Source organism: Nannobrachium achirus (assembly GCF_963921795.1).
Source record: "Nannobrachium achirus genome assembly, chromosome: 14".
Classification (NCBI taxonomy): domain Eukaryota; kingdom Metazoa; phylum Chordata; class Actinopteri; order Myctophiformes; family Myctophidae; genus Nannobrachium; species Nannobrachium achirus.
The window spans coordinates 31,203,037-31,263,984 of record NC_137821.1 but is presented as its reverse complement, the minus strand read 5'-3'; the positions used below and the strand labels follow the sequence as shown (position 1 = coordinate 31,263,984).

General features: G+C 43.1%; 4 protein-coding genes across 4 annotated transcripts in view; 1 reads left to right on the top strand and 3 right to left on the bottom strand.

Moving 5' to 3' along the window:
* Positions 1 to 297: 297 nt before the first annotated feature.
* Positions 298 to 26,444, bottom strand: dvl2 (dishevelled segment polarity protein 2). The gene is made up of 15 exons (XM_080742090.1): positions 25,939 to 26,444; positions 22,054 to 22,123; positions 19,533 to 19,684; positions 15,310 to 15,419; positions 14,087 to 14,216; positions 12,030 to 12,120; positions 11,281 to 11,350; positions 10,098 to 10,237; positions 9,373 to 9,449; positions 8,709 to 8,776; positions 8,220 to 8,354; positions 7,000 to 7,131; positions 4,713 to 4,889; positions 2,810 to 3,034; positions 298 to 2,617 (listed from the first exon to the last, which is right to left on the bottom strand). The coding sequence occupies exons 1-15, from the start codon at positions 26,097 to 26,099 to the stop codon at positions 2,043 to 2,045; spliced, it is 2,313 nt and encodes a 770-aa protein (XP_080598216.1). The 5' UTR covers positions 26,100 to 26,444; the 3' UTR covers positions 298 to 2,042.
* Positions 26,445 to 31,162: 4,718 nt separating this feature from the next.
* LOC308298604 (uncharacterized protein) lies at positions 31,163 to 31,822 on the bottom strand (the record flags this gene model as incomplete). Its single annotated transcript, XM_080742247.1, has 1 exon — positions 31,163 to 31,822. One exon carries the CDS (start codon positions 31,820 to 31,822, stop codon positions 31,163 to 31,165), a length of 660 nt encoding a protein of 219 aa, XP_080598373.1.
* Positions 31,823 to 40,614: 8,792 nt separating this feature from the next.
* On the top strand, positions 40,615 to 43,394 carry LOC308298441 (uncharacterized protein). The gene is made up of 2 exons (XM_080742037.1): positions 40,615 to 41,095; positions 41,888 to 43,394. The coding sequence occupies exons 1-2, from the start codon at positions 40,618 to 40,620 to the stop codon at positions 41,944 to 41,946; spliced, it is 537 nt and encodes a 178-aa protein (XP_080598163.1). The 5' UTR covers positions 40,615 to 40,617; the 3' UTR covers positions 41,947 to 43,394.
* Positions 43,395 to 58,420: 15,026 nt separating this feature from the next.
* The window catches only part of LOC308297746 (insulin receptor substrate 1-B), a 60,609-nt gene continuing 58,081 nt past the window's right edge, over positions 58,421 to 60,948 (bottom strand). The window contains exon 4 of the mRNA XM_080741307.1: positions 58,421 to 60,948. This exon is cut by the window's right edge and continues 1,383 nt beyond it. The gene's annotated coding sequence lies outside the window, so the exon portion shown is untranslated.

Genomic DNA, 60,948 nt, shown 5'->3' with positions numbered 1-60,948 from the left:
ATTCATATAATTCCAGTTAACAAGAACAACTAATGTACCCGACAGTAAACAAATGTGAAACAGTTTAAAGAAAAGAAAAACTGATGAAACAGAGGTCTACTTCCTAGTTCTAAAAACCAGTTGGAAACTTGTCCCAGGCTAATATGTATGGTAAAGTACAAGGTTTTAAGGTTAAGGCAGTTCTTATTGAATACATTTTAAATGTAAAAAGTGAATTTAGTGAATCCCTAAAGACAAAAGAAGTCAGTATATATCAAATTTATTCTCAAATACACAAACAAAAAGGTGATATGAAAATCAAACAATGTGACATTGTCAATTTCATTACTTTGAAATGCTGACTCTTCATTTAGCACCTTTATGGGTCGGTTATACATGATCTATATATAGTCACTCATACGAAAATGAAATGGTTGAATAATGCAGGTCAGTAACATACAACATATGAATAGGGAGCTGGGGCATTTGGATCACAGTTATTTGAAGAAATACATTAACATGTAATCCCAAAGTACCGCTTTAGGCGTCCTCTCTCACCACAAAGTACCTTTACAACTCCTCAGTCCCATATAGAACGACATGGTACAGTACTCTTCACAATAACAGTCATTTGACAGCTAGGTCTAGAGACAGTGATTACTAAACACAAGATTGCCTGTCATTCTTGGACCTAAATTCTTTCACATTTGGAGTCACTATTCTGTAGTGTTGCATTTACATGAGAGTAGTACTGTAGTTATATACAAATAAGTTCATTGAAAATTGCTGGGACACAAAAAAAGAATACAAGTTCATTTGTGTACCATTGGAAGTGAAATAGTCTTATAAAACCGTGAAAAATAAGGCACTCAGAGACTCATGATTTACACTGGTAATGCCAACATGTCTGGCAAACTAATGCACAAACATGCTTTGATGATCGCCTCCATTTCAAATAACTAACTGTGCTTGGCACCCTCTAGTGTTGAAGTGTGGTCAGTGTGCTTCCGTGTTTGGCAGGTCTAAGGTGATGTTGGACAATGAACACTGACTTCAGATCAATCACCTTTCCTAAAATCATACACTTATATTTTTGTGTGGAGTGTAAAACAGAGCCCATGGACACTTGGTCCCATTTGGCCATAAACTGATTCATCGAGAAGAAGAAAAATACCACTACTGTTTGCTTTTCCTAGCCGACTGTTGGAAGGGAAAACACGTTGCTTACTGCTTGGACATCTTGAAAACTTGGTCCCTAACAGACACTCCCTGTCTGGTTGGAAGCCACAAGTGAATGGACACATACAGTGGACATCAATCACTTCACCGCTTTGTTGACTTGTTTAAAAGATTATATATTATAAAGTGGTTAGTGTGTGTTTCTGCGCTTAGGTTTGAAGGAGCAATCTTTACAATTAATGCTATTTGGAAACGGGGAAATGGCAAAAAAAAAGTTACATATTGCTGCTGTCGGGCAGAAACCTTGTATCTCCATGTGTTTTTTCATAAATTAATGCGATACTTCGGCTTACAACAGTGGCGCACAAAAGCAGCAAAAATAGCCGATCTACAAGTTCACACTACTTGGCGTCGCAGTGTTGAGAAAAATGAAATTATAGATCGATTGTTTTAAAACATTGGAAAGTAAAAGTGGTTAAGTCTGTCTGTGGCTTTTATAAATATTTAACGAATGAAAAGTATTAACAATGAAAAGTATTAACAAGAGCTTTGTGACAAAATAATTACTACATTGGATCCATTGGAACACGGGTCATTTTTTCATTTCCTGGAAAGTAAGGGTAATGGACATACAAGGTTTCCACCCAACAGCGTGGCAACATATATTGTCGCTGTAAATTAATTTTAGATTTCATAATTTTCTTAACCCTGTTCTCACCAAATTTGTAACACATGACCCCAATCCAATCAGTCTGTGTGAAATAAAAAGCTACCACCTGACACTGGTCATTAACACAAGTGGAAATCACACACCAGCATCCCATTAATGGCCACTCGCATGAGGATAGACTGACCCCGGGACAAAAACACCCAACCTCCTCCAACTACATGACATCCACAAAGAACTCGCTGGGGTTGCCCATGGCCAGGTGGAACGACTGGCGCGAAGCAGTCAGCTCCGGAGGTACATTGCCAAGGTCACGGGTCGGGGGGGCACCCGGAGGTCCTCCAGAATTGGAGGAGGGTGGAGGTGGCTGCAGGGCCGGGTGGAGGGCGCCTCCAGGCATCTGCTGGGCGAGAGGGTGAGGATGCGGGCCCCCCATGCCCGGGTGGGGGTGCTGGGGCACCATCATCACCATCATGGGGTTGTATTGCAGCGGGATTCCGGGCGGGTAGGGCGACATGTGGGGCGGCTGGGGCATGCGGTGGTGATGCGAGCGCTGCGAGGAAGCGTGGCTGTGCTCGCTGGGCGTGGCCGAGCCGTGGCCGCGCCTCAGGCTGCTGCGAGTCGAGTATTCCGATTCGCTGCCGCTGCCAGAGCGAGAGTCAGCTCGTCCCTCTTCTCCACCCCCATGAGACGGAGACTTCTCTCCTCCTCCTCCCCCCACGGTGCTGCCTGGACCTTTACTGCTGCGACGCCTCTCACCCTCGCTCCTCGTCGAGCCACTGCTCCGGCTCCCTGCAAACAGAAACACACAGAGCTGTGAATAAAGTGCTATGGAGTTCCTTGGATAGATTTCCAAAGCTTTTTCACAAATCGTCGCAACACACCAGGTTGCGAGCTTGTGGATTGGCTCATTTCGGACATCTGATGTAGAGGGGGGCAAAAGGAGGGGAACATGTATAGGGTATATGTGATTCTAAAGCTCACCTTCGCTGTGTTGACTGCCAGTGCTGCCGGGGGTGTAGCTGTAGCTGGTGAGCTCATGGTAAGGCGGTGGTTGACTGGAGTAAGGGTGTGTGGGGTAGGGCTGGTAGGGGAAGGTGGCCATCATGGGCCACGGAGAGGCCCCAGGGAGCGGCAAGGGGGCAAGGGTGTCCTGGTCCGAAGCCCCGCTGGAGCCATCGTTGTCATTCAGGGATAGATTGGCCATGTCTGGGAGGGATGGGAGATGGAGGAAGATCAATTAAAGAGGGACATAAAGTTGTTTGAGAAAGAAATTGGGAATCATGTGTGGGCTCTCTTCAACAAGCTCAGCAACCAAGAATACTTGTAGACATAAGCTTCAAAACTGCAAAGCTCTGCTTTGTGTTTAGACATTTAAACCACCAGACAGACAGATTATCCACAGTAACGATGAAGATGTTTTTTCTCCAAATCGTTGCTGTCTGGCTTTCAACTTGTATGTCCAAAAGTGTTACATTTCAGGAAATAAACTGTGTGGATGCAATGAAATTATTATTTAGGCACAAGCTCTTAAAACTTTCAAAATGTTGCAAAAACAGCCGATCTGGGGCACCCGCTGGACAAGCGGTCCGGGCGCATACCACAAATAGGCTCTAATGCAGACTGACAGCATGTCGCTGGTTCGAATCCCGGTGACCTTTGCTGCGTGTCACTCCCCGTCTCTCTCCCTGTTTTCTGTCTATTTTCACTGTGTAAAGGCAGAAAAGCCCCCAAAATATATATATATATATATTTTTTAAATAGCCGATGAGCTATTTCTTGTACATTGAAGGCAGGCATTAATATATTTTCTTTTTTCTTTTAAACTTGTGTGTCGGATGAATGGTGAAATAAGGTTTCTGCCAAACAAAATGATAAAGTCGTCTTGCACAAGCACAATCCTGTCACCAGAGGTCAGACCGCAGCTGCAGCCTGGAACTACTCCAGAAACAAACCGTGTCAAATGGCACTCGACTTGTGACCTCTTGGTCACAGGATTGTCTTTTCCAACAACAACCAACCCCAGGGTGCATCTTCTTGATCTAGGGCTACTTTGCTTGCATTTACAGTAACAACATCAATCCTTTAGTCTAAGTGAGAAAGACTTACCCTCTCCCTCATGTAACACTGGCCTATGGCAAAGGCAGTGGATAGTCATTCACACATCACATTGACCTCCTTTATGGAGAGGTTGTCTATGTATGGTGTCTGTTCCAACATTAGATGACAGTTATGGATACAGCACATAATGCTGAGAGTGAATGTGAGACACAAACATACAAGCCTATTCCAAATTATACTTTTGGGATCCTCCCTGGGATGCAGTCTAGGCAAAGCAGATTCTTTACTAGATTTTCTTCCACGTGGAAAAAGTCAACTCAACTGTGTCAACGCATATCACTAACAGTGTGCGTCTTCTGCGTCAGGAAATGCTGAATTTGAAAGTTGTGTTGTAGTAGATGATTTAAGCATGTAACAAATATAGAAACAAACTTTGTTCTAGACAAGTTGTTTTGTTGTTGTTGGTTAAGATGATAAAGATCAGTATGTCAGTTTAGAGACGAATCACTGTGTAAACTGGCCACTGCCTTGCCTTAATAGTTCACAAAAGTGAAAGTCATTAAGAGAATGTGAAACTTTAGGTTATTGTTGATGATGTTTTGTTCCCAGAACAAAATTACATTTTACATTTTCATTCCCACTTCAGCTGCAGGTGAAGAGTTACTTAATTGATAGAAGGTTGAGTGTGGGAAGAGTTACAGAAATAAAATAAAGCGGAAACCACTCCTGTTCCCAGAACTTCCCACATTATGCCAATATGGAACACTGCGAGTCGCTCAACAGCTTTCATTGAAAGTAGGAAATGGGCTTAAGTTGGGTCACTTACAGTTCTCACAGTCGCTGAAGTCTCCGAAGATGTAGTAGCACTGCTCAGAGAAGGTGATCTTGTTGACTGTGTGTCGGATGAATCCAGCCTTCAGCAGGTTGCTGGCGTACTTCCTAGCCTCGCGGCGATCCTGGAACCCCTCGATGTGGTGGTACAACCACTCAACCACATCTGAGCCTGGATGTGTAGACATGAGACAGTTGGAAATACAAACATGCATGGGCAATAGGTTGCATGCACACCTGTACCACATTTAACTGCAATGATAAACATATACATACAACAGCACATCTTAGCAAAACGGCTCCACCACTAGATTTTCTTAGTGGCAAGGGTGCATGAGAGTAATATTCATCCCCTTCAGAAGTACCATTTACGTCTATCTGCCTCCTAAGCCTATTTGACCAATAAATTAGACTTCAGATAAAACGTTATATGAAGTGTGAGACACACACACACACACACTATATATATATATCAGTGATTGCGCTAGGATTTTTAACTGCCGGTCACCGTGACCGGCATGATTAAAATTTACCGGACATCTGAAGAATATACCGGACATAATCATTTTAATGCATACATTACAAGCAGGTGCACAAACAGCCAATAGCAACAGTTAAAGTATTAGGCCTACTGCATAGTTGGGACTGAAAACGAATTGAATGAAAAAGTATAGGCTAAAAAGAAAAAAACGCTTCAATCTTGCATAAGGGAATTAATTATATTGGACTGTTCGCGCAGGCTGTCTGCATGTGGCACACGCACACTGCTTTCACAACATCGTCTTTCTGTTGCATCATGTTTCATGCCAACAATACAATACCATGTCTTGACTTCAGAATAATGAAAAGGTTGATATATTCATCTGGCCAGCAATTAATCCAATACTCACTGTCGAGTGCATGGTGACAGACTGCGTCCATGTTATGCAACTTTGGGAGAGTTGAAAAGGCTTTGTTCTTCCTACTGTCTCCACTCCATCTCCTCTCCTCATAACGTCAATCAAGTGTATAATGTTTGTTTATGGGTTGATTGCTGACCGTGCGTACATTCCTTAATTCCCATGGCTTTACATGCTGTGCGTGCATCGCAAACTGACACTGAAATGAGCGAGCGAGAGAGAGAAAGAGAGAGAGAGAACGGGGAAGCGCGCGGGCGAGCGAGCGAGCGAGCGAGAGAGAGAGAGAGAGAGAAAGAGCGAGAGAGAGAGAGAGAGAGAGAGAGAGGCAGGCAGCCTGCGCAGAGGAGCAGACAGCGATAATAATAAATGACCATTGGTTTTTCAATCGGTCAGGATGTCCGGGAGGAATTTTATTTTTCGGTCTTGGCCATAAAAAATCGGTCAAATCCGGCAATTCCCGGTCTAACGCAATCTCTGATATATATATATATATATATATATATATATATATATATATATATATATATATATATATATATACACACACACACATACACACATATATATTAGGGGTGTAACGTTTCAGCTACCTGACGATTCGATCCGATTACAATTCAGAGGGCTACGATTCGATTAAATTGCGATTATCGATTATCACGATTCATCACGATTCCAATACATGATTTATTTCACCCGTTCAACGACACACGCTCGTCAGAGCAGCACTACTACAGCTGAGTAGAGTGAGTGAGAGAGAGAGAGCAGGGAGAGGAGAGGAGAGGAGGCTTTATATGCCGATGGAGCCGGTCGAATTCGTCTTTCCGTCATCTTTTCTGTCGTCTCATGCGTTTGTTTTGATTCAGTGAGTGCATGTGCGTAGCTGTGTGCCAGACCAGTGTGTTATACCATTAACGGTCCGGTACGGCGCTGCAGGCAAAGATAAGTTCCACCCGAAGAAAAACATTGATTTTTGAAATTTGTGAATCGATTCGAATCGCGATTAATTGGTGAATCGATTATTTTTTCCACCCCTAATATATTATATATACACATATATATATATATATATATATATATATATATATATATATATATATATATATATATATATATATATATACACACACACACACACACACACACACACAGGCATGTAATGTCCCCCGACTATTGCATGTGATCCACAATCATGTGATTTTAATTTCAACCAATAACATCTGCTGTCAAACATCCCGTCGCATTTATACTCTGGGGATTTAACAGAGTCACATGCTCTTGATTCCTGGAGAATAATGCCAGCACTGTGAAACACTGGGCCACACACACACACGCACACACTTCCATGCACCTAATGTGCTCTGGCTGTTCTCTCTGGCGTCTTACCGAGGAAGGCATTGGGGATGGTGATTTTAAGCCACATTCGATCCCTGACCTCCAGTCCAGACTCCGGGGAAGCCATGGCCTTGGCAACCGAGGCCATGTCAGAGTGCAGCGACAGGTTGAAGTCATCAAAACCTAGAGAGGGGGAGGAGGGGAACGAGACAGATGGGAAGGTTGTGTTTATAAAGGCAGACAGAGGAATAGGAGCGAGAGGTGTAAAGATTAGGAGACGTGAAAGAATGCAAAGCCTGAAAACGATGAGGGGATGAGATTAAGTGGCTGAAAAAGGAAAGAATGGAAATCCAATGCATAGATCAAAGAAGGGCAGAGAGCGAGGCAGACGTCGTTTGTCACATGAAAGAGTCGATGGCGAAGGACAGAAGGAGAAAGACAGATGTGAAAGGCGATTCTCGTGCCAAGGTCGCCGACAGGGATACCTGGCAGCTCACCATGGGAAGGATATACGTTCAAACGTCTGATGGCAATGCCGACAGGCGGGCAGACAGACAATGATCCCCGACAGAGGTTCAGAAACAGAACATGGATATAGCCATGTACCAGCATGACATGGAAAGCGAGGGGTAAACAAAGACGGCTGTATCCACAAGTTTCCGCGGGAGTTTACTGGAGACTATCATGACCAAACTTCCGGGTTTAACAGCAGACATACAAGCTCACGTCGCGTCGCAGATGCAACCCGTTGTGAGCTTGTAAATCGGCGGCGGAACCTCGGTGCAGACGTTTGCGCAATGCACTATGGGGCGTAGGAAACTCGTGGATACAGGGGACTGAGGTATAGGGATGGGTATCGTTCACCTTTGAATCGATACGATACCTTTTTCGATACCTGGGAATCGATACGATATCCTTTTCGATACTTTTTATTTATTATTATTATAATTATTATTTGCCTTTTTCTATGGGCTATTACACATCAAAATAGTTATTAAGCCAGTTATTCAGCCATTTTCATGTCAAGAGCAGAGAGTATAGACGTTGGATAATCATCATAATAATAAACATTATAGGCTATTGTCGGCTATTTTCCACAGTAAGGAGTGTAGCCTACTAAAGCAGTCATTAAATTCTCAGTAGCCCGTTTTTACGTGAACCGATACTCGATAGTATCGACGTCATGCGATTGATAGTGATACCATTAAAAGTATCGCAGACGATACCCAGCCCTACTGAGGTAGGCGGTTGTAGGAGGGTACGGTGCTTACGCTCGGTCTCGGTGACTGAAGAGGAGGAAGTGATGGTGCTGAGAGAAGAGCTGCCTGGGTATGGAGGGTAGGCCCCCGTCAGAGCCACCGAGTGGCTGACCCACGCTGCCGGGTCTATGGGCCGGATCGGCTCGTCTAAACTCACACATACACACAAAAGAAATTGACGCTTGGTCTTTTATTCAGAAAAATTATCAAGAGTACAGTTAGTTAGTTCTGTCACAGTTATTACAAAATTGCAATTATTTGAAATTATCTTGCATAATCGTTTAATGTAGAACTTTTTCATCCATTTTTAAATAGTGGAATAGTCTAATGCACAGTGCAACTTTTGTTTATGCAGTCATGCAAGTCAAACAAATGTAATTTTAGTTTACTGTACATGTTCAATGCCAAAAACACAATTGTTCAAGTAAATCACGATCGCGACAGCCCCTAAGTACAGTCTGTCGTAGGCAGTAGTAGGCTGTGTTTAGGAGTAGTACTCACTGCGAGGCAAGGTGAAGTACCCCTGCGGGGAGGGGTCCCAGCACTTAGCCACTGTCAGGATAATAGGCCTGGAAAACACAGCGAGGATCAGAATCATCATGTACTGGCCACCATTAACCCATTTAGGCCTAGGATTATTGACTGCTTTAACTGTTGAAAAATAGCAGATATACAAGCTCACAGCACGGCCGCGCTGCGAGCTTGTAGATCTGCTATTTTGAGATGGGGGGGTCCGTCATTTTGGGGGTCCTTCACATGAAAAGGTTTGAGAACCACTGACATAGTAGTCTCTCAAGAACAGACTAACTGAGGTCCAGTTAAGTGAAAAGGACCTTTTCTTTGACGATGGCTAGCCAGATTGCTGACACAGAAACACAGGTTTTTCAAAAAACGGATTCAAAAGACACTTATAGAATCGGGTCAAAATTCTAATTTTCACGATTTTTCAAAAATAGCAGATCTACAAGCTCTCAAGCTCACAAGCCGCGCTGTGAGCTTGTATATCTGCTATTTTTCAATAGTTAAAGCATAAAATAATGAAACACAAAATGTGTACCCGTTCTAAATGGGTTAAGTAAGGTCCTGTCTGAAAGTGGAATCTACAGATTCTAGACCGCAAAAGGCCGTCCTTCATTAGTAATAAATGCAGAAACCAACCACTCACCCTGGTTTGTGTACAATCTCCCGCAGCACCCGTACCGCGTCGTCGTTACTCATGTTCTCAAAGTTGATGTCGTTGACCTGAGAGGGAGTAAGGAATAAAAAGCAAACTCTGAGCGGGCAGACCAAAGAGGAGTTTGTTTGCTTGGACACGCAGCAGAAGACCAATAGGTTGGAGTAAGGCCACTATGCTCTAACACAAGGGTCTTCAACAGGGGGTCCAGTCCTCAGAGTTACAACAGGGGGTCCTCCAAAAATAGCAGATCTACAAGCTCACAACGCCTCACGCTGCGAGGCGTTGTGAGCTTGTAGATCGGCTATTTTCGGCAAAGAGCTTTGATGTAGAGGGGGAAAAGAGCATACTAAGTACAGAGTGAAAGGTCAAGTTTCAAGTGGTTAAATATCTGAAAACACAAATTGACATGAATCCAAAATACACCGATGATTGTGCTGTCAAACAATGAAACTATATGGAGGTTGTGGTGGTCCCTTGATTTTGGGGTTTGTATTGTAAAGTACAACTTGATGACATCACACCATTGTACTTTACGATACAAACCCCAAAATCAATCCTCCAGTTCTAGGCAACACAGAAGGGTGGGGAACTTTTTTTCCATTTCCACACAACTCCTCTAAGTTATATTAATGACATATTTCAATATTGAAAATGGGCGGTCTTCCCCTTTAATGCTAGTACATACGTGTATATGTGTCCCTCTTTGTCCTCACCTGCAGCAGCATGTCCCCAGGCTCAATGCGTCCATCTGCAGCCACCGCCCCTCCCTTCATGATGGATCCGATGTAAATGCCCCCGTCACCCCGCTCGTTGCTCTGGCCCACGATGCTGATGCCCAGGAAGTTGTACTTCTCTGTGGAGATGGAACACAAGGGGGCCGTGTTGGTGGGAAAACTAAGACCTAATACCGTAATTGCTGGACTATAAGCCGCACCTGAATATAAGCCGCACCAGCTAAATTTAGAACAAAAAACAAATGTTTACATATATAAGCCGCACCTGACTATAAGCCGCAGGTGTCCTTCCTGTTCCCGCTAGAGCTCCCCTGGAGGCCATTAGCTGTACAAATCTATATATAAATCCTTGTTAAAGACCATTGTAAAACTAACTAACTGGCCGTGTTCTGTAAAAATCTCTATATAAGCCGCACCGTTGTATAAGCTGCAGGGTTCAAAACATGGGAAAAAAGCCGCAGCTTATAGTCCGGCAATTACGGTACTCAAGTGCCACGCTTTCAACAGCATAACAATGTACTACATGAGTGTCCCACTTACAACTGAATTACTACATGTTGTTGAATGATTGATGTTTATTTGTACAGAAAATACATACAATTATACACCACTGTCAAAAAGATAAATCCCAAGAAAGCTAAAAGCTTATTTCCATTGCGGCCCCTTGTAAAATGTGAGATGTATCGGAAAGTGAGTGTGTGCGCATGAGTGTCTAGGAATTAGTTAAATTATTATTATTTTCTTTTGTGTGTGTGTGTGTGTGTGTGTGTGTGTGTGTGTGTGTGTGTGTGTGTGTGTGTGTGTGTGTGTGTGTGTGTGTGTGTGCGCGCGCGTGCGTGCGTGTGTGTATGTGTGTGTGTGTGTTTGTGTGGTAAAAATTTGCAAGCAGAAAATATAGCTGGTACAGAGGAACGGGAGCAGAAGCACGATGAGAAAGTAAGTCCAAAAAATTACTTAAATTATATTATGGGCACCCTGCCCATAGAGCAGGAAAATGCTGTGGATAAACAACTTTTATTATCATGGCTAAATCGATTAAAAAGCCAACATGTTTCACCCCTCAACATGCAACTCTACTGGTCCCTTCAAGTTTTCGATTGCTACACGGCTGCGCTGCACTGACATTCAAACATGGAGAACAACACAATAGGAGCCTACTGACCCATATTGAGAGTGACAGTGATGATGTTGAGGGACATTGTGGAGTCTGTTACACTGCTGAAGGATGAAGCCTGGAATCAATGACATGAGCACAATTACCACACAACACAATGGTTTACAAACACAATAAAAACACACTGGACACTGACACTAATAACTCCTTGCCAGAACTACTATTCTTTCTCTTAACTCAGGGGTCTTTAACAGGGGGGCCTCAGAGGTACTACAGGGGATCCTCCAAATCTTTGTGTGATAGAAACCTCCCTTTTTTATATTAACCACTGGAACCCTAGCATCCATATTCTGAGCACTTTAGCCATCTACATCTACAAGCTCACAACGCCTCGCAGCGCGAGGCGTTGTGAGCTTGTAGATCGGCTATTTTCGTAAAGGTTTGGTGTAGAGGGGGGAAATGAGCAGACTAAGTACAGAGTCAAAGGTCAAGTTTAGTAAGTATTGTGGTTCAAGTGGTTAAATATCTGAAAACACAAATTGACATGAATCCAAAATACACAGATGATTGAGCTGTCAAAAGATGAAACTATATGGATGGAATCTATTAACAGGTTGTGGGGGTCCCTGCTTCATCTCTCTCTCAACTGTCAAAATGTTGAAGACCCCTGCACTAGCTCAAAGGATGAAATGTGAAAAGCAAGGTTGGTGAATTTAAAGTAATGGTTAAAATAAAAATAAGGGCCTCTTCTTTTCTGGCCTCTCCACCAGCTAGAAATACCAGGGGGCTGAACTCACCCTCTCCAAGCGAGGGGGGCGTTGTTTCCTGCGTCGGCGGTGGCGTTTGAGAAGCCTGGAGGCTGTGCTTTGTTCTGTCGAGCTGCTGAACCTACAAGTTCAACAACGGGTCAAAGGTCAAATGGAGACCTAAACCTTTAATGGAAAGCCACAGTTACTTTAAACCCCACCTTTTTTCCAAACTTTGTGTGTTTGGATGTTTGGATCCCAGAGACATTAACTGTCAAAGTCGGTTCCTAATAAATAAGACCCACTGGTTTATGAGAAATCTGAGCTATACAGATTCCATAATGATTCGAGGGCACATAAATGAAATAGAATAATATAAGTTTCAACAAACTGTAGACAAAAAAAAATATTATCTTTTTATCTCATAACTGATTGATTGATTATATAATAATTGATTATTGATTTAATGCTTTTACTGTGTTACCCAAGCTTTTAGCGCTTACATTTAAGGCTCCCCTAGGTCTACCTCCTCGCTGTATCGTAGATCCTTTAAGCTCTTCTGAGCCAGGTCAAAGTCTCCAGAGCCATTCAGGAATCTAGGCTAAAGACCAAAGGTGAGCTGAACTTTGCCATCCTTGCCCTTGCTTTGGGACACAATTAGCCGTGGGAATGTTTTTTTTTACCCCTATTATTATTTAATGTCCATTTATTTTTCACCTTTCTTGAAGCACCTTAAACAGCTTTTGAAGGCCTGGGCCACAGGGTAGTGGTCCAGACACCTAGGCTGGTAATCCGGCCTGACAGCGTGTCGTGGGTTAGAGTCCGACGACCTTTCCTGCGTGTCCCCCCTTCTTTATCCCCCTTCCTGTCAACCTACTGTATACCTATCAATAAAAAGGCAGAAAAAGCCCCAAAAACTGCTTTTGAAGACTATAAACAGTGTTATTTCGACTAGTTTTTTCCCTACGCTCTATTTTATTGAGCGGTGGTTACACCGTCTCCTATACGTGGCCGTGTGTGTATGCGTGCGTGCGTGTCTGTCTGTATGTAGCCTGCAGTACCTTTTCTGACCACACATGTTAAGGGAGGGGCACTGTTGTTCAGGCCAGCCGGCCAGGCGCACACACACTCACATTCACACATACACGCACGCACGCACACACACGCGCAGCCTCCACCGCTCAGTTCACACAAGTGTGATTTTTGGAGCTGTGTGAAGCACAGGCTCCCTATACGTGGCTGTGTGGGTCTGTGTGTCTGTGTGTGTGTGTGTGTGTGTGTGTCTGTCTGTATGTAGCCTGAACTTCGGCACGCCACTAGTCCCACAGTTTTGCCACCACACACTCGCGCCATATGTCAAATCGACCGGCTTACTCGGGAATCGTGGGCTATTACTTTTCTAAGAGAAAGGTTCGATAGTTTAATTGATATTAATTTTATTAGTGAATTAATTTTCCCCATTGACTTATAATGGGAATTGCAAAAACTCACATTCAATTATTTGTCTCTCGCAAACCATAGGGGCTAGAGTTTCAAGACTTGGAGAGGAGGTTCATAATGATTTCAAGGATTAAATAAAAAATAATTGTGTCATTTGGCCGCATGGTGGCGCCATAACACCCCACTTTACGTTTTGGCCTGTAACTCTTGAACCGTAGGTCGGAAAATTAAAAATATTTTTTCCCTGGATTCCTTGGGTCATGACGCATCTCCCCATATAGGCCACGCCCATTTGCGCCATGATAGATTTTCCGCCATCTTGAATTTTCTCCAAAACACACTTTTTGCTCCTTTTCCTACATATTTTCTTCAAATGTCACAAAAATCGGTACACATGATCCACACACACACACACACACACACACACACACACACACACACAGCTCCACTTCACACGGGTGTGATTTTTTGTATTAAGCTGGGCTGATGCCTACTTCCATTGTTCCCCAGCTCCACTATCAAACATCTGTTAAATACAAAGAAAGAATGAATAACTTGGAATACCAATAAGCATGACTCCTGAAGGGTGCATTCCTGTTGCGGCAAACAGACAATAGACAACCTTCCTTGCCTAAAACCTTTCCTCCTACGTTGCCCCCGCCCCTCACCTGCTCATGGTGTCGTCGTCTTCAGAGTCACAGAAGCTGGTCGTGTCCAGCTCGCTGCTCATCACGGTGGTGGAGCTCTCGTAGCCCGCTAGGTGGCGCTCCAAGCGGCTCTGGCCGTTCATCCGTGGCCCTGAGAAGACACCGAAAAGAGGATTAGAGATGCAACAGTTAATTGATCCAATTGATTAAAAAAAAAGAAAATATTTGATTTGAATATAATTATCGATTTTCTTTTTCATTCATTTTTTACAGTAGGAAGAATTGCGGAAATCTACAGGTTCACAAGACGTTGCATTATTGTTCGCACAACACCATTGTATGACAAAGTATAAAATAGGGCTTAAATGGTTAATCAGACAAATAGATTATAAACAAATAATTAAAAAAAAATCTGCATTGATTCATTGATGTATAAAAAACGATCGGACTAATCGGAAAAAGTAGTCGACTGAATAATCACAAAACAGGGTTCCCACACATTTTAATCAATGAATTTCCAAAACTTTTTCAGAATATTTAACCCCATTTCCAGGCCTATATAACAACCATTCAGCGCAATAACGAGTCTCTTACTCCTATGCGCAATGCCCAAAGACAGGCAGTGTAGCAAAAATAAAGCATAGAATGGTGATAGAATGAGATTGTAGATCTGTTTTTGTCACATACATTTAGGCTCACACCCGTTCAGCAACAAACTGCTTATGTTAACCCTCTTGTGCGATGTTATACATGTTTTAGAAAATGTTTTTTTATTAACCTAATCAATAGCCAAAAACAATGCATAACCAAATATTTTTCCAGGACCCTTGATCAATTCCAAAACTTTTCCAGTACTGGAAAAAGAAAACTAATCTAATCTCAAAATATTTCCAGGAATGTCATGACCGTGGGAACCCTGACAAAATCAAATAACCAATAGCTGTAACCCTCAAGAGGATCATCGTCAAAGTTACATGTTTGCAACATGCTTGCCAACATGAAGTTTCATGTTCGCTCATGTCGATAGGTTTAACTCTTCCTGCTGTGCAATTCCATTAAAAAAAAACAACACTCTGATGAAGCACATTCAATTCTCCTCATTCCCTGATCATATCACTGCACGGAATGAATCGCTGCTCTGACTGAAGGATGGGAGCTTGCCAGATCTTGATTGAGTTCTGTCTTCAATGAGTTCTCGGATGCTATCCGAGCGTATCGCGGTGCAGTGCGTGTCTGGCTCTCACCGTGTTGTTCCATATTCTCTCTGTGTCTCGGCCTCTCTCTCCTGAAGGAGACCACAGACTCCGTCTCCGTCTGGTCGTCCAGGGTCTCCACACTGCCTGCTGCATTGGGACTGTATACACAAAAAGGAGAAGAGACTAATCAAATGAGAAGTACCACTCTATTATCCATGTATTCTAGTGCAGGAGTCTTCAACGTTTTCAGGCCAATGACCGCCTAGTTGAGAGAAAGATGATGCAGGGACCCCCCACAACCTTTTCATAGATTCCATATAGTTTCATTGTTTGAGAGCACAATCATCTGTGTATTTTGGGTTCATGTCAATTTGTGTTTTCAGATATTTAACACTTGAACCGTCAATACTTAATAAACTTGACTTTTCACTCTGTACTTAGTCTGCACTTTCTCCCCTCTATATCTAAGCTGTTTGCCAAAAATAGCTGATCTACGATCTAAGTTTACAACGCCTCGCAGCGTGAGGCGTTGTGAGCTTGTAGATTGGCTAAAGTTCCCAGAATATGGCCGCTAGGGTTCAAGTGGTTATTATAAAAAAAGGAGAAAAAAGGGTTTCTATCACACAAAGATTTGGAGGACCCCCTGTAGAAGACCCATGTTCTACTGCGCACACACACACACACACACACACACACACACACACACACACACACACACACACACACACACACACACACACACACACACACACACACACACACACACACACACACACACACACACACACACACACACACACACACACACACACACACACACACACACACACACAGAGTAGAATTTAAATCCCCAATGGCAGCCAGACCACTTTCCTCCTGGAAAATTTAGTTTTTACGGCATGGCACCAAAGAGGTGAGCTGTCTGGAAGCTTGTTTGTCTGCATGTCCCCCATATTTTTGTGTCCTTGTGACTGTCCATCTGCGTCTAATCTCACTAACCACCACACCAGTCAGCGCCAAATGTTTTGCTGCCAAGGAAGTTAATACCCACATGTTTTTCACATTGTGATTAGTGTGTGTGAGTGAATAGTTTTCACATTTTGAGAATTCATATTCTCAGATACTGTCCCTCCATATGTGGACAAGACTGACGTTGTCAATAATAGTAAGTCTGTGATTCATTAGGAAGCCACGCCGGTATTAGACATACTGGTTAATAGATTAGTACATATTAGGTATAACTATGACTCAAAGATTACAGCTAGCTATGACCACACACACACACACACACACACACACACACACACACACACACACACACACACACACACACACACACACACACACACACACACACACACACACACACACACACACACACACACACACACACACACACACACACACACACACACACACACACACACACACACACACACACACACACACACACACACGATAAAAAAGCACAGGCCATACTGAACAAGACAGACAGCCAACACTACAGAGGATACATCACAAATACTTGAAGGATAAATCCACCAAGAAACAATTTAAAAACAGTAATTATTTCTAGTGCAGCTGACAGCTGTAGGAGTTTAGTAGGAGAGTATTTTTCAGTGATCTAAAACATAAAATGTAGCATAATCATTAACCCATTTAGGCCTAGAATTATTGAATGCTTTAACCAGTGAGAAATAGCAGATATACAAGCTCACAGCGCGGCACCGAGTGCCGCGCTGCGAGCTTGTAGATCTGCGATTTTTTTGATAAGTCGTGAAAATTAGAAAATTAGTGTCTTTTGAATCCTTCTAAGATTTTTTTGAAAAACCTATGTTTCTGTCAGCAATCGTCAAAGAAAAGGTCCTTTTCACTTAACTGGAGCTCAGTTAGTCTGTTCTTGAGAGACTACTATGTCAGTGGTTCTCAAATCTTTTCATGTGAAGGACCCCCAAAATGATATTTGGCCGCAGACCCCCCCATCTCAAAATATTTAGTCCCAGGGACCCACCCAGAAGCAAAAGTTGAGTTACAAACGTTCGCTTTGAAAATACATATATTCAAAGATTTGCACACATTTTCACGACTTTTTCAAAAATAGTTGATCTACAGGCTCGCAGCGTGGCACTCGGTGCCGCGCTGTGAGCTTGTAGATCTGCTATTTTTCACTGGTTAAAGCATTCAATAATTCTAGGCCTAAATGGGTTAACACTGTTGAACAGCATTCTGGGAAACATAGGGAACTGAAGTAGCAGTGATGATCAATGAAGTAAACAAAACACCCCCCCAAAAGAATTTGATTACATCTCACCATAAAATAACTCCTCCCAAAGACAGCTGAGACAGCTGAATTCTGATGTAAGAGACTCTCAGAGTGTGGAATTTTCCTTTAAGCACTTAAATCCTATATTCTTTCTTGGTCCCCCAGGGGCCCGTCCATTGGCCCCCTCCTCGTTTCCCCTCTACACCAAATCTCTTCGCCGGAAATATAGCCGGTTAACATGGCCCAGATCGTGCATAACACCACCAACAATGACATCAACCCATACAAAGAGAAGTAGCAAGCGGCTGATGCCACTGGAGGAGCAGTGAGGCACTGGTTCTCAACGTCAGATCCGGGGACCACCAGGTCAAAATGGACCCTTACGGGTCCGTTACTCAAGAATGCATGAGTTAACCCATTTAGGCCTAGAATTATTGAATGCTTTAACCAGTGAAAAATAGCAGATATACAAGCTCACAGCGCGGCACCGAGTGCCGCGCTGCGAGCTTGTAGATCTGCTATTTTTGAAAAAGTCGTGAAAATGTGTGCAAATCTTTGAATATATGTATTTTCAAAGCGAACGTTTGTAACTCAAATTTTGCTTCTGGGTGGTCCCTGGAACTAGATATTTTGAAATGGGGGTCCGTGGCCAAATAAATATCATTTTGGGGGTCCTTCACATGAAAAGGTTTGAGCACCACTGACATAGTAGTGTCTCAAGAACAGACTAACTGAGCTCCAGTCAAGTGAAAAGGACCTTTTCTTTGACGATGGCTGGCCAGATTGCTGACATAGAAACATAGTTTTTTTTTCCAAAAATCTTAGAAGGATTCAAAAGACACTTGTAGAATCGGGTCAAAATTCGAATCTTTTCACGATTTTTCAAAAATAGCAGATCTACAAGCTCACAGCGCGGCACTCGGTGCCGCGCTGTGAGCTTGTATATCTGCTATTTTTTTATATTTAAAGCATAAAATATTGCGTCATAATGTGTTCAGGCCTAAATGGGTTAAATAAACGCAGAGGATTTTACAGTGTAGATCGGGGTCCCAGAGATAAAGCAAAATCGTATCACACTGGGTTCTATGGCCCAAAGCCTATCAAACTGGAGGCCCTTGAAATTCTAAAGGCTGAGAAACACTGCGGTTTAAGGGGTTTGTATATTTTGTTGACAGACCGCTTCTGAGGCAGTTTCCCAGAGGCTGCTTCCGTGGATGATGTGAGCGGGCGGCCCAGGCACGGAGATCAAGTTCATATAGGCTGTTGTGTCGCTGCTAATGGCTGAGAACCTGATACTCGTTTGAATGAGGTAGGTGTTCTGGTGGTGGATACAGTACCTACAGTATTATGACTGCTGGTGAAGGGTGTGGATGAGTGTTTTGAGGAGGGGCTGAATGGCGCTTTGTGTTTGTCGACAGTCGATTGTGGCTCGCGGGTCTGAGCAACACTGTTCCCACCTCGCCGTTCTACGTCCCGGAGAGTCTCCAATGATCAACATCACAATCACTGCCTCAATTTACCCAACACCTGTATGTGGTCTAGGCTGGCTGTCAAGTTCCATTTTCAGACTTGCAGCTTGCTGCAGTCTCTTTGCTCATTATTATTATTAACCTCTTAGACCTATATACTTCTTTGACTGGAGTCCCCCAGGGGTCTACACTAGGCCCTCCCCCCCACACACTAAATCCCTTCGCAGAAAATAAGACGACCTACAGAAAGTTGTGAGCTCACCTTATGAGCTTGTACATTGGCTATTGTCGCTCAATGTTTGCCCCCAAAATATGGACTCTAGGGCCCCTTTGGTAAAGTGAAATTATTATAGATTTTACAGAGACTGTGGCAGGTGGACAGGTTAATTCATCATCACAACTGTGTTGAGAGAAAGCCAGAGTGCCTATGTGCTTGAGAGTGCCTATGTGCTTGTGTGTGTGTGTGTGTGTGTGTGTGTGTGTGTGTGTGTGTGTGTGTGTGTGTGTGTGTGTGTGTGTGTGTGTGTGTGTGCACTCACTGGAAGGATGGCGGTCTGGAGTCTCCAATGCCCCCGGTCCTCTCCACCGGTGGAGGGGGCAAGGGTGGAGGAGGGGGCGAGGGCTGGGGCACCTCAGCAGGGGGAGGCACCACCGCGGGGAGCTCTGCTGTCGGAGTGTCTGAAGATACCAACTGACAGAGAGAGAGACAGACAGAGAGAAAAAAATCAAACCTCGGTTCGAAGTGAAGCAGTGAACTTTTATTCTATGTGTTCTAGAGTTATGAACTCTGTGATCTATACATTCTTTATATTCTGAATGAATGAATGATTTTATCTGGAGGGCCGAATCGTCATGTGAAGCTTGACCAATCCTCAAAGTATCCAATCATCAGACCGGGACGGACACTACACACATACGGACGGACGGACGGACGGACGGACGGACGGACGGACGGACGGGACAGATAAAATCTGTTCATTCTGAACTGAAATGGCCATATATGGACATGGGACACACATTTTGCTTTTTGAAAAAGCCTATTCATTCTGGACTGATATTCTGGACGTACGGGACAGAAAAAACCTGTTCATTCTGGACTGGAGTGACCATATATGGACATGAGGTGACATACATTTTGTTTTTGAAAAAGCCTGTTCATTCTGGACTGAGATGACCATATATGGACATGAAACACACATTTTGTTTTTGAAAAAACCTGTTCATTCTGGACTGAAATGACCATATATGGGCGTGGGACACACAAAGCCACTCATTGGAAGCGGTTTTCACCGCTTCAAAAAGAATGAAAGTATGAAGAGGGAGAGTCATAGAAACCAGAGCAGGATGAGATTGAGGACAGAGGAGTGTTATGGGAGATTTTCACACGAAAGAGGTGAGAAGAAGGTGAAACAAATTGAGGTTGGAAAAAGGGGAGGAATGGGTTGAGAGAATGGTGGAAGTAAAGAGGTGGGAGATGGGGGGGCAGGGGTAAGATGTCAATTACTTTGCCACACAAACATTGTTATTCTTTTCAGACGGGTGTCTCAAGGGCATATTGAAATGCTATACTACACTTAACCCGTCTATCTTCATTATACAACAACACACACTCACACAGCTGCGAGGTAATAACAGCGCTAGCTACATTAGTACATCAAATTTTAACAAGGCATTTTAATTCCCTCAAACTTAAAACCAAAAAGGGAAAGACATGCATGAAATTAAATATATCTATTCAATTGTATTAAGTGTGCAAATGTTTTAATGGCCTTATCAACACATGCAGGGGTGCTTTTCAAATAGCAAATGAGTTCTGAGGATTTGAGAATGTAAACACAAGATTTATATTTCACATCAGGTTTGCCTGGTAATATTGAAGGATCTCGGTTCAGATTTTCTTTTTTTAAGCTTCTACTGAGCAGCACTGCTTTGCCAACTGGAATATAGTCAACCTACGTAGATTAGACAGGCTAACATTTGCTCTTTTATTGAGTCAATAGTCTCTGCTCCTTTGGTCCACTGCTAATGGCCTTGTGACTGCCGAACACTCGTCCTCTGAGATTGCCTCCATCCATCTTGAAGTTGCAGATCACATATCAGTCCCTCTGGTATCCTCGCTTTGTTCCCCTTGTTTAATCCCTTCCCTCGCTCTTATGCACTTAACAGATGCTTCAGCCCCAAGCCTGCTTATCTGGGCCAAGTCTCAATGTTTTGTCTTCACTTCAAATGTAACCTGTAGGGTGGAGTACCGCTGACCTTCCGACAAATCAGAAAGGCTGAGCCTTTATCTGGCAGACGACGGCTGCACTGTTACTGACCACATGATGTACTGCATATAAAACTATCAACTTACCGTACACTTGAACATTTTCTAGCGTTAATGAACTGATAAACCTCTGGTTCTACCCCACTCACCCCTCACTTGGTTCAACTAAGTGACTCTAGCCCTATTAGCTCCACATGTTCCATGAGCAGTCACACTGTAATGTGCATACTTCATAGAACATGTCATGGGTAGGGGAACTTTTGACGCCAATATAGTGCCCAGCACAGCTCTGCATTTCAACTTGGCTTTGCTAAGCCACAATTGGCCTTGTGGCTGTACATCTGAGGATACTTCACCCATGGATCTGCACAGTCCATTTTTCTATTGTTCCAACCTGGCTGCACTATAAAATCCTGGTCAGCGCACTTTTATTGGGAAATCATTTCCAAGATATTTTTCACCAAGTTGTACGAGGATATGTTGCATCTGAAAAGCTTGTACTTTGTACCACTTGAGAAAGAGAAGCGATGATGTGGCACCATGAAATACAATATAAAGTTACTTTTATTTTATGGCAGTTGATCATCTTGGCAAGATTTTTAGTGTCGGGGTGGTCTGGGCAAATGCACAAGAACGTTTTCAATAAACAGCCGATGAACAATTTTATTTCCTATGACTTTTGAGAGAAGGAACCCTGCTGTTTAGTTCTTTACCATCATTCAGACACTTCTGAATGAGTCCGTAGCCCTGCTCCCTCAAAGCTAAAATGACACTTTGTTTGCCATATATCTTACCCATGACACCACTCTGCCGTTGAAGCATGGCAGCTTGGCGCTCTCATCTGAAATCTCCTCCTTCACCACCCTGAGAGAGAGAGAGAGAAAGAGTCAGTACCTAGAGTACACTGTTGGCATGAATCAACAGCATATATTAGAGTATAGAATAAACACACTCGACTTGCTTGCCCCTGCGAATGTGCGGCGCCATACAAGTGGAATGTCTTCAACAGCAACGCACTAAAAACTCATGAGAAGCACGCACACACACGTGGAGCATTCGTCCCACTTTGCAAAATTACTCAACTTTATTACCAAAACTCACATACACGCACACCTCCTGACAATATAGCGTCTCAGAGACTGCCACTACCGGGCTTGAACTCCAGCCTCTGACATCCACAACGCTATTCATTCCTCCTCCCACCTCTTTCTTCATGTTCGTCGGGACAGACAAACATCCAGCCTCCTTGGCCATGTAATTTCTCCGCGGCAGCCTGCCACCATGTGATTACGGCAGTTTACTAGGACCAGGGCTGGGCACAAGTGCTACATAGAGGGACACTTAACTTCCCTGAAGAGCTTTTTCAGCTTCATTTGCCACTGCGCCTCCTCTCGTGTGTAATGTAAGCGAGCTGCTAGGGCAGCTGTTGAGTGCTGGTTTTTGTGGGTGAGTGTTAGCATACGGCGAGATTGTTGTGGGAACTGGGGCGGGTTTGTTGCGGGAAAGCAGCCAGTGTGTACCCGTGTCTCATGTATATCGGTATGCGTGCCCGTGTGTAGCGGTGCAACAGCGAATCAAACTAATCGATTATAAAAAATAATCAATTTTCATAAAATAATCGATTTGGGGGATTGAAGAAAATATAGCAGATCTACAATAGCAAATGTACAATGTAGCCTGGCCATTTCTTACATTTTGCACGATTGTGATAAAAAGAATCAAGATTATTCAATTAATCAAAAAAGGTAATCGATAGAATAATTGCTGAGAAAATGAAGTTGCAGCCCTACGTAGCACGTACGTGGACATAAACTCTTCCCATTTATTTTCCTCGTGATCTGCCTCCCTCTCTTTTCACTCTCGCTCTTATGAGGGATTGTGTCCAGAACGGAAGACACAGATGCAACATTCTACCCCTAAGAGAGTAATTGTCTTCATACCTCAGCCTCAGTCTGCCAAACAAACAAGTGACTTCACTGTCCATTTCACACCAGCTCTAAAATGCATTGAATAACACACACACACACACACACACACACACTCAGCCCTCAAATATGCTGTGTCCCACTGGAATTCTGAAACCTGAAATTCTTGCCCTGGCTCTAGCAATTTCCCCCCCTTCCTCAGGACCGTTAATCCCATTCCCCACACACCCCAAACAAACACACACAGACACACACAGCCTCTCCTCTCTCTAGCCCGTTCGCTAATCCTGCGAATACAATTCCCTGGCCACCCCACTGGCGCACACACACACACACTCAGTGGCATGCCCAATACCTATACTTATACATGCACTACCCTATGCTTTCTCTCCCTCCATTCCTTGTTGAGTCTGCTGTAGACAGCCAGCAAATGGCCTCTGCCCAGGCCCAGGTTGGGAATACACACACACACACACACACACACATTCTGTCCTGGCCTGTTCTGTTCCATGTATCTCCCCCTGCCACACACACAGTCCCAGCCGACAGCTGGCCTCGTACTAGGCTAGGGGAAATGAAAACACACACTATTACACTCTCGTGGCCGAGAGGGGGGAAATATGTCCCAGCTTTGATTGGACAGCTGACTCAGAGCTATGTTTGAAAATGTTCATCTGAAGTAAGTTGGAGATAAGTCAGATGAGACCTAGGTTGTGCAAGATAGTCGAGAACTGGGGACTTTCTTACTATTATTCTTTGTTAGAACATCACCCCAGCCTCTCCGATAGTTGGACGTGGGTGGCTCTTAAGTCTGAATATGTTTACTAGTTATATGCACAAATATGTTGGAAGTTAAAATGCAGTGGTGTGGCCAATGGCTATTCAGCCTTATGGCATGTGCTTGCCTAACAACATGTGCTTGCCTAACAACACCAATTTCTACACGCAGCGTTGCAGTTCGTCCAAAGGTGTTCAGATTTGGCATTGTATGCCCACAGCCTGCTGGCAAGTGCTGTGGACAAAAAAAACATTCTTTGCCCAAATTATATTTATATTAAACAGGCTGCTCCAAATACAATATATAATACTATAGTCTAAATGGACCCAAAAACACCAGCTGCCAGTGCCCATATTGCCAATTCACAAATCAATAGGTTGGTAGGTTTGGTATTCATCATAAATAAAGCATTTAATGTATTATTTTAATCACTTGTCTTTCTTATTTTATACTTATGACAGATATTTGAGGGACATTCACCAATCAGGGTCTACCTTTCTCACTTTTTGAGGAAAAACCTTGGCCTGTAACCCACCTGACACAAAATTACATATTTCCGCCCAATCCCAACTATTCTTAATATTCACGGATCAGGTTAAAAACAGTATCCACCAAGCCCAGCCTACTCTATAAGCCAACGCTGCAGTTTCATCCGAGCTTTGGGTTTGATGTTGTGTTCCTTGGCTCCTTGGCATAGCCATGCTGGTGCCATCCAAAGAGGAAAATGGTAGGTTAATACTAATCCAGGAGTACAATGCATTTAACAGAAGCCCTAAAGGGTCTCGCAGGGTGAATTCACCACAAACATGCATTCCATTCCAGGAAAATGCACCGTTAGCTGCAGCCACCAGAGGAAAAAAGAAAAAGATTAATTGATAGAGGAGACAGCTCTTTGAGGGCCCGAGTAGTCTCGGGCTGAGAGAAAGGAGAGGGAGGAAGCGAGGGAGAAGCAGAATGAAAGGGTGGCTGGCAGGCCAAAGTGTTAAAGGGAGACAAAACCCTGGCTCCTCTCCCGAGAGGAAGAAAAGCGGAGGATTTCACAAGATGATGGAGTGAGGGGTGGGAGGGATGAGGATTAGGGAAAAGAAACGCAGCTGAGAGAGAGAGAGAGACTCCCATGTCCCATTGAAATGATTAGGTCTCCTAGTAAGAAATGGGAAAGAATCCATAATTATTTAATGTACCATTTAGACATACATCCACCCTTGTTATTCCAAGTCACAGGGCTGAGGATGCGTTGGGTTAATGGCCCTAGTAGTATTGTTCTGGCTGATGTTGAGTACAGCAGTCATTCACAGGACACAGACAGACACACAACAAGACTACACCCCTCTCCCTTTCTGACATTATCTCTTCCATTATAATATAAACAGACTCTAAACAAAACCATTCCACCTGGCTTTAAAGTTGCAAATCAACTATTAAATGACACCTGAAGAAGAGTAATCATTTGTAACAACTTTGGAACGTCTCTGTGTTGTTTGTTTCATTCCATATAGCCTTTTAAAGGCTCTTTAGACGGGCCTAGTTGCAGAAAGTTTTACAAAACATGCAAGGCTGTCGTGTCCCTTCTCTTTTGTCGTCCATCATTTGCATGCAAACCGCACAGCAGCTCTGTGAATCACTGGTTCTCAAAGTGGGGTCCGGGGACCCCCTGGGGTCCTTGAGGGAGTCGGAGTCCCCAGCTAAATGATTGTTAGGAACCAAATGCACCCTATTTGGACCCAATATACATTGGGGTCTCAGAGATAGAAATGCCATTAAATGGGGGTCCGTAGCCTAATGCATGTCAAACTGGGGGGGGGGGGTCCTTAAAATTAAAATGGTTGAGAATCACTGCTAGAGCCGTACAAGTCTCTAATGGGGGGTCCCTTGCGTATCTTTTCAAACGGGGGGGCTAATAAGTATCCATTTGGGGGTCCTTGACACGAAAAAGTTTGAGAAGCTCTGCTGCGAAATCACTGCCACTCACTCACCCGAAATCCTGGTCCATAGACTTGAAGAAGAATTTGTAGTTGGGCTTGTTCAGGACCTGTTTGAAATCCAGCAAAGTGATATTCTCCGCAGGAATGGGTATCTTAACGAGATACGGCGTCTCCTCTTCGTCAATGTGGTATATTATTTTGGTTTCTGCCATGTCGTCGACGTTGGCTTTTGTTAGTTCCAAAGCACAAAAAGGGAAAAAAAAGTGAGGCGAGGTGGTAGCTTCAATGCTCTGGCTATGGCTAGTTAGCAGCTAGGTGGCTAGCGAGAGAGAGAGACGAGCCGAGGAGGTGAAACGATGGCCACTGGGGTTGGTTTTTTACTCCTCTGCTCGCCACAAAACCGACACGGTGAAAAAATTAAAAACGCGTGGAAAAAACTTGGCCCCACCTGATGTAGCGACCACTATACTATCAAAACTCGCATTTCCCCCTTTCCTTCGGGGGCTAAAAACGAGCCACACGCTCCATTCACACGACCGACGGACTACCAACAACTTTTTTCCCCCAACAAAAACATACAGGGGACGAGGGGAGGGAGGGAGGGAGGGAGGGGGTCTGAAAACTTTTCACCACTTTGCCAGAAGCCAACGTAGCGGCGTCTGACGTACTGTGAGTGTGCGCCCCCCCACCCTTTCCCCCCTTTACGTACACTCCAGCGTGGGCCCCCACCTACTCTACTACATCCACCCATGAATGATAAGGAGGGTTATCATTCATTTTGTTCTGAATTGTGTATCACTCATAAATAAAGTCATGTTCGCGCAATTTCGCGGCACACTTAAGTTTTTGCGGTAGTAATATTAATGACTTTATTGACTAGAAAGATGCAAATACTGGGAAATTGCAAAGTGTGTGGTTGCAGTGACGCGAGTCACACCCGCAAATTAATTCCATCTTTGCATTTTCCCCCATTCAAGTCAATGGGGGTTGGGGGAAATGTAAATTAACCAATACATTAATGGGTGGGTGACGTGACGTAACGTTTTCGCTGTCCTCGGTGTCAAACATGTATAAATAAAAAATATATTTGTCAAAAACCTTCTGAATATTGTGCAGGACATTAAGCTTTATGTTAACTTACTCAAGATTAAAACATTTAATTCCTCATTTCTTCAGAATCTTCAACCAAACATGGCAAAACTCATATGGTGTGACTGTCCTGACCTTGTTTCTCAAAGTGGGAACTTGAATAAAACTAAGAAAAAGAATTGCTAAAAATCATTTGAAAATGAATTTAGGCAAAAAAAATGTCTATTTTGAGCCTATATCTTTTCAAAGTCAAAGCATAATGTTTTCAGTCATTTCTGATCAAAAACATTTTGTCCCCCAACCCAAAATCATTTGGTGTGACACTAGTTTGGAAAAATTAAACAGGCAATTATTTGGACACCTATTGGCTAGAGAGGTCCTTCTTCTGTAAGGCTATTCAGCACTCCCAGCACAACTGCAAGACAGGTGTCTGAGGTGAGTTATGATTTTAACATTTTCATGAAATGCCATCTTGTTGAAACGTTGACAAACTCACCATTCTGGATGTCTTTTGGTGTGACACCTTTTCTTTAAAAAAAGCTTAAGTTATTTGAAGTTTTGGTCATATTTCCATGTAGATCTAGGCTGCTTTGTTATAGCTAGCATGCTGTTAGCATGCTAATGTGTACATAGTAGCCTCAAGGTAAACCTAAATGGAGAAAACAGTAATATGGTGTGACACTTAATCATATGGTGTGACATGTCTGCTTGTCACACCATATGACTTGACTGTCACACCATATGATTTATACTGTATTTAACTACAGATATAACAACAAATAACAAAGTTCCATGTTTCTTTTGTACATTTAAACATTTGTTTTAAACATTTTTACATAACATGTAATTTAGCTTCATTCAGTGATACTTCAAATTCATCAGACAGAGCAGAAACCCCTTCACAGAAACCTTAACATATTGTTTCAATCTAAACAATATTTTCTCTTTGTCTTAAACTATACATTCCATTTTCTTTTGTCAGCTGGAAAATGACAAGTGCTGAGAGAACGAGAAAGTACAGGGAGAAACTAAACAATGACCCAGCAAGGAGAGAGGAGCCAAAGGGGCGAGACTGCCTTTTCTACGAAGAGCAGGAGGTTGTCTGTGGCATAGCAGAACCGCAACAAGGCAGCCGGTTTGCTACCCTCACCAAATACGACTGGCTGATGTACAATACAGTCTAAATGTATAATCTAATCTGATCTAATACTTTTGTACTTTCACTCACTGGACTGGACAGTGGACAGTGTTAAGGTAGGACCCGAGACAAAACTAGACGTTGTGCTGCGAGAGCTTGTAGATCAGCTATTTTCAGAGTTGCGCAACCCAGCACTCTTTAGCTAGTGGAGATGTGGTGTAATGTCATGATTCCTAATTACATTTGTTCAACACAAAATGCTGTGTTCAAGTTCAGGAGACTTCGGAAAAAAGCAATTTACCTGAATGCTGAGTTCTGTTTCCACTAATTGGTGTTAATAAAATGTTGCCTTCAATGCCTTGGCTCCAAGTGTGGCTATGCGCCTTATTGTCCCTTTAGGATCCTTCTGCCGTGGGCCGGCAGAAGACTTAGGTGTGCGTAGCATTCCTGTGCACATCCTCATCATCCATCTACTACTACAATTCTTTCTTATCCCATGTTAAAGCCCTACAATAATATCCTGTTCAGAAATATTAAGGCCATGTTATCCTGGGTAATTGTTTAATCAATCAGTAAAGTTCAGTACTCACTAATAGGTAGGTTAAAACACAGTTTGCTTTGACACATGAAGATATGATCATACGGTGTGACACTAAATCATTTGGTGTGACATTCCAAATAGTGAGAAATCATACCTTTATTAATGATTAAACCAAAAAAATGTTTATGGATTACATAGAGAATATTATCAGGAAGAGTCACAAATATTTGTGTAATTTTAGAGAAAGTTTTGAGAGAATACATTTAAAATATGTTGTAAGATCATGAACATGGGCCTCACACAGAGTGTCGATTATGAAAAAAATATACAGATATAATTAATTTTCAAAAAACTATAGTGGATCACTGGTTAGTTATGATAAAGGACTTTGATAAAGTGAGTAACTTAAGAAAGATGTACTCCATTTTCATTTTATGAACAATTATTTTCATGTCACACCATATGACGATTTTAGGCACAAGTACAACAAACTGCTGAATAAAGTCTGATTCCAATAAAATATCTAAAAACAAAATGTATTTCCATAAGGTTGAGAGTGAGTAGAACAAAAGTAAATAACTTTTATGCCTGCAATTTAAAGTTTTTTTAAAAACACATTTTTTGGGGCGTCACGTCACTGACCCTAATGCAAATTATGAAATGGCCATATATGGAGATCTCTAGCCTAGAGACTGGCCAGTCCTTGTCCCTTTTATGCCCATATATGGAAATACCCGATGTCATCAATCAATATCAAGCCATACCTTGGAATGCCCATATATGGACATACTGTGTTAGTCATGTGGTCTATGACGTCAGACATCTGATGTCAGTCATCTCCATATTTTGGAAAAGTTAAATTTTTTCATTTTCCCATTCAAGTCAATGGAGAAAATTAATTCACTGATAATTTAATATAAAATTAAACTAGGCTATATATAATATAACGTAGGCCATCTCTTAGCAAAATGCAAGCACATATGATTCGATGAAGCCGGTCGATTTGACATATGGCCAAAGTGCGTGCCAGCAAAACTGAACAGTTTATCTGGAAAGCTGGAAGATGTTAGATCATTGGAATAAAGAAAGTCAGACAAGTAGGCCTACTTTAGTGTGGGTAGGGCAACCACACTAATTAAACGCATTGTGGCCAACAAATGGAACCAAATCAAATTGTTTTCATATAATGGAACTGGAAGCAAATTGATTTGAGTTGTAGCCTACACTCCATTTGGTTCCTCTACTGGAGATCTAGTAGATCCAACGTCCCAAACACTGATTGATTGATTGATTGATTGATTGAGCTAAAATTGATCTGTTAAGACACAAATGAACAGGAACAGAAACATGCATGCTGAGGGTTTTTATTATCATTATGATGATTATAAGTACATGTGTGATGTCTTTGACTTGTCTCACTGTGCACATTTGGAACAGCACTTGTGCAATGTTTATTACACAAGGATATGGCTTTATTGAATTACTATAACAACATTTCCTTCACGGTAGTACAGTTTGACCAGATAAACTAATGACATTATCAGGGATTACAAGGAAGGCAAAAACACAGGTTCAATCTCAATGTCATGAAACAAGGAGGACAGTTGTTTTAGCATTCATTAATTCTCTAGAAAATGTATACATTTACAACTATACCACTAGAGGGAGCTCTCTGTCAGTCTACTGACCACAGTCTATGGTAGGCTACACTACTACAGAGACTACTCTAGACAGTTACAACCGAATTAAGAGTTCACACTGAGCACTAGAACTATAACAAATATACGGTAGTTTTCAAATCATTATTAGTACAATGCATTTAACAGAAGCATTTTACATTAATCATAAGTCAAGTGGATGTCAGTGTTATAGTTATCTTTATAGTTTGTGCCCATGGAAACGGCACTTAAGTCTCTCAAGGCAAAAACTAAGAAGAAAATAATCGAATGTTGGTGAAGTTAAGAACCTATGAACTCCAGGCAGACAGTGACTATAACATGGAACAACAATATGAACGAGTAGCAACAGAAATGTATTATTAGTATTAAGATTTGCATACTTTATACACAAAAGAACATCAACCCTTAGCATGCAGTCACCCTACATTACTGGGCCCTTACAGTACTGTAAGGTGACTGTATACTACTGAATGAATAGATTATTTCCATTTAAACAACACAAACCGAATGCAATCCATACAAATTAATGTCCAAAAAAAACACACACATAAATATGTAAGTAATGAGATGGAAATCTTTCAAATAATCTTTCTTCACTATGATAATCATGTAGGCCCCTCATGACAGACACAATTTACAAACTACAGAAGACTATTTATGAAAAGTACATACAAACGTGAGGTATTCCTGGTTAGTAGCCTATGTGCCACTGTGACCCCCTGACCTTCCTTCCCTGGTAAAGTACCACCAACATTAAGCAGGAGAGGAAGGCTATTTTTCACTGCCCTGAAATGTCATCCATATCTCAGTTTTTCTTCATCATCGCCTCTACACCCCTCTCCTCTTGAAGAAATGAGGCCCAAATACCACTCCAATCACACATATGATCACAAACAGCACCCAGAACAACACTGCCAGCAGCTGCACACAGACCAGGGTCCTCCTGTGCTGCTGGATAGCCTCCACCTCCCCCACCAGGCCCGTGGGAGCCGTGCCGCGGTGGAGCACCTCAGGGTGCATCTGCTGCACGCGCAGGCTGACAGTGGGCAGCACGATGAAGTGAGTGTCCGTGTCAGAGGCCTCCAGGGAGAGCACCACCCTTTGGGTGACCGTAGCCAGGCGAGCCGTCATCGACACGGGCAGGCGGTAGGACACCGGCGGCAGGTGGGCCAGCATGTGGGAGTTGCAAGGCAGGGAGAGGGCGTCCCCGCTCTCCAGCGGGGTGATGTGGCGGCAGAGGGGGCACGGGATGGACGGTGGGCTGCTGTGGGATGCATCCGGGGGCTCACGGGGACATAGCTGGATCCTCAGGAGGCACTCCGTGCAGAAGACGTGGAGGCACTCCAGCATCCGGGGACATTTATTGTATTGGTTGTACTCCTGGTAGCAGATGGGACATTCCACCTCCACACTAGGTTCCCCTGAGTCTCCCCTACCAGCAGCTGGCTCCCCCTGCTGATGTGATGCTGGGGCACGTGGCTCAGTCATGGTGAAGAATTTGGTGGGAGAGAGAGAGAATAGGAATTTGGAGACGTGAGAACAAACCCTTCTGGAGGATTAATGAATGCCTTGCAGTCGCTGTGTATGGTACAAGCTGTGAAGACAAAAACATAAAGGTCAACTAACTTAGGCTATAATGTCAGAGGAGCTCCCCAGGAGCCTAGCTAGACGTGCACTAAAATGCCAGAGTCTACTAATTTGGAGGTACTGCCATGGTTTCTTCCCAGTTTATGATGAGATTCCAAGGCCAATGAGTCATAGCATTCAACCATTTAACCATTCATCCAGCCAGGATTCTAAGCTTGCCCCCGGCCAATGCAGTGGGGGTCAGTGCAGTTCGTATTAGGCAGTAGGACTCTAATGCACGTCCAGGAAATGAAGGTATGAAAACAAAGGAAAAGAAGCTGTGGATGGAAGTGATTACTGTTTCATGGTAATGTGTTTGTTGTTTGAGTGCGTGCGTGTGTGTGTGTGTGTGTGTGTGTGTGTGTGTGTGTGTGTGTGTGTGTGTGTGTGTGTGTGTGTGTGTGTGTGTGTGTGTGTGTGTGTGTGTGTGTGTGTGTGCGTGCGTGCGTGCGTGCGTGCGTGCGTGCGTGCGTGCGTGCGTGCGTGCGTGCGTGCGTGCGTGCGTGCGTGTGTGTGTGAAAAACATGCGTGCCTCCCTATTTCTCGATTGCATTTGGTTTCATTTCAGGTATTTCTTGCTGAGCGCCAGTTAAAATGTCATAACCCATGCTCATGAAAAAGCACACCGCTGAGTTTGGTGGGAATTCCAAAGCTTTTGCTGCGATAAAAAGAAGTGTATTAAAGTGTGTGTTTGGGAGTTCAATTTAGAGTCTAAACTTGTTGGCCTTGCTCCAGTTTCTCCAATATCTGCAGGCACGTGCAGACAAAACAAATGTATGCCCTTCAAATATGACATTTGGAACATGGCTAATGATTACAAACTACTAGACTACTGTATACCCTGGACTCTACATGTCCCACGGGTGCATTATAAGCCATTATAAGTGATTATAAGTCAGATAAGTGGATGTTGGAAATAGCAGATTAGTAAACAACTTTTTGTGTATTGATGCACTGACAGACCAGAAGAAACTGCAGACAATATTGTATTTTGAAATTGATGTGACGAAGGGGTTCCAGGGGTTCCCCGGCTATAGTTAAATGTAACTACTGTAAGCTTGCCAGTGGCAGGGGGGCGAGGATAGTTACATTTAACAGAATTACAATACATTTTATAGTATCTTTCCATTTAGGGACCCTCAGACAGAATCATTTGAAATGGAGGTAACTCAATTCAATTTGGGGATCTGTGACATGAAATAGCCCAGTATTGGCTTACTCTGCAAAGCTACACCATGAACAAGGGGTAGGATTTAGGCTATAGGGCTATTTTAGGTAGCCAAAAACGTAAAGTACCTGAAGATGAATATCCCTGACAGGAGATTATTATTATTATTATTATAAACTTGAGGTATAAAAGTTTCTTAGTACATTTCTACATAAAAGGAGGGTTAAGTTGTTAATTCTCCACCGTTCATTCACATGGGACAATACTAAGCAACCTTCAATCACGCCTGGGAACGGTTGCTTAGTGACTAGAGTCTTGTATTTACTCATATGAGCAGACATTCTAACTCATTCCCCCTTACTTGCAAAAACATTTCTACATGCCAATTCACACACTGACCTTGACCTAATAGTCTGAAATAAAGATTGATTGACATTAGATGTTGGGTTAACATTATTTTACATCAAACAATGAGTGTTTGAACTAGTTCCAAATGCATACCTTTTGTGCAATAAGCTGACAACAGCAGCACAGGCAAACAACCCATAACAACTTCATATCTATGTAGGCCAGCTATGCAGAAAAGACAAACACAGACACTACTAGCAGCCCACCATCACTATATGTACTGTACCAAGAACAGAAACACTTACAGTAGGCCTACCTGTCATGCAGCTCTTCTTCACATTTTGATATCCACTCTTGGTGTTGTCACTAGTTGACCCGGTTACCCACACTCATCTCTCACCTCAACACAAATGTCCCAACCAAAACCTCTCCTTTCCCCTGTGCATAGACTTCTAACTTTCTTTCTTAATATTCTCAAATTATGTGCGCCAGCTTGCTGGTATACGATTCTGCCTTCTCTTGTTTTGACTTACGCCCATCCCTAGACATCCTTATATCTCTCTGTCTGTCCCCCCCGAGAGCCCTGAGTTTCCTGAGCCGTAATTAACCCCCTGGTAATGTGCAGGTAACAAAGACATGCACCTAAGACAAACATTGTGCACGTTTGAACACCCTTCATCGCAGCTGTTTGTGTCTAATCTGGTTTTACATTCAAAATGGCACAAAGCGAATTTGAAACAGTTGAGTAAACTTGACTATTTAAAAAAAATAGTGTACAAAAGTACATGTCAAAGGACCACAATGGAAACAAGCCCCTGGGGCTTTTGTACTGTACTACCTGTACTGTTAATACCGGTACACAGGTTCAGATAAAACTTTGCTTAAAAACACCATCATTGTTAGTCTAGCAGTGGACTTCCCAACAGGCAAGCAACAGACTGTTCACATGCTAGCACATGGAAGTGCATGCTGGGAACAAAGTACAAAGAAAAAGAAAAGAAAAACTGCCCACACAAACATCTCTTACCTTATTGGTGGTGACTGTGACTTTATTTCTTTCTTCTTTTTTTTTTTTTACAAAATGTCATCAATTTAACCCAGCCTGTGGTAATTCCCACCAACTTTCATGAAAATCATCTGTTCTTGACCATGACATGTTCTCAATTTTGACCTTGACCTTGGACTTTGGCCTTTTCGGCACAAAAAAACATCTCTTTGGGACAGCCTACTGATCATTCCCACCGATCCAACTCTAACTCCAAATCCAACTCCAAACTCGCCAAAGGTAATTTGATTGCTTCCAGTGACTTCTGTTCTGGGTTGTTTTGCTTCCAAATGCCTCAAAATGTGTGGTGTGGGTGGAGACTAGTGACTTATTTAAGCAGTCACACCTGGCCTGAGTCTAACTAATTAGATTCTGGACTTGGTGTGAAGACACACCTTGTGCCATTGACCCAATTGGCATAGGATAATTGGGACCGTACCTATGTTCCCCAGGTTCTATGTTCCCCATTTCCCCCACAAAAAAGGTTCTATGTTCCCCGCTTACCCAAAAAGGTCCCATGTCCCCCAGGTTCTGTGTTCCCCACTTACCCCCACAAAAAGGTTCTATGTTCCCCGCTCAACTTAAAAAAGGTTCCATGTTCCCCACTCATCCAAAAATGCAGGAAACATTCATTTCTAATTATTAATAACAACTAATAAAACAGAAATTACGAATACTAGTGGGACAGGAGGGCACTAGGGACATACTTTTATTACCAGTAAGACTCCCTAATCGGGAGATAAGCGACCGTAGGTCACTTAGCTCCACAAATAGGGCAAAATAATTTTTTGCCAAAATCTTCCTGATCCATGTTGATGACATGAGTGTAGACATACTGTGTAGTGATTTTCGTGATTTTAGGGCAAAATCTGTAGGAGCAGTGTCCAAAAATGTGTTTTTAAAAATCGGCCTGGAGGTGGCGCTATATGGGAGAGATTCATGTTGATGGGATGAGTGTAGACATACTGTGTACCGATTTGTGTGATTTTAGGGCAAAAATTGTAGGAGCAGTGTCCAAAAATGTGTTTTGCAAGAATCGGCCTAATGGTGGCGCTAGAAGAGGGCCATGTGAGAAATGAGGGGTGGGGTCTCCGCGCCGCCAAGGCGGACGAATAGGTACCGGCCCCGGCTGTCCCGGTCGCTCCTAGCCGGAGTTACGGCATTTTATGTGAGCTGCAGTGTAGGGGGTCCTCCACTGGGGGCACCACCACTTTTGCATCCGTTCTGGAGCACCAGGAGTCGGTGGTCCCCGGGAATTCCCCGTGAGCAGCCCCGTTGGGGTGGTCATTTGGTCAGTTTAGCACATTTGGTCATTTTTTACATCTGGGGGTCCCCCAGGGACCTGGGGGTCCCTGGAGCTCCGGGGGTCCTTGGAGGTTGTAGTTTGGCAGGCAAGGAGCGTGTGTGCAAAATTTGGCATGGATCGGGGCAACGGTTGCGGAGATATGAGCAGGGCAATAGTGTGACGTGTGAGGTGTGACAGACAGACTGACTTACACTTTGTGCAGGGTTTGATAGTAAATGCGACCTACGGTCGCAATGACTGGGCATCTGGATGAATTGGCACCTGGACATCTGGGCACTAGGGGTAGGAACAGGTGGGCATTTGGACGTGTGGGCACTTAGGGGTGGAAACATCTTGGCACTAGGGACATGTGGGCACCTGGACAACACCTAAAATAGAATTGCCCACATGTTCTTAGTGCCCAGATGTCACACCATTTCATGCATTGGAGTTGGGAACATATACCTTTTTTTGGGTGGGGTGGGTGGGAAACATAGAACCTGGGGTACATAGAACCTTTTTTGGGGGGAAGTGGAGAACATAGAACCTGGGGATCATAGGGAGGACCCCGGATAGATCAGCCATCCTCATTTCCTCACACAGGAGCCTCTGCCATGACAGCATGTTACATCTGCTCTGGCTTGTACCATCTTGCCCCTCTCTTCAATAACCTGGGACCGGGCCGTAATCGGGACTTTCCATGTAGCAATATTTACTTTATGATTATACCTATATCCATGCTTAATTTTGTTTCTGTAAAGCACCGGAAATAAATAAGTACTTAAACTCCAAGCTTTCTTTAGTCATCGTTTTGCTCCTACAAGTACCAAGCCCTTCACAGTTATCTTACAATTCATACGCTACACTACTCTTACCTACAGCTGAGTCATTTATCTCAATTTAGATAATTGAAGTCGTTCTTTATTGATCCCCAGGAGAACTTGTCCACTATATTTCATCCATCCTAACTTTTAAAATCAAACTCAAGTTTGAAGTGAGAGGTGGTGCATGCATGCGTGCGTGCGTGCGTGCGTGCGTGCGTGTGTCTGTGTGTGTGTGTGTGTGTGAGAGAGAGAGAGAGAGTGTGAGAGTGTGTGAGAGTGTGTGTGTACATTTCAAGGCTGCTAAACAGTAGCCTGGTATAACCAGCCTAGATACTAATGCAGCTAGCTAACTAACTGCAGTATCTATCTATCCCATCCCTACCTTGTTTTAACATGGCTGGGATGTCTAGCTCAGCTAGGCTAGCTAAACAGCACCTCTCTGGTCACTCAGCGGTACTCAGGCTACATACAGACTAGTCTCTCAAGAACAGCCGAACTGAGCTCGAGTTAAAACTGAGCTCCAGTCAAGGGGAAAGAGCGACCGAGCGACTTTTCTCTGACGATGGCTAGCCAGATTGCATGCAGACATACAGACTGACACTCATACACACACGGCCACGTATAGGAGACAGTGTGACCACCGCTCAAAAAGTAGTGGGAAGCCAAGCCATACTATAAGAGCAATACTCCAGATACCGGAGGCCAAATACCTTGCTCCAGCGGCTGGGCCCTGACAGAATCCCTAACATGGGGTTTAGTAAACTGTTTTATAGTCTGTAAGGCACAGCCCAGATATGTTTCCCAGTTAAAATCAGTTTCTGAAGAATGATGTTTTTGTTTTTTAATAAAATACACTTTTTCTCCTTGTTGTGATTTCGGTCGACCAACCGTGTGGTCCGTACTCCGTTATGGCTGGATTTAGACTGCAGTCAAATCCAGCCCAAATCGAGCCTAAATCCGGCCTGACTGTTCACACTGCATCTGCAAGTGACCAGATCGGATCTATGTGTTCAGACTGATTTTAACAACGTCATCCCAAAGCCGCCCTGCATCGACGTATCTGCTTTGGTTACCGTGGTAACGACGTAGGCGTAATGATGTCTCTCTTTAAGTGTACTTAAAAATTGCATTGACATTGCAGATGGGACCTGGTGAAACCATTTTCTGCCATGCCATGAGATATGCTTGATGAGATTGCCTTGCTTTTTCCTGTACATTTCTCATGTACTGAGGTATCCCCCTCAGTGCTAGGAGACACATGAATTTCTCCATGTGTCCACTGAATGCTTCTCGACATTTCTTCTGTAGTGTAAAACCGATGTTGAACTATTGTTTTATTTTCATTACACCCCTTGAGCTCTCGTGAATCAAAATGCAATCATCATGCTCTGTAATGACATCAGTGGCGCTTGGGTCGCGCTTCAAGTGATGTTTTGGACAGTTTGATATGTCACATGTGTGGTTAGATCAGGTTACTGCGTTCAGACTGAGACACATCTTTAGAAATCAGATATGAATCAGATCAGATGCATGTGACCTGTCTGCATTTAGACTTATTTAAACAAATCATATTCCAATCTGGATGTGACACAGATTTGGATTTGGCTGCCAGTGTAAATGGAATGCATTCTGTAACTCCATATATCTGTGAAATTATGTTTTGTATGGGCAGAAGGCACTATGGGTGAATTGCTGTACTGTACGTTGAACTCTGTACTATTCTTTCAATACAACTAACAGAAAAACGGACGTACCCTGGTGTGTGGCCTCCTTTATTGTGTGGGAGTAATCTTTAATCATTATGGGATATTCTTTGACTCTGACTGACTGTGGTTTTACTCTTCTGGGAAAGGATAACTTTCTAAAGGAATTAATACATGGGAATTAATCAAAAACCCATCAGTCTCCCTCTAAGGGTGGTGAGTGATGTTTCAGTTGAGTCGTGTGCGTGGAGATGGCAGTATCGCACAACAAGTTCTTAAGTGTATTATACACAAAGAGAATACCGTATTGGACATGATGTGACCAGAAGATATGAGACACGGACAAAAACAGAAAGTAGTTGATTGTCATGGCGTCAAGAGTATCAGTAGTGCTTACGCAGATGAGAGTAATTCAATGTATAGCCTACTGAGTCAATCAGATAAAGGTCATGTCACATAATCATAAACACTCCTTCTGTTGGACCATAGTTTGAATGGGCACAATCAGATGACCTGTATTAGATTATAGATTACTTTACTCCCATCCTACCTGTGGTCTGTTATTATCCTAATCCTGATCACTATAGCCTAATAATAACTGAAGTTTTATGAGTGAGAAAGTATTGAGAACCTGTTTTCCACGTAAAGCCATGCTGAATCTTTATTTGATTCTAACTAGTGTTCTTGGAGAGGAGTTAGCATAATTAAAGGTGTATTCAGTGATTGTATTTCATTCAAATAAAAATATAATGTGTACGTTTTCAGAGGTGGCCAGCCAGTCCTCGACCAATCAGGGTAGAGTATGGCCGTAGTTATGTTATGATGTTTAGTTATGATGGTCAAAATAAAAGTTTTGAGAACCACAGTCGCTCTGAATTATAAGAACGTCTGCTGAATGCCTACATTGTAAACTACTAACTGAACTCATAAAATGCCACAGTCTCGTAGTAAATCAGTATATCCTGAAGCTGGAGACGTAGGCCTACCGATATTCAGTGATTTGGTCTAATGATCAAAACGAGAACATTAGGCTATAATAGTGTAAAAAAATCTATAAAAAAACTAAACATTTCCTGCTGTAAGGCCAGTAAGGGACAAGATGACCCCCGGCCACTTTCATTATCACTGAATACACTTTTAAGGTTAATAAATGAATGACACGAAAGACATTATGTGTGGAGAGAGAGAGAGAGAGAGAGAGAGAGAGAGAGAGAGAGAGAGGGTGAGAGCGAGAGAGAGAGGGAGAGAGAGAGAGAGAAGAGAGAGAGAGAGAGAGAGAGAGAGAGAGAGAGAGAGAGAGATTTGGTTTGGCACACCTTCAGTGTGAGTAAAATACATTCTGGGAAAGTCTGGGAGTGTGTTTGTGTTAGATAAAACATGTGGGAATTGGGATTGTTGTGTATTGTGTAATAGTGTCTGTAACTAGCCTGGCTAGATTCTTGTCTTAGGCCTACTTACCGTCCGAGCCCAGGAAGTCTACATTTCCCAGCTTTGCTGGTGTACGGTCGGGAAATGTTGTGTTGTTTTTATTTGTGCGGTTCTTGATTGATTGATTGATTGATTGATTGATTGATTGATTGAATACTTTATTAGAAGTTTGCATAGGAAAAGTACAGGACAGTAGCCTACAGTTCACTGATACAACTTAAGGTCAACTAGATAAGCACAAGAACGCCGTTAGGCTTTGTTAGGGGTCCCTTTGTACTCAATTCATACAAAAAGTGTTGTGTTATGTTATTGTTTGAATGTGGCACTGTGTAAATCAATAAAATAAGAAATCCTGGCCCACATAATATGCTCTATACCCAGAAAGAAATCAGTACCTGATTCGGTTACTAGAATTTATATCGTAGGTTTGTGATTGTAATTTGTGACCATAAATGTACACTTCCCACGTAGACTATTAGACTACATGATTCATTTCAGAGGACAAAGGGACAGTGAGTAGGCTACACTCACTTTAGATTAGCCTCCTACGGCTAAGCCGCCGCCTACCCTGCTGTGTCCTGACTGTAGCTGTGTGTGTGGGCTACTAGAGTTGCGTGTCGGGACGCGAGAGAGATTTTTGTTTGGGTATTTAGTGAGTCACTATACTCACTAGCCTGCATGGCGCAGCCACTCTGCTGCTTTTGGCAAGCCTCCCAGCGTCCCTCTGACGCTTACGCACATCCCTTATCCTTATCCGATGGACTATAGTCTGTAGGGTGGTGGAGTCTATAAAGGCGCGTGGCTCAGCCCATGTCCCGCAGCATTCATTCAAGTGGTCAGTGTGGGTGTTTAAACAATGTATTCAGAACTTGAGTGCGGAATCTGTTACAGACCCTACAACACGGGTCGAAGGTGTCCCAGAGAGCTGCACTGTAAACACAGTTTTTGTGAAAGCTGCCTGGTGGCTCTCTCTCGTCCCCGGGGAGGGGATTCAGGCGTGGGACGGGAGACGAGCATCGCCTGCCCGCTGTGCCGTCAGGTCACGTCCATCTCGGGCGACGTTAAGATGACAGCGGTCGTCAGGGTTGACGAATGTATCTTTGATCGCATTTTATCCGCTGGGGTCCTGGAGGACGCCAGGACATTTGACCATGATGCAGATGATGATGTCGATGTTGACGACGACGACGCTGGTGATCGTGATGTGACAGACATCGAGTCTCTTCCAGAGGGACCACCTGTTGAGGAGACAGATTCGACGTCTGGGGGGAAGTTCCGTCGGTCGTTGAAACGAGCCTGGAAAAAGATAACGGGAGATAGCGGAAACGGAGCTCGTAAGTAGCCTATAGCCTCCCTCCCTAGACCTTGTGTTTTATGTAGGCTTGCTTTTATTACAGAATAGGTCTATAAAACATAGCTATACATCCGTAGTAAAAAGGGCTAAAGCCAAATCTAGAAAAAAAGAGAAATTAGACAGGAACTTAAATAAACATTTTTATTGATTTTTATTATTATTTATTTATTTATTGTTACACTTGAGAAATGCAATACAAATGTTTGAATTCAATCAAAAACAAACAAACAAAACTTTCTTATTGTTGCGTTGAGTTGTAAGAGCTTCAGGGCGACAGGCGACCTCCACAGTGATGTGGACATCAGGGATCTCCATAAATGGGCATAAAAGGGATTTGTTCCCCTGGCATATATCACAGGGATCTCCATATCTCCATATATGGGCATAAAATGTTCCCCCTGGCATCACAGGGATCTCTCTAAGAGGGCATCATTAATATTGATGACATCAGGGAACTCCATATATGGGCATAAAAGGGATTCTGTTAGTGTGACATCACAGTGAAGCCAGAGCGTGATGTCTGAGCGGCAAACCCATTCTGGTAGAGTGGTTCCCCTGACATCACAGTGACATCAGAGCATGATGACATCATAATGACACATTTTTACGGTCTATGGGTTTGCCCATTGGACTTTGTCTGTTGCATTTCTGTTGGTGGTGAGCTATTTCGGAACATCTGCAGCTTAATGAGTCGGGGTTACCAACATAAATAGAGACCCATAGAGCTGTAATAACATTGACTAGTAATGATGTGTTCTTTTCCCTTCAACAGATGTTATGTCCAATGATGACTTCAGGGACTTCATCATGATGTGGTGTTACAGGATTTGAGCAGCTCTGATAGCTACCCTGGAATCAATCTGGCAAGCCGTCGTCAAAGAAAGAGGGACGCCCACTCGGTCTGTCTCTCTTCCTAGGAAGCGTAGCGACTCTGAGGCTGTCTCGAGAGATTACCCTGGAATGGATGATGTGAGAACTTGTGAACTAAAGTGAAATGCAATGCCAGTAAGAGACAATATGTTGAGTGGACCGATGAAGACGCTGGCATAGGCCTATAGCCTACCGTGTTGGCAAACCCTTGTGGATAACAATATTTTTGATTGTTTGTATACTTTATTAGTCAGAAATGTAAACAGCATGAGAGACATTTTGGGACCACAGCAAGGACATTTCTGGAACTTGTTTCCATTGTGGTCCTGACTCCTATTCAATTACATAGAATAACAATAATACAAAGACAATACATATTCAACAAATACACAACACTATATTTACAAAGGAGAAAAGGGGAATAATGTCGGCAGTGAATGTCACCTCCTTTCTATGGGGAAATTGAGTTGACCTCCCCTGGTCTCCTGATAGATGGATTTTCATGTGACATGGGTGGTTAGATCAGGTTATACTGCGCTCAGACCGAGACACATCTTTAGAAATCAGATTTGAATCAGATCAGATGCATGTGACCTGTCTGCATTTAGACTTATTTAAACGAAACAGATTCCAATCTGGATGTATCACAGATCTGATTCAGGCGGCCAGTGTAAATGGAGCCTAGAGTCTCCCTCTAACTAAGGTGGTGAGTGATGTTTCAGTTGAGTCGTGTGCGTGGAGATGGCACCATCAGTACTATCGCACAACAAGTTCTGAACAGAATACAGTATTAGACATGATGTGACCAGAAGATATGAGACACAGACAAAAAACAGAAAGTAGTTGATTGTCATGGCATCAAGAGTATCAGTAGTGCTTACGCAGATGAGAGTAATTCAACACATGTATATATTGGGTCAATCAGATAAAGGTCATGTCACATAATCATAAAGATAACACTCCTTTTGTTGGACCATAATTTTAATGGGCACAATCAGAAGACCTGTAATTAGATTATAGTAGTTAGTCAGGTATGAGGGCATTGAGGACGATGACAATCTTAAAAACTAATCCCATGTTTTATTGCTTAAGCCTGTCTTCTACCCTGAGCCATCCCAGACTAGCAAAATGTCTTGGAATTAGGTGGAATTTAGGCCAGAGAAGTAGTCCAATCAGTTAGTTTTGTTGACAAAAGAGTTCTTTGATTGACTTTTTTTAATCACTTTTAGAAGTCAGTTTGTTGTCAAGAATACAGCCCAAATAGGTAACCTCTTCTTTGCTTGATATTACTATATCGTCAACTCTGACCTTGAAATCATTTGCATTTACATTACTACAGGAATGTTTTGACCCCAAAAATGTGAAGGCAATGAACATGAGTATCACGTTCTGCCTTATGATGCATTGATGTTTGGGCTTCTTTCTCCTGAATCAACTGGAACTAACTATATTCACTTTCAGTCAAAAACACCATGTAGGCCTATTCCTTGTTGTGAAACCTTTGTTGGTGCTTGATATTTTTATTTGTACGATTTTTGTCTTATTTCATTGAACCCGTATTTAATTTTTAGCCTGTTATTCTTTTCTTTTTTAAGAAAAATAAAATAATAGTGACCTATTAAACCCAAATGTCTCTCCACTTTTTGTGCCGGACTGTTCATGGCTAACCATGTGGCTAACCACTGATGATACACCCTAGGCAAATTAGTTCAGCCATTTCATATATGCAGTGATCTCTTCTACTGTTTCTACAGAAGTCAACCAAGATCTAAATGCAGTTCTGGACAGTTTTTATATTTGTATTTTGGCCTATGCCAAAGAAAAGTTCATAGTCAAGCCATAATCATCAAGTAATCTAGATTCTAAATCCCATCTCTTGGAGGGGTGGTAGCAACATTGTGTTGTAATTGGCTATTTGGTTGTCAGGGACTACAACACAAGTCACTCAGAGGTGCAATTTGTTTTAGACAAGATAGGCTAGTCCTAAAGAACCATGCTGTCTAGATGCTTGCTTAGGCTACTCAAATGTTTTAATGTAGCCTAATGATGAACAAGATTCTGTTCAAATTGATGAACATGTTTTGTCCCACTTGACCACAACAATAAACCCAGGTGCAAACAATTCCAGCAATCACATGGCTACCACAATCATTCAGTGTTGACTCATGACAGATAAGATTTGTCTTTTTGGCTTCCCCAAAGAATCGATTTACAACTCGAGGCTGCCTGCAGCTGTCAATCATGTTAAGCTGCGATGATCTTTGTTCAAGGTAAATATTTAGAAGGAAGTCTACATTTGGCACAAATTTAATTTATTTTGACAACAAAGTTAACAAATGTGTAAATGTGTATTGCAGTTATCTTTAGATGTGGTTATTATGTTGTCTCTTTTAAATTGCTCTTTGTGAGAGCATAGGCTATTTTTAGCCGCAAATTGCAACACTAGATTTTTTATAATCGGATGAATCTAGGGTTGCAATACCTCCCATAGGGATCCAATGCATCAAAACAGTTTTTTGCTATCTGATTGTAGGCTATTAAACGACTTCAATCGCACCAATATTGTGGCTCTATGGAACGCTTGGAATTTACTCTTGCTATCTGCAAAGTGTTTGTTTCTGAAAAATCCACCGTATAATTGTTATGATGTATTTTCTGTCAAGAAATCCGAGCAGACATGGTTTATTTTCTAAGCGTTGAACTTCGGAAGCGCTCGTCTTCTATAACGCCATGTCCCGCTGCCTCCTGCATAATGTGACATTTAGAACCAGGTGGTCACAGGACCGTTGAGGAATTTTCCACGAGCGCTTCCAAACTCCAGGACTTAAAGCAAATTATCACCTGGACCAAATTTCTTGGATAGAAAGTAACTCCTAACATGTCTACTGTGGATTTTTCTGAAACAAACACTTTGCAGATAGAAAGAGTAAATTCTAAGCTTTCCATAGAGCCGCAATATTGGTGAGTTTGATGTCGTTTAATACAATCAGATAGCAAAAAACTGTTTTGATGCATTGGATCCCTTTGGGAGGTATTGCAACCCTAGATTCATCCGATTATAAAAAATCTAGTGTTGCAATTTGCGGCTAGGCTATTTTATAGTTTTCTTTTGAAACTATGAGAACTATGAGATCCTGTGACCTGCCAGATCTTGGCCAGGTCGACCTAAATAGATTTGTATCTCAATGGTACTTCCGAGAAAAATAAAGGTAACAAAACAAAAACCAAACACACCTCCATTTCCATGAATTGGACCAGATCTTTAAAACATTCCTATTTTTTTCTTATTCTCAACAGACTCCTGTTTGTCTCTGTGGTGGTCTGTGTATTGTTTGTCAGGAATTCAGTTGCTATTAGAGGTAAGAGCAAATATTTATGATGCAATGATTCGGAATCCTTGGAAAATACATATGGTCTGGGGCACTGTTGCCCCTAGAATGTCTGTGATCTTACGTTCCAGGGCAGGTTAGATGTTAACCATAGACAACTGGTTAATATTTAATGATAACCAAGGAAGTGTATGTTTTTGAACATGTTTGGTTAACATGGAAAGCCAGCTGAAAGAGTTTCAGGATATCATCTTTGGCATAGGATTTTGAGTAATAGAGGGTATGGTATGCGCGTGACATCATCATCATACCCGGAAGTTATGTGGACGCCTACTGAGTGACAAAAAAATACTTTCTGGCCTTGACAGCCCATACATCCAAACAGAAAAGTCCTATCTTATTGCATTAAACAACATTAAACAACGTTAAACTCACTTTGCCACTCAATTTGCCACTCGAGTTGCCATTCACTTTATGCATGCGCATACCCTCTATACAGTACCTAAGAAAGGCAAAACCTGGCCACCTGTTGGTTTGTCACTACTACCAAAACTTCTTCTCCCCTTATGGACAGGCTGGTCTAATCTAATGTTAAATATTTTATATAATATTATAGTTATATTATAGCCTATAATATATCAAATAATAATATCTAATATTAAAATCACAACCAATTATGTTTGATTATAACAGCACCTCTAGAGATGTAAAGGGGTTTATGCATTGTTTCTAAACCTTAATTTCTCCTAGTATCATGTATGTCTGAATGAGTTGACAAGATGAGCGGAGATATGGCACTGGAGATGCTTAATCCAACATTGTGTTTCCATTTTTAGCAGGGACCACAGAAAATGCCCAGGATGAAAATGGAGAGAAGCAAGACACCTGGAGACCTTTATACATTCCCAGGTTTTATCAGCCCTTCTCTACTGGTCTGCTACCCCCCCAGGCTGAAGTAATTCCTGGAGCGGAGTCTGATAAGGGAAAGGGAAGCAAGAGAAATGGTGCTTCAGTCACTGTCCACCATATAGACCCTGTCCAGTCCACACGCAGTATCCTGAAATACCATCGGCGCAGTCCCGGTGACGGCCGGATCAAATTCCAGGCAAAAACCTTCATAGTACAAAGTGGTTATGGCTCAGGTGGCGGGAATTCGGTGGACAGCAATCAAGAAAAAGGTCACCTTATCGCTGGCACAGAGGCACAAAGCACCTCTGACTCTGACAGTGAACCTGGCAGATTTTCAAACATTCAAAACAGTGTCTCCTTTGGCAGACAACCCACTGCACCCACTGGACACGGTTCTTTCCAACAAGAAGTAAAGCCTGGAAGTCTGGTGTCTCGTGGGCTCCCACCAATTGTACGAAAACCATCTCAGAAAATTGTTACTGCCGTCAGTTCAGCATCTGGAAAGTCCAGTAATGTCCTGGAACCCAATAACGGCCAAAGGAAAGTTCCTGAAAATGACTCACCAGTAGCCACTGAAATCAGAACTGACCTTCACTCTGAGCACACTTCTCCAAAAGCAATTTTGCAATACTCTCCTCATTTCCATGTTTCATCCCACAGTGCTAGTAGCTTTAAGAGTAACTCACTGCCAATTGCAGGGATGCGTTACAGTGACAATGTTCCAATCTCCCACACACATAAGCACAAACTTGCTGTGCCTCGGACCCAGCATACATCGCAGAGAGACTGGTCTCTCAAATCTCAAACAGCAGGTTACTCAGAGTCAGGACCCAGCAGCAATCACTTGAATCCCTTTGTTACTAAGCCCAATCCTAGCATAGAGAAACAGTCGCTGTCTATCCGAAATTTCTCTAGAGGTGTCAATGTGAAACCACCATACAGAAAGTCTTATCTCTTCGCAGACCCCAGGACACATTCTGTCAGACATGAGGCGGCTCGTATAGTCACAGGCGAGCGGCGTAAAACCTCCAACAGCCCGAATAGTTCTCCCTCTACATCGAGCCCCATTGCGACCCCCCTTGCTCCATCTGCTCTTGGCCAGCTACAGAAAGACAGAGCCATGGAAAGTTCTTCCCCGAGCAGTGAGACACCTATAATAAGGAGTCCGGTATTCTCAACCCAACTTGGAGGATCGACATATGGTTCCAAACCTTCCTCAAAAAACATCTACGGGTCCAGGGGGTTTAAATATCAGCCAAAGTGGTCTGCCAGAGATGAAAGGGGAGAGCTGTCTGTTTCTTCCTCCAACAATTCAAAGGGAAGGACCAACCCTTGGATTTACCGCTTTGACAAGACCGTAGATGATCTTAGAATAAAAAGTACAACTGTGCATCCCACTGCCTCTGGGTTTCAAAAGTATGGCTTTGGCCAGAGTGTTGTCATTACAACCCTCTACCCTCTAACTGAAACGGAGATCTCTGGATCGAACACCGGATCTACCAGGAAAATTCAATTTAAAGTTCAAGTAAAATCTAAGACCATTAAATTAGAAGAACAAAATAAGTATATTTCTTCACCAAGGGCTTTGAAATTAAGCCTAAAGGAGGTCCAGCCTACAGTAACTGAGAACTACACCACTACAGGCAGTAACCCAGATGTGAGAACTCCATCCTCCAGCACTGCCGGCTCTGAGCAGATAGAGGGAGCTAAAGCTTCACTCATATCAGCCACTGGAACTGACAAGACAGACATATTCCAGCAGGGAACTGATGGCGTTAAATCAAACAAACCGCAGATATGGCAAAGTAAAGACAGAATGCATAACAGAAGATCTGAACCCCTTTCTTTTAAATCAAAGTACAGGCTATATCCAATAGTTAAGAGTTCAAGTTCTAACCACAGAGACTCTGGTATTTTCAGGCTTGGTGGTAAAATTAAGACACAAGAGCCTGATATGATAGGGCCAGGGGTTAAAAATGAAACATTACCAGATAGAACCAATAAAAGCTCAATCACTGATGATGGTGCTGCCACTGGTTCCGATGGCCACATTCCTTCCACTTACAAGATGCATCCAAGTTCTACTTTAACCAAAGATGATGAAAATAATATTTTGGGATCAAGGTTCTTCAGTGACAAATGGTACTCAAAGGGCCATCTGTTGTTTAATGAGAATGAAAAGCCACTGGGTGAACCTGAGCCGGCTCGTATTAATGCAATGACCACCATGCGTACCGAAGACCACGAACAGCCTCCAGAGAAAGTGGCAAACACAGAATCGATCCAGCGCCATGGCTATAATGGGCACAAATATAAAAAGAATAACAAAACATTTAAATTTGGGGGAATTCAGTCTGCTCAAAGCAATAGTGGTACCCCACAGGACAAAGCACGTGATGTATCTATAGCCCTACTAACTCCCGAACTCTCTTCCTCTTATTCTGGTCCTGCAGGGAACCACAAAATCACCACCTCAACCCTAAACCATACAACTCCCGGTAATGGCAAACTAGTTCCAATGGCTGCCCGCCTTCTGGAGAAGCAAAATGTAACCATCAGCATGGTGATAGGGAAACGTTTGGAGAGCAAGCGTGTCAAAGGCCAAAATAGTATAAAACCCACTAACAGTAACCCGCTCATTTCAGGTAGCACCAGAAATGTATCCATAGTCAGGCAATCCAAATCCCCTCATTGGTTTGAAGCGGTTCAGTACATTGATATTCTGGGAAGTGCTTATTTTAGTGGGGCCAGTACTAAAACCCAGAGAAACAATATGACACTTAATAATGAGTCTGTTTCCAACACTAAAGCCATAATCAATCAAGACGTGAGGAATCAGGATCCTGATCAATCTCCTGTTGAAGAGGAGAATGTGGCCTCCTCAGTACATTATGAAGATGCTATGATACACCGTACGAAAGAGAGAAGTGGAAAAATAGAAGTCGATGCTGAGGGTGAAATGAGAAGGAAGGAAAACAACCTGGGTATTGGAGTTAAAGTAGATGCAGACAGTGAGAGAAGTGGACAACAAACGCCAGTTACCAGTGACGAGGCCACTCTGAGACGAGGGGCGAACTCGTTCTTGGAAATGGAGGAGGGAAGTGGAGGATTGCATCTTTCTGATCCATTTTCAGTTGTGTCCTCTGGTGCCTCAATGAATACTGCATCTGAAGATTGGTCAAAATAAATTGCCAAAGAACATTTGCTGTTAGCATCTTTGAGTCAATTAAACTGTTGTATGTTTGATTAGAAGACATGCTTGTAAGTACTAGAATAAAATGTTTGGGGGAAAGAAAATACTTTGTTGGGTTTTGTCTGTCAAGCAGGACCATTAACCTTTGTCGATGCCTGTATGAATAGCAGGCCACTGTGTTTATACCCTGATATATGGTATCTTTAGGGAAAGATGCGGGTAATTGAAATGTAACTGTTTGCGTTTGAGTCAAACTATTAGGACTACTAATCAATAAGCCTTCAAATACCTTTTTGCTGAGATAGTCAACTTTTTGTTCTTATGCACTGAACCCAAGCAGGGAACCCAACCAGTGTACCCCAGCATTGCCAATAAGCTACACCAATAATTATTTACGAAAGCTATTTGACCAAGGTCTGGCTCATCACATTTTTACAAAATGACTTATTCCAACTGAGTGTGACCTCATCTGAAATCTACAGTTAATCTACAAGTGAAGTCCAAATGATAGCTTCAGCTCAGCAGTGTATCAAGCTTAGCTTAATACCTCATCTCCTGAGAGCAATTATGGAACCAGGAATTATTCTCTGTGGGAAAACTAGAGGTTAAATGTGGTTTTCTGAACAAAATGTTTTGCCTGGCTGGGAAAATATGTGCAGTACTGGTTAAGAGGATAGAAGAAGAACAAGCTTTTTTCTTTTCTTTTTTTCCTTTTTTTCTTATTTTTTCCCCTTTTTGATGAAATAATGTTTTTCCCATTCTTTGGGACCCCATAGCCAGACAGTGGGTATCCAGTATGCTGACAAAGACTTTCCATTCACTTTCGGAGCATACAAAGAGGTTTTTGGCATGCTGGCCTCTGAGTAGACATGCCAGGAAATGGAAAATGTGATAGTATCTCTTCTTATGGCAGTACCAAACAAACTACAAAGAGAATGCAAGGTAAACAAGTTTTGTGGTGTGTGCTGATTGACCTCAACTATTGTTAAGCAAAGAGTTGGGAAAGGAAGCTGTAGGGCTAATACACGTAATCAAAATAACTAGTTTACTATAATATCTTATTGTACACTCACTCTTCTCTGTTGCCTTTGTTTGGTGAATTTGCTGGAGGATATTGAAACGGGCCACGCATAGTGACCTGATTATAGTAGGCGCAGGTGTTATGTGTGCCACTAGATGGCATTAAGCGTCCATTTTATTATCAACAGGGGTGTTACAAAAGTATGTTTTAGCTCTCACTATGAAAATGTCCTGAAGTGCCATTATGAAAGACCAACTCTTCCTGGGGGCATTGGATTCATGCAAAGCCTAGATCACAGCTCCAAACAGGTCCATTCAGGATACTTGACCCCTGACCTTTTCCTAGCCAGTACGGCCCACCGAAATACCAGTTGTCCCCTTGCTCTCAACTGCCATTCCACAGCTACACAGGGCCCCTGAAAGGTAGGGGGGGTGTCTTGAGTTGAGTGATCTGCCAATCAAAGTTAAACACATTGTACATGGGATTAAAATGGCCCCTGAATTCCATGGAATATGGAATGGTGCATGTTCCCATGGATGTCTCCAAGCCTCCCTATAGGATTTGAAAGACATTAAGGGGATATAATGTATAGGGAGCTTTTCATCTGTGGGTCCTTCAACATGCTGGAACGCATCGCATGCCCGGCCCGGAACAAAGCTGAGGCGTTGACCTGCCAGCTCTTTCAAAGTCCATTCTGCAGTCTTTTGTTCTTCAGAGTGTTTGATATGTGCACTCTCTCCCTCCGCGTGTGTGTAGTGTACTATATAATATCGTCACTGTCGGGGAGAAACCTCGTAACTCCAAGTTTCAAACTTCAAAGGCTGTCTCACAAAACTAGTGAAAATAGCAGATCTACAAGTAGGGCATTAACCAAATATTCGAATATTCGAATATCAAAGTCACTATTCGACGTTGTTCACTGAAGTCGAATACCGTATTCGCTTTTTTTTTTTTTTTCTTTTTTTTTTGTTTCCTCTTTAAAAAAAAATATAGTTTATAAAGCTTGGCTAGATAGGAAGTCATAAGAATGAGTTGTCAATGCCCCTGGTGGATGAATTTGTTAATGCTTTATACCAGGGGTTCTCAAACCTTTTTAGGCCGTGATCCCCAAAATAAACATATTTGAACTGGGGACCCCCACCCTGACAAGCACTTGGAATTGTAGGTATTACATTTAATGTGACTCGGTTCCGCAGATAAATATTGTGAAACTAGCCGATCAACGCGAGGCGTTGTGAGCATGTAGATCGGCTATTTTCACAATGTTCGCCTCTTGCTTACTTAATATTTGACAGCATGGCCAGTCCTGTCGAATATTCGACTATTCGAATACTTTGAGGTCGAATAATTCGAATACTAAAAATCACTATTCGTGAATGCCCTATCTACAAGCACACAACGGCTTGCGTTGTGTGTTTGTAGATCGGCTATTTTCACTATTTTAAATAATTTTTAAAATGATGAATATAAAACGGTTTTGGACATACAGGGTTTCCACCCGACAACAACGATGTGTGTGTGTGTGTGTGTGTGTGTGTGTGTGTGTGTGTGTGTGTGTGTGTGTGTGTGTGTGTGTGTGTGTGATGGTGTGTATAGACAGTGAGGTGCTCTCTTGCAAGGCGGCCCTCCCCTCCTCCCTCCCACCAGTGGCGTCAGTTCGGAAAAAGCTAAGGTATGGCAACATGACGACACCAGCCATGTTGCCATACCTTAGCAACAGGCACGATGAATTTACTTTAAGAAGTAGTCTACATTTTATTTTTTTCGCCCCCTGTAGCCAAGACATGGCAGCTGCCATACCTTGCCATACCCAATTGACGCCTCTGCCTCCCACAGTGAGGGGAATTCTGTACCATGTGCGTGCGGTTTTCAGGGAGCTTTCAAGGAAAATAAAGCACTGAGGCCTCACAGGCCCCCCTCTTTCCCCTCCCTCCCTCCTCCTCTTTCCCCACGCCCTCTCATTTTCTCACTCTCTCCATGTGGCATTCCTTTTTTTTTTTTCAAACTTTATTCTCTCACAGTCATTGGCCAAAAAGCAAGCAGCAGCTAGTCTCGTACACAGCCCCATGATGAAGACGAAACCGATGAAATCATGGCAATGCTTTTGGGAGAGAGAGAGAGAGAGAGAGAGAGAGAGAGAGAGAGAGAGATAGAGAGAGAGAGAGAGCGCCTGGGGGGAGAGAACAGGAGGGACTACTAGGGTGGGATAGACAGAAAGAGAAAGGCTTTTTGTTTGGTTAAGTACACTACGAAAGAAGGAGGGAGGGAGGGATGGATGGGGGGGGGGGGGGGGGTTGCTGTGGCATTTGTAGATCAAATTACTGTTTTCAGATCAAGCGCTGGATCTATAAGAAGTTTGACCACGGCTGAATAAACTGTTGCTTCCACAATGATTAAAGTGTGCCCTTACAGTTCTGGAGGAAGCTAGAACATAAGTGGATTCCTACACTTACATATCACATACGGGAAGCAGAGGCCCCTTATGGTGTGTAGACTCTACTTTCTGTAGTCCTTTGTGATTCAAATGGTTTTATTGGCTTGGGTTAGGATGGGTTTACTTATAGTAGTAGTTAAGCTGAAATTGCTTCTTAAGTTACTCATACGGTAAATTGTAAGAGCACAGCAGGAGAAAGATGACTGCTGAGATATTCAATCTGTGGGTTTCATTCATGGATGGATCTCCGTTTTGAGTGTCCCATTCAATGGTATTGTACTACTACCCGCCCTCTCTTTCTTAAAGGCACAGTAAAAGTGAAATGTTTTGTCTAATCGGGAGAGAGAACGCACATAGGATACAGTATAAACAAGTGAAATTGGAAGTGATGACACAAACAAGTGAGCCGACAAAATTGGAACTGGAACAGCACAAAATTGAAGCTGATAAATGGGTACTCTCTCCTGATCGTCTGAAATTGGCAACCCACCTGAAAAGGTATTTTCTTTTCAATAAAGACCTGGAGAGACGGGGAGACCCGTTATTGAACAGGGGTTCACTTTATGCACTCTATAGCAATGATTACTATCAAAATATAGCTTTTTTTTTAAAGATTTGTTTTTGGGCTTTTTATGCCTTTATTTGATAGGATAGTAGACTGACAGGAAATGGGGAGAGAGATGGGGAATGACATGTGGCAAAGGTCGTCCGGATCGGGAATCGAACCGCCGACGCCAGCAGGCATCATAGCCTAGTATGTGGTATGCGCCTTGACCACCAGGCCAGCTGGCGCCCCAAAATATAGCTTTAACTATTTAACAATTTAGTTTTTGTTTTAAGCAAAGGGACACCTATATGCACTACCTTTTAGCCTGATTTAAACTTAACGTGCATAAAAAAATGCTGATCTGCAAGCTCTCAACGTGACTGCAACGTATTAAAGATTAGCTATTTTCTGTGCGTAGTCTATCTTCTTAACAGGCCACTGCTCATTCCCAGTTCCCACCCAGTCACAGCTATACTTGGAGAAGTGTGAGTGATGGGAAGGAAGTCGTTCAGAACACAAAATACGCGTTCCACATTCCCACATCTGGCTTGGGAGCTGGAGCTATTTCCGTGTCCAACACACAGCCAACTTCCTGTGGCCTGTGCCAGACAGGAAGTCATAAAGACAGGAAGACTTCCTGTATTGTTGCCAACATGCCGCAGCGGGCGTACATGCTCCATAGGACCAGGTTCAGTGATGCAATCGCTATGAAAATAACTCTCTAGTCTGAGCCTTTCCCAGGCCAAGAATTATATAGGCCAAAAGATAGACTTGACCTGTGATTTACACTCCGCTCACATCCTACATGGCAAGCCACTCACTTTCTCTCTTGCATTCACACACACGCGTGCACATGCACACACGCACGCACACATGCACGCACATGCACACAAAATGCACTGAATTAGATATTTTGAGTGATGATAGTTTCAGGGTTCCCCAATAGGGCACGCAGGGGGCTACTGTCAGGCCCCCACCAACCCGAGTAATAATGGTGGTATAAGAGCAGCAACAACACAAGTATATCGTCGTTGTCAGGTGGAAACCTCGTATCTCCAAATGTGTACGTTCTTTCGCAAAGTAAAGCCCTGCTTCATCATTCAAGGCCGTCTCACAAAAGTAGTGAAAACAGCCGATCTACAAGCACGTGCTTGTAGATCGGCTGTTTTCACTAGTTTAAATCATTTTTAAAATGATAAATGCAAAACAAACGGTTTTGGACATACAAGGTTTTCACCCGACAACGACGATATCTGAACTGTCGCTGGAGTAGTGGGAACGCCACCGTCGCCCCCTGCAATGCTGTGGCCCTCGGCTTGGTACCCTAGAAATGATTCGGCCCTTGGGGAAAACTAATTGGGGAACCTTGGTTTAGAATTAACTGATACGTGAATATATTTGCACAATCTATTTAAAATGAGTTAAATGTTTATATAAAAAAACACAAGCTTTTGGTGTTTGCAGAAATCTGGGTGTGCACATGCTGCCGTCTGTGTGTGCGTGCGCGCATGCATGTTTGATCTGTTTGGGAGTGAATGATTCAGTGCTGCAGAAGACACCTTTGTTGCTGGGTGTACAGCTGCAGTAAGGTTGCTCACTGCGCACACACAAGCACACACATGAACACACGCACGCATGCACGCAAGAAAACACGCATGCACACTTTACATGCACACTCTCACAGTTACACACACATATACTGTACATTAAGCACATACAGCCTCTGCAACGAACCCACCTGTTGGCCCGGGGCCACGTGCGTGTCCATCACTCCGTCTGGTCTGAACCCAGTGTCCCTCCCCCTGGCTTCCACCCAGCTTCCCATCTCTCTTTCTTCCTCCCTCTGTCGTCTTGACTAGAGATGTGGCCTGCCGCAGAGGAGGCGGGTATCAGGGGCGTCACAAGGGGGGGAAAAGTGGGACTGAGTTACTAGGGCCCAAGGTGGAGGGGCCTTAATTATGTTATACTTTAGCTATTACTACTATACAGATATACAAGCTCGCAAGCTTGTAGATATGCTATTTTTAAAAAGTCATGAAAATGTGTGCAGATCTTTGAATACTGTATATATATATATTTTTTTTTTAAGCGAACATTTGTAACTAAAATCTTGCTTCTGGGGGGTCCCTGGAACTAAATATTTTGAGATGGGGGTCCGTGGCCAAATACATGTAATTTTGGGGGTCCTTCACATGAAAAAGTTTGAGCACCACAGACATAGAAACATAGTTTTTTCAAAAAACCTTAGAAGGATTTGAAATATTCAAAGACTTGCACAAATGTTTACGCTTTAAAAAAAAAATAGCAGATCTACAAGCTCGCAGCGCGGCACTCGTTGCCGCGCGGTGAGCCTGTATATCTGCTATTTTTCAACAAAATAACGCATTGAATCCTTGCACCCAGGGCCCATGAATCTGGTGCGACACCCCTGGCGGGTATTGTCCACACCACGACTGTCACCACGACAACCGAGATGGCAGCTGCGCCTAAACCCATTCACCTCCTCGTCTCCGCCTCTCTCTCTCTCTCTCTCTCTCCTCCACTCTCCACACATCTCTCCGTTTGTCCCTGTTCATTCCTCTCCGTAGGTCCATCACAGGGACGTGCTGGCCATTGGGAAAAGCGGGACAACTCCCGGCGAACGGCCGGTTCATTCCCGGCCGGTCCAGGCCGGCCATTAGGAAAAAAATAAAAAATAAAAATGTTGGCCTTCGTTCAATTTTGGGGGCTGGGTGGCCAACAAAGTAAATCGTCACTGTCGGGCAGAAACCTCGTATCTCCAAGTTTTAAATTTGTAGATTCTTTCACAAAGCAAAGCCCTGCTTCATCATACAAGGCCGTCGCACAAAAGTAGTGAAAACAGCAGATCTGCACACAACGCTGAGGCGTTGTGTGCTTGTAGATCGGCTGTTTTCACTAGTTCAAATCATTTTTATAATGATAAATACAAAACAAACGGTTTTGGACATACAAGGTTTCCATCCGACAACGACGAAATATAACTCATGTAATTGGCCCACTGGCTTGTCACTTGTCATGATCTGAAATGGCAAATCTTTGAGTAGCAGCAGCGCTATAGAGAGAGATCTCTCTCTATAGCGCGCAATGAGGGCCTCTCCAACTCTTTTTTCCTGGGCCCTGGTCCATCACGTTGAAGGCTCTGGTCTGATGTGGGGTTTTCCTAATTCACGTGGCGTCACCTGTTCACAATAACCGTGGAATGTAAAGAGCAGGGTTACCAAAGCCAGAGTACAAGGGGTAGTTTGTCTTTCCCAGTTCCAGTTATTTATAGTGGAAAGGATCCTTCCCTCACCTCAGGGAGAGTTCATGTTAAGGTTGGAGGGCTCACTTTATTTTAACTCGGCACAAAACCAGCCATTCATGAATGGTAACTTCCCTTAGTAATGTCCATTTAATTGGGGAACTGGGCAAGTAAAACCTGGCAAATCTTAAAGCTCGGCTTCAGACGTGTGACCTGAGTGAAAAGGAACCGGTCGTTAAGTAAATGAGGACAGGTATCGGGTTAAGTTTCAGTGCCCTTCAGGAGTGGGTGTGGGGGCTTCTCACTGCGACAGCTTTCGCACCACAGGTGGTTCAGTTTTTGTCTACGCTGACCTATTTTTTTTTTTCTTCTTTTTTTTTCATGACAGGGAAAGTGAGAGAAGGCTATGTGTGTGATTCTCATGCAGGTGCAGTACAGGCGGGTGTCTCTGTGTAGCCTGTGTGTGTGTGTGTGTGTGTGTGTGTGTGTGTGTGTGTGTGTGTGTGTGTGTGTGTGTGTGTGTGTGTGTGTGTGTGTGTGTGTGTGTGTGTGTGTGTGTGGATTCCCATTCCTATTCATTCCAATGGAGCCTCAGTTCCTCACCATCACACCCACATGGCATTGAGTTTCCTTGCCATCTGTTGAGACAGAGAAGATGATACAACAAGATCCCAGGATGGACTCAATTAAAGGGCCATTTCACCTCTGGGACAACCCAATCTTATTTTATTGTTGTTTTTTTTTCTTTTTTGTTCAATCTGTTTTTTGAGATATTTTAGTATTTCAGCTTGTATTAGTGATGCTTTTTGCATCATATGATGCAAAACGCATCACTGATGATGCAAAATGCATCACTAGTCATGCTGAAATACTAAAATATCTAAAAACACAGATTGAACACAAAACATAACTCAGGATTGTGTTGATCGTGTCCCAAACAACAATAAAATAAGATCGGGTTGTCCCAGAGGTGAAGTGGCCCTTTAAAGTCTGTTATATTTTGTCATATGACTGTGCCACTCCCCTCAAAATAATGAATCTTCTGTGAGTGACAGTCATATGTCAACACATTATAAATTAGACTTGAGCCAGGACAACGAGAAAAAAGGGATAACATGGGGAAACAATATTATCTTTTAGCTGTAAGATTTATCCTGCCAACAAAGGCCTATCTAATTAAATTGAATTGTGACAAAGCTGTTGCAGGGGGGTGTCAGACGAAAGCAGATAACTAGAGAGAGATGGGGGGGGGGTTGACAGCTCACCCTCGGAGCAGCAGTTGGTCAAATTACCGTAAGACGGGTGATTAACTCCGCTGGCCACCCGCCACCCTGACAATAAACGATCTTATCAGTGGGAGTGGCGATAGTGTCGTGAGTCAACATGGATCAAAAAGGCTTTGTGGGCAAAACTGTCTGTGATCAAATGGTTTTCTCTTCCCCTGTGGTGACATCTGTGCACTGTGGTCACATGCCTTTATGAATGTGTGTTTGTGTGCGAAAGCCAAGGATAGTGTCAGAGTGTGTTATGCAAACGTGCACGCTGGCAATTAGGAGTCTTATGAAGTGGTGTCTTCTGGCATTCCCTCTCTGTCAGTAGTGTGACTGTTTGTTTTTACTGTCCCTGTCTGTCGCACTTCATACAAATCCATCCTCAACTCCCCATTATTTCACATTAAAAAAGGAAACTTTGTTCTCTGTCCCAGAAATAAGAAACCACAACTCCTTTTGTTGTTTGACTTTCTTTTAGTCGTTTTTTCATTTTCTTCCTCAAGCAACAAAAAATTAAATTGTCTACACATCATGGGCAAATGTCACACATTTTCTCCCCATTCATAGCCTTCCTATCCTAAGATGGAAGTGTAGGGGGGAATCAAGACAGATAAAACACTTGTGGCACAGCAGTGTTTTCCTGCCCAATTAATGAAAAATAAGAAAAAACTCTCCTCTCGTTGCGCTGGGAAACAAAAACCCAAACAAACAGAACGTCATTACAGCCCAGAAATCCCCTGCGCCTGAGCTCTCCCTAACAAAACCTCATTTGATACATTGTGTTACAACCCTCAAATCTCGAGTCAACGCTACCACGTGTTGTGGCTGGCCTGGGGGCAGCCATTGGTGACACTAAATTATGCTAGGCCATTGATTGGGGTGACAAATGACATGGTTCAAAGCTCAGTTCATTAGATGATCTCTCTTCACTGAAGGGACAACTAAAGTGGCCGGATAACAATGACTATTGTCAGGGGGGGGGGGGGGGGGGGGGGTTGAAAGCATCTAATCCCTCCCAAGTCTGTTTGTGCGCATTCATTCAAATTCCTGGAGTGCTCAAGTCTCTGTGGTTGGCTGAGGACTGACACATTTGTCTGGTTTCCAGGCCAGAGGACTGACAGGTCATAACAACAACAGATGACCATTTCAAAGAGAATGTATCAGGTGTCATGATATCGTCACTGTCCGGCAGAAACCTTGTATCTCCAAGCTTCAAATTAGCAATTGTTTCCGTAAATGAAAGCCCTGCCTCATCATGTAAGACTGTTGCAAAAAACTAGCGAAAATAGCAGATCTACAAGCACACTGTGCTTGTAGAGGTTTTGCTTGTAAAGGTTTCCACCCGACAACAGCGATATGCTGGCCCACGAGTGTGGCAGTGCAGTGTGAATGCCACTGCCTGTGTGCCATGTCACTCAAACGATCCCCGGGTTGAATAACCTCACACAGTGAGGTTGAAGTCCAATCTTTTTTCGTTCTTTTTTTCCCCCCACTTCTGCATTAGGAACCATTAGGGGCAATTCTAACCACAGATCTCAATCTGCTAGCAATAAAGCCGCATTGTTACGCTCCAGGCTCCAATAGTCATGTGACATGGGTAAGAAAGTTCACGAGGCACCCAAGGCAGACAAACACACGAGAAGAACACACCGGGACAGCGCATACGTGCATTTTCAATAACTGGGACTAGTATGCTGTTTTCCCCTGGTAAACATCAAAATCTAGAGTGTTCATTTGACTCTGAGGGTGTAAACATGGACCAGTAGAGGGTCCATGTTTACACTCTGAGAGATAAATGAACAGCAGATTTCACTGTGCAGTCTTCCTTCTGTCCGTGCATTTCATTTGAGTCCATGTGTCAGAGAGGTAAAGTCATAGCAAACTAAAGCAGAGGCGAATCATCATGATAGTGTTTATCTCAAAGTTATCATCACATAAGCAGACTCTGCCAAATGCAAAATGCCATTTTTTCCCCCCCTGCACAAGAAAACAATAGGAGAGCAGGCAAGGTTACATTTTGCAAAATGACAAAATAAACAAAGCAATACATCTTGAGACTTGAGAACTGAAGGTTGCCTTTTGCGGTGCCGTCAGAGAGGTTCACAACATTGTCATTTCACTAGGCTTTCGTCGTGTTTTGGCACAGGTGGTCCTGCGGATCCTCCATCATCGGCATAGCAAAACAGCACACGTACAAAAACCTTTCCAATGAGGGTCTTTAAGTTGGTGGTCAAGTCTTCTCATGGGTCATTGTCATATCAACAAACATCATTGACGGGGTAATTTTACAGAACTGTACAGAGGCTACAGAGAAAATATAGACACAAAAATAGAGTTGATATATTCTGCAAGAACAGCCCTAATAAGTGCTAGCTGCTAAGAAGAATGAAAAGAACAGAAACAGACGAATTAAGACGGACAGGCACTTAAGTGCTAATGCATAGCAGAGAAGATTAAAATGAGAGTCAAAGGAGTCAAAGGAGAGAACGGAGAGAACAGCGAGAGCGAGAGAGAGAGTAGATGAGAAGTTGCCCTGTAACCACACTGGCAGTTAAAACATGCCAGGTCTGGGGTCAATTCACTTTCAAATCAACCAATCAGGAAGTGGATTTTACCCCAAATTAAAAACTGTAAAAACCTTTGAACTTCCGAGTGCAGTAAATCTAAAAAGGTTCATGTAACACTTGGAATGAATTGAACTTAAGTTTCAAGTGACCCCAAACCTGGCGCGCAAGCACCACAACCGCTATACCGAGACGAAGGTTGTCAATGCTGGCCTTTGCAAAGCATTATCATGGCTATTGTTAGGATCTATATCCTGTGCTGTGTGCACTGCACATAAGCATCCTGAGACAATGGGGATTAAGTAGCATGCAACTGTCAGGAGCTATTCGCTAATAGGATTGCTTAGCTCCATATGAGGGGTCTCACCCTGAGCTGTAGTGAACAGGACCGGGCAATTGACCCCCCCTGGCACAAAATGAGTGTGTTCATTTG

Bases quoted from the DNA above. Each gene is read 5' to 3' on its own strand.
- dvl2 (XM_080742090.1), bottom strand. From the start codon at position 26,099: ATGGCAGAAACCAAAATAATATACCACATTGACGAAGAGGAGACGCCG. The intron at 19,685-22,053 runs GTAAGATATATG...TCTCTCTGTCAG, and splicing joins ACGGCAGAGTGGTGTCATGG to TTGGTATCTTCAGACACTCC. The intron at 3,035-4,712 runs GTAAGTGACCCA...CATCCCTCCCAG, and splicing joins CTTCAGCGACTGTGAGAACT to ACATGGCCAATCTATCCCTG.
- LOC308298441 (XM_080742037.1), top strand. From the start codon at position 40,618: ATGTATTCAGAACTTGAGTGCGGAATCTGTTACAGACCCTACAACACG. The intron at 41,096-41,887 runs GTAAGTAGCCTA...TCCCTTCAACAG, and splicing joins AGATAGCGGAAACGGAGCTC to ATGTTATGTCCAATGATGAC.